The 71,312-nt window shown below is 33.5% G+C and overlaps 9 protein-coding genes, 2 long non-coding RNA genes and 2 pseudogenes across 12 annotated transcripts; 9 read left to right on the top strand and 4 right to left on the bottom strand.

Annotated features, from left to right (window-relative positions):
• Positions 1-510: 510 nt before the first annotated feature.
• On the bottom strand, positions 511-2,693 carry LOC133668571 (exocyst complex component EXO70B1-like). Its single transcript, XM_062088500.1, has one exon. It carries the CDS (start codon positions 2,583-2,585, stop codon positions 681-683), a length of 1,905 nt encoding a protein of 634 aa, XP_061944484.1. The 5' UTR covers positions 2,586-2,693; the 3' UTR covers positions 511-680.
• A 5,293-nt stretch (positions 2,694-7,986) lies between these two features.
• Positions 7,987-8,936, top strand: LOC133667859 (PRA1 family protein B3-like). The gene has a single exon (XM_062087541.1). The coding sequence runs from the start codon at positions 8,085-8,087 to the stop codon at positions 8,709-8,711; it is 627 nt and encodes a 208-aa protein (XP_061943525.1). The 5' UTR covers positions 7,987-8,084; the 3' UTR covers positions 8,712-8,936.
• Positions 8,937-16,207: 7,271 nt separating this feature from the next.
• Positions 16,208-20,597, bottom strand: LOC133668363 (sorting nexin 2B). Its single transcript, XM_062088153.1, has 5 exons — positions 19,311-20,597; positions 19,012-19,221; positions 18,531-18,791; positions 17,145-17,231; positions 16,208-16,569 (listed from the first exon to the last, which is right to left on the bottom strand). The coding sequence occupies exons 1-5, from the start codon at positions 20,382-20,384 to the stop codon at positions 16,489-16,491; spliced, it is 1,713 nt and encodes a 570-aa protein (XP_061944137.1). The 5' UTR covers positions 20,385-20,597; the 3' UTR covers positions 16,208-16,488.
• A 4,295-nt stretch (positions 20,598-24,892) lies between these two features.
• LOC133668277 (laccase-13-like) lies at positions 24,893-27,168 on the top strand. Its single transcript, XM_062088053.1, has 6 exons — positions 24,893-25,038; positions 25,135-25,286; positions 25,403-25,647; positions 25,735-25,863; positions 25,976-26,929; positions 27,038-27,168. The coding sequence occupies exons 1-6, from the start codon at positions 24,919-24,921 to the stop codon at positions 27,166-27,168; spliced, it is 1,731 nt and encodes a 576-aa protein (XP_061944037.1). The 5' UTR covers positions 24,893-24,918.
• LOC133668278 (uncharacterized) lies at positions 26,781-27,636 on the bottom strand. Its single transcript, XR_009833664.1, has 3 exons — positions 27,509-27,636; positions 27,024-27,295; positions 26,781-26,917 (listed from the first exon to the last, which is right to left on the bottom strand). It is a non-coding gene; the product is annotated as an uncharacterized LOC133668278 (long non-coding RNA).
• A 382-nt stretch (positions 27,637-28,018) lies between these two features.
• LOC133668332 (uncharacterized) lies at positions 28,019-30,176 on the top strand. 2 transcript variants are annotated; one of them, XR_009833680.1, is made up of 3 exons: positions 28,019-28,428; positions 28,565-28,752; positions 29,889-30,176. It is a non-coding gene; the product is annotated as an uncharacterized LOC133668332 (long non-coding RNA). The 2 variants fall into 2 exon arrangements; XR_009833679.1 differs by having other exon boundaries at positions 28,019-28,752.
• Positions 30,177-35,660: 5,484 nt separating this feature from the next.
• LOC133706281 (wound-responsive protein GWIN3-like) lies at positions 35,661-36,466 on the top strand. The gene has a single exon (XM_062131777.1). The coding sequence runs from the start codon at positions 35,739-35,741 to the stop codon at positions 36,345-36,347; it is 609 nt and encodes a 202-aa protein (XP_061987761.1). The 5' UTR covers positions 35,661-35,738; the 3' UTR covers positions 36,348-36,466.
• Positions 36,467-39,585: 3,119 nt separating this feature from the next.
• On the top strand, positions 39,586-40,404 carry LOC133668228 (wound-responsive protein GWIN3-like). Its single transcript, XM_062087997.1, has one exon. It carries the CDS (start codon positions 39,649-39,651, stop codon positions 40,279-40,281), a length of 633 nt encoding a protein of 210 aa, XP_061943981.1. The 5' UTR covers positions 39,586-39,648; the 3' UTR covers positions 40,282-40,404.
• An 8,195-nt stretch (positions 40,405-48,599) lies between these two features.
• LOC133667868 (wound-responsive protein GWIN3-like) lies at positions 48,600-49,416 on the top strand. The gene has a single exon (XM_062087554.1). It carries the CDS (start codon positions 48,678-48,680, stop codon positions 49,284-49,286), a length of 609 nt encoding a protein of 202 aa, XP_061943538.1. The 5' UTR covers positions 48,600-48,677; the 3' UTR covers positions 49,287-49,416.
• A 1,709-nt stretch (positions 49,417-51,125) lies between these two features.
• On the top strand, positions 51,126-52,022 carry LOC133668182 (wound-responsive protein GWIN3-like). Its single transcript, XM_062087929.1, has one exon. The coding sequence runs from the start codon at positions 51,221-51,223 to the stop codon at positions 51,842-51,844; it is 624 nt and encodes a 207-aa protein (XP_061943913.1). The 5' UTR covers positions 51,126-51,220; the 3' UTR covers positions 51,845-52,022.
• Positions 52,023-53,797: 1,775 nt separating this feature from the next.
• On the bottom strand, positions 53,798-55,303 carry LOC133668626 (large ribosomal subunit protein uL2y-like; annotated as a pseudogene).
• An 841-nt stretch (positions 55,304-56,144) lies between these two features.
• On the top strand, positions 56,145-56,565 carry LOC133667841 (large ribosomal subunit protein uL2-like; annotated as a pseudogene).
• Positions 56,566-66,009: 9,444 nt separating this feature from the next.
• Positions 66,010-68,839, top strand: LOC133668449 (xyloglucan endotransglucosylase protein 6-like). Its single transcript, XM_062088306.1, has 4 exons — positions 66,010-66,274; positions 66,586-66,686; positions 67,272-67,465; positions 68,212-68,839. Exons 1-4 carry the CDS (start codon positions 66,109-66,111, stop codon positions 68,639-68,641), a joined length of 891 nt encoding a protein of 296 aa, XP_061944290.1. The 5' UTR covers positions 66,010-66,108; the 3' UTR covers positions 68,642-68,839.
• Positions 68,840-71,312: the final 2,473 nt, after the last annotated feature.

The raw sequence follows: 71,312 nt of genomic DNA, 5'->3' as shown, positions 1-71,312 counted from the left end.
GGATCTACATAAGAGATCTTAGGTTCGAGTCTTGTCCTTGTTTATAGGGTAGCTTTCTGACATTCTTGTGGAAACACAGAGGGTGCTGCGGAACAGGGCTTGTCGAAGCAGCAGCATCCTCCTGTAGAATGATGTGAATATGATTCCCAGTTCCTAGTTAATCATCCTACAGGTTCCTGACCAACTAGCTAGAGAACTATATGATTTCACAGCTTCTCTCAGCTTTTACAGTAACTTCGTGAGACTTCATACTCCACAAGAAAAGGACTTCTTATAAAGAAAAACAAGTGATCATCATATTCTATGTTCTTTCTACTATCAATCATACTTCATTGTAATGTTTTGACATCTCTGCTGTGGTATTAAAAAAAAACCATAACTTTCGAAAAGGGACTGGAAACAAACTAATTTATCTTTGGATTAGCAATATAAAACTAGTTTCCATGTATAACTATGGTAAAATGTATGATAGCCATGATCATAGAAAGTGCGAGTGCAAAATACAATTCATAAGGGAAGCAGAACACCATCTTGATTGATCATGGCACAGCATCTATAATTTTCATTTACAAAGAGAAAGACGAAGCAAAAGGTGTCTAAACGCGTTCACGTATCTAGTTAAGAGCTAAAAATCATTGATTGCATTCATACACAATAGTATAGCATGCAGTGGCTTGCCTTCATTTCCTGCCACCAGCTGATCCATTCCCTCCCTGGAACAAATCATTTATCCGGGTGTCAATGTCCTCCAGATTGTACTTAATAAACCTACCCGCATGCCTTCCCACATCCGGAGTATTTTGAAACCTCGCAATAAAGTTTCTATAAGCTGGCAGCACTAGGTTGGACAAAGAGATCCTCAACTCATTTCTTAGCTGCTCATCAAATATGATCCATCGAGATTGAGATTTGTAAATCTCCTCAAACTGCGAGTTGAATGCCTTAATCCTGTCTTTCATAGACATGGACTTTCCTCCGACGTTAGCACCCGCAGGGCTACACTCTGCTCTCAACACCCCCAAGAGTTTATTCCACGTGCTTCTCTGATAACTTGAAATGTATTGCTTGATTTTTGCAGTATGTTTCCTTATCCAATCATCCCCAAGCAGCGAACCCAATTCGCTATCCCTCACTTTTTGCACAATGTACCTACCATTATTCATCAAGAAAACAGAGCACAACGCAGTGTCCCCGTAAATCTTCGCCTTCACTTCCAAATTACTCTCCAACAGCTCCATAATCCACTCCATTTGAACCGACAATGATGATGAAGTAGAATCCTTTGATGGAACAACACTCGCACTCTTCTCAAAAACCAGCTCTAGCAACTCTCTAGACCCACACGCAGCACGTAAATAATTCATCACATATCTCGTGATTGGATGAAGCCCTCCATGAGGCACTGGAGCTTTGGCAGGATCCCGCCTAATCAAATTCTCCAATTCCATAAAAATCCCCCTTATTGCCTCCCTTAACCTCTTCCATAACCCCAATGCATCATTCCTAAGAACCACACAATACTGATCACTAAAATTATACTCGAACTCGGGCATAAAATCCTTCATTGTCTCAAACAAATCCAAAACCATAAACAACCTCTCCGGAGACCTACTCCTAATCGCAACTGCATCTGCGAAATTCAATATCTGCACCACCGTCCCCCTACAAACCTCCATAAACGACGAGTCATTCACCGAACCAAACCCATAAAACACACGATCACACAACCTCCTCTCGCTCGGAAACAAAATCCGAAGCGAAACATTCGCCGCTTTAATCCACTTATCAATTTCAACCTCCAATTCATTCCATTGCATCCTTTGCACTTCTTCATTGCTCAGTTTCCCTAACCCTAACCTCGACATGCTTTCCTCCAAAAACTCCCTACGGCAACTACCATACACGTGTAAACACTCCTTACGATACCCCGAAACCACCATTCTCTTTGCCATTTCATGCAAATCATTAACAATCCCCGACGGAATTGCATCAATTATGACGTCATAATTACTTATTGGCTGCGCGACCGGAATCTCACTATCACTATCATCGTGGTCATCTTCGTCAGAATCATCATACAATAAATTATTACTATTGTTTTCCGTTAACACTCCGTTACCGTTTTTGTAAGATCTGGGAAGTTCAAAGGACTCACCTCCGCGTTCCATTAACAGACGGAACTCTTTTTCCAGCCGAAACATAGCCTGCTGAAGCAGATCCTCCGCTCTTGACAGATACGCTCCGGCATAAATGGAGCCGGAGAGTTCACGGACAGTAGAGATTAGCTCGTCGAGACAGTCGAGGAAGGCGGATGAGTCGGCGGAGTCAGACCAGATCGAGTGTTCGGAGGCGACGTAATGGGAGATCTGACGTTGTAAGGACTTGATAGTATGGTCAAGAGCTCTCAAATCTTCTTCCTGTCCTGCCGTTGTCAATTTATCGACAAATTTTTCGCGAGAAAAACGGCCGTCGAAGTTGGAGAAGATTTGCAAGATATCTTCTGCCATTGACTCGTTGTGGCCAAGCGTTTTCGCTATGTGGCGTGCTACGGCGATCAGCTTCTCCTCTCCGTTCTCTGCCGCCATTTTTTAAGGCTGTGTTTGGCTGTTTCGGTTCTGCAAGGGTTGCGTCAAACGGCTGCGTTTTGGAGTAAGTGGTGGTTGGAATTTTGAGAGTGGGAGTGGAGGAGGGAATAAAATAAAGAGGCGGGTGGTATGGGGAGATGACGAGAATGCCCTTGTAAAAACGCGGTTTGGACTTCAGAGAAAGAGAGGGACGGGACGGCAGACGTGGACGAAAGATGGACAAGAGAGGCTTCTGGGTGGCAATTTTGATAATTAATTTGGATTTTTTTCCTTCCATTTTTAACAAGATTTTATTTCGATACGTCAATTGTCTTGTAGGTTTCTATTTGGTCACTCATCCTTTGAAAGTTTTAATCAGAGGCGGAATCAATAATCTTTGAAATGCTCGTTACGATAATAAGAGTTTAATATCCATGGTGATTTATGTTCAAGTCTTATGAAAGTTTGAGGATGATTATTAATAGTTTAGTTAAGATTTGAATGAGATTTATCTAAAAAAAATTATTATTTCTATTAATACGCGCATAATATTCATATGCAAAATGATTGTTTCGTAAAATTAAATAAAGTTATTAAGACATAGTTATTGGAAAAACTTGACTCGTATTTAAGTGGATATGATAGGTTTTTTTATTAAAAAAAAACAATGGGTTAAGAATATTTCTAGTAAACTATGATGCAAATGACATGAACATTTAGAGAGTATTTGACAGTATAGTTGCTGTTGTTTTTTAAATAATTTTTCATGCTGAAATGCATGTCAATGATATTTTTTTTATTTTTAAAAAATTATTTTTAATATCAGTACATCAAAACGATTTAAAACATACAAAACATATTAAATTTTAGCAAAAAAGTAATGATAAATTTTGAATCTTTTAGGAACACGGTTTGCACCGCGTTTCCAAACGCACTCTTAATCTAATAGGAAGGGATAATGAAAGCTAGATTGAATTTGGCATTGAATTAATTATGAAATATGGGTGATGTATTTGAGATTTCTAATAGATGGAGGACTTGCTTAAAACTTATATGATACTTGGAATGGAATTTTTCATGTAATTTTTTCTTCTTTTTTTCTAGGTTTTCTTGATTCAAATGGGTTTTTTCTTTCTTTTTCTTCTTATAATTTTTGTTTTACAAAGTCATGTATAGTGACTAGTGGGGATGGGACAAGAGAAGTAATAAAAAAAGAGGAAAGGAAGAGGATAGGTGGAAGGAGAGTGCTTTAAACTTAACTTGAAGAATGTGTCTCCCTCTATGGACCGGGTCAATTGGGCTAGAAAAAACAAATTATATTCCAACTAAAGTACTTTGACCATTTATTTATTTATTCATCACTTTTTTATTAGGTTTTTATTTTATTTTTTTTGTTAGTTTCATATTTTGAATTTATTTTTATAACTATAATTTCTTCATTAATGTTGGAAATATTGGAATTAGTTTATATAACAATTAATAGATCTTTTAAAGTTCAAATTATACGTGAAATTCACTCGAAATAAAACTATTTAGATTTTGCAATTTAACATGATAAATATTAAAATATTTTAAAACTCTCTTAAAAATAAATGAGAAATTATTCTAAAAAAAATTTTATATAACAAAAATTCTAAACTTAAAATAAATTTGTGGATTGGATAGTAGGTTTGTAAGCTCATGAATTTGAGTTTGAATTTGTTTAAAAAAATTATTTTCTTTTAAGTTTTTATTTGATCAATAATTATTTTTGATCAATAATTATTTGGACCAAATCCAACAATCTTCTGGATTCTCAACCCGAAATTCTATCTTGAATTCAATGTTGACTCGGTCTATCTAATCCTGTCTAGCACGTCTTGTATGTATATTTTCAAGTTCCCACATGAGCCAACCCACAAACTTTTTCTACACTCATACAATTTATTTCTTTTTGCAAAGCAGATATTATTTTTTTGCACTAATAACATTATTTATTACAAATATCTTTATCAATAACAATAGCATGGCATACCCACTAACAAAGAACAATGGCTAGCCAGTGATTTTTTCCTGTACAATAGCAATGACAAAACATCAATTTCCAATGAATTAGCAGCTCAACAACAGTGACTAGCACTAATGTTTCCACCAATACATGTCTCCTTGACCATAAAGAAATTTCAAGGCATCAGTGCATAAATAAAATAATTTATTTTAATATATTTTTAAATTAAAAATACTTTAAACCATTATTACCATCACAATCTCAAACAATTATGTTATTCAATCTCATGTTTGACCATACAAAGCTAGGGCTAGACCTAGCAAAAAAGAAAGAAAGAAACTATGCACACAATAGATATATATTTTCTATAGTTTCTTTTTATTTTTTCCATACATTATTTTTTCCTTATAGTTTTACTAATTTAAACATTAAAAAATTAGTAAATAAAAAAACATATTTTTATATAAAGTTTTTTCACGACTTCATTATGTACTATTATATTTTCTTATGTAAAAATCAGTGATATTGTTCGTATCTTTCACACAATATATAAATTTATTATTATTTCCACAACTTAGGATTCATGAAAAATTGATTTAATCAAATAATATATATTTAACTATACAAATAAATGCTAGTATGAGACAATAACATGGTTGATCATAACCCGATATCCGACTGGATTTTCCACTACGCAGAGATGAGACAAATGATCATCACTGGCATGACTTCATCTGACCACAGACCACTAAGCATCGGTTTATTCACTGAATCAAATTCATTGGTGGCTGTAGCTTCGCAATGGAAAAGTGAACCTGACGAGGATACAAAAATTAGATGGAATTTTTTGGGATGAATTATTTTTAAAAATTCTTGTATTTTATGTACAGTATGTTTTGTGATTTTTAGATCAAGACCACACCGGCTTCTTTTTTAATAGATTTTCTCAGAGGGTGTGAAACTCTTCTACAGTAAATATTTGCACAAAGTTTGATGGGTATCAATGAAGAACCCTTCAAAAATTAATTTAGTACTAGAAATATTTACATAATAAACAATATTAATGAAGATACTAATAAATTATTATGAAGATAAAAAAATAAATGAAAAAAAGAATGCAAATATAGAATTAAAGGGGAAAAGACAGAGAATGTGTTTATGTCTTTGAGTATATGGTTTCCAACCCACTTCTATATATTCTTGTTTTCTTTTATATTACATGATTTGAACTATTTCATGCAACGTAAAAGGAGTAGAAAAGTAATCTCGTATAAGTAAAATAATACTATCTTGTAGTTCATACCATTACATCTAATTAATATAAGCATGAACTGTTTTTTTGTATTTAACATGATTTTTATAAGTATCATAATTATTGATCTAAATTCGGGGTATGGGTTCTATGGAGGCTCAATGTGGAGTAACCTTTCAGTTGCACACTCAACCTAAGGGACGTAAGATTCAACTCTATATAGAGTTAGGTGTAGGAACGTTCCTAATCCATCATGGGATTGGGCACGGACATGCCCCTGCCTAACTTAGAATTAGACGTTGAGAAACTTATAATTTCATTTTGGATTGTAACTTCCGTGTGTTGGTTTTTAAATGGGGTTAGTTTACAGAAATCATGACCCATCGAAACCACATATCATGGGAGCGACTAGTTTATCTAGCAACACATGATCCAACTGGCGAACCATAGATTCCATCATCTGCAAAGTGTGATTATCCCATCTTTACCTTCAATGGAGAATCCTAAAGGAAAACCAAGTCTTTTGATGAAGCGAACACCGGGAATGTATAGTTCTATTGTATTAGCCAACACGAGTCTCTGTGACGAGTCACGTCTACCATATATCGAAAGTAAACCTGATCGCGAACTCCCACTTCCTTGTATGTTTCGTGGTATTAATCGGAATGAGAGCCTCAGGTTGTGGAATGGATGAGGAGATCTAACGCATGCATGCTATATAACTAGGAATCGAATAAGCTGCTGCTTGCCTGGGATTCTTTCCCTTTTGAGATGGCACTGCACTGACAAAGAAAGAAGCTAAAGGCTAGGGTCATGAAGCCAGAATGCCTGCATATATATGATTGTAACAAAAAATCCAGCCCGCCCAGTAAGCTTCTCGAGCAGCATTACTAAAGATTTGCGCTGTGTTTTGATTCTTTTCAGTACCCTGAACTGCTCTATTCTACAGTGTAATAAAGCTAGGCCTGTAGACCTGTGTGGAGCTATCATTTAATCAGATGGAGGTTCAGCTTGCGATTTCCTTTGTGTTGAACCTGTTCGGGGATTCCATGTTCTAGGAACCAAAAGCCCGCTAAGTTGTTGAAAAATCAAAGAAAGGCCTTCTACCAAACCCGGCGGCCAAACAGGCCCAAATTGTCAATGGTATGAGCATCCAAGAAGAAAATAAAAAAATTCATTTTAGATTTATTTATTTTTATGTTTTAAAAAAATTTAAAATTTATTTTACTTCATATTAATATTTTTTAATTTTTTATATTATTTTAATATTTTAATATCAAAAATAATTTTTAAAAAATAAAAAATATTATTTTAATATATTTCTAAATAAAAAATAATATTCAACACACTTCCTAACTTATTCTTAGTCATCCTGATCAACCTGATCAATCACGCGGATTTTAGCTGACAAAATTTTGAAATTACAAATAAATTTTAATTAATTTTATTAAAAGTGATTTGAGTCATTATTATTTTTATGATTAAATGGATTAAAATGCATTGTTTTTATCCCATTATTTTTATGGTATTTACACACACACACACGTGGTTCTCTTTAAAAATTAATAGAGGGACATAAGACACGTAATTAATTCTAATTTTTATATATCATGTTATGTGAAACTCTGTATATATAGTTAATGTTTTATTATATTTTCTTATTTTGCATTTCCATGTATTTGTATGGAAAAAAAAGGCAAAGGTTTCTAAAAAGAGTACCAAAAACAATAAATGAAAAAGTTATTGTGGTACAAACTGTGTTTTTGTATTCATAAATTAATTTAAGATCCAGGTCTTAAGTTAATTATCTTAATTAATTTAAAATAATATTATTTAAAAAATTTAAAATATTATTTTTAAAAAATAATTAAAAGGAGTCTTATTTAGGTTTTGATTATGTTCTAAATCGTTATTATTAATTCTCTTTCTAGTTTATTTTATAATACAATCCAAAATAGATTATGAGTGTGTTTTATAACAAGGCTAGAAAGTGCTTTGGCCACCCCGCAAGGCTTCTTTTGGCCTTTTCCTTCTGATACTATACAACTAACCTCTACCACACAAAGCAAACATCCACCTGTACATCATTCTAATCCACTCAATCAAGACCGTCCAGCTGAAATCAGCGGCTGGAAATACTCCAATAATGGTACCTAAGAGTACAGCATAACTCCCCCCACCTCCCCTACATATTTACTCCGCCTTCACTCAAATAGATCTGCATTCAGCCCTTCTAAAGCAATCAACAATTTTACCCTCAAGATCTCTGAAAATCCCCAAAATGACCTCCCAAGCTCTCCCGATCTCTACCACCGAAACCACCTCCTCCACCACCACAACCCCAACCCTCACCACCCTCCGCACCTTCCTCACGCGCCTCTTCTCTTCCCTCCGCACTACCCTCTCCCACCGCCGTCCCTGGCTCGAACTCGTCGACCGCACCGCCTTCTCCCGCCCCCTCTCCCTTTCCGACGCCACCACGCGAGTACGCAAAAACTTCTCCTACTTCAAAATAAATTACCTGACCATCCTCGCAATCGTACTCGCTTTCTCCCTCCTTTCACACCCATTCTCCCTCCTCACCCTCCTCTCCCTCGTCGCCGCCTGGCTCGGTCTCTACACCTTCCGGCCGTCAGATCAGCCCCTGGTAGTCCTCGGCCGTACGATGTCGAACAGGGAGGTTTTGGGGATACTGGTTCTGGTGACAGTTATCGTTGTGTTCTTGACAAGCGTTGGGTCGTTGATTATAACTGCTGTTTTGGTTGGGGTAGGGATTGTGTGTGTGCACGGAGCATTTAGGGATCCTGAGGATTTGTTCATGGATGATCAAGATACTGCTGGGTCCACTGGTTTGTTCTCTTTTATTGGTGGACCATCTGCGGGATCCAATGTGATACCTCTAGTTTGATTGATTGATGGGTTTATGACTTTTGAAGGAATGAATGATAGGAGATTAGGGTTTTGATTTCTCGGATGTGACTAATCACTAATCTAATGAATGTTAGATTGGAGGGTTTTTCTTTCTTTATAGCTTTATGGTTTTTTTATTTTACATGTTGAAATGGAAATTGTAAAAATTTTACATGGAATTGAATTAATATTGGTATTGAAGTTGATGTTGATGTTGTTTTAATTTTGCATTCATATTATTTACTCAATGAGTTTAGAGATTGTATTTAGAATTGGAGTTTGATTCGTGTGGAATGGTGTAAAAAGATCATATATTTTATATCCGACCCCAAGTAGTTTGGGGTCGGGGTCGAGGGAGGTTATTGTATTTAGAATTGGAGTTTGATTCGTGTGGAATGGTGTAAAAAGATCATATATTTTATATCCGACCCGAGGTAGTTTGGGGTCGAGGGAGGTTATTGTTCTTTTTGTATTTAGAATTGGAGTTTGATTCGTGTGGAATGGTGTAAAGGACCGATTTCTGACCCCAAGTAGTTTGGGATTGAGGGGGGTTGTTATTGTATTTAGAATTGGAGTTTGATTCATGTAGAATGGTGTAAAGGATCTATCCAATTGCCAGCCCCAGCTAGTTTGTGGTCAGCGGAGGTTATTGTTCGTGTTGTGGTTAGGACTAGAGTTTCTTCTAATTCGAGGCCTAAAGAGAAGCTAGTTATGCAAGTATTTTGGGTTTTCTGCATTTGGTGTTGTTATGAAGGATTGAATTAGTTGAATGTTGAGGAGTCTAAGACTCAGATTAAACTCTCTTTTCACAATTTATTGTCAATTTGATCAAAGTGTTGATTTGCATTTTGTTTGGAACCTACGATTTTAACACTTGCAGGAGTTTGGTCGAAACTTTTTGTGGGAGGGGAGGGTTGTTGTGGGGTTGATAGCTAGTGTAGAATTATATCATTTCTATTGTGTGCATCCTTTATAGTTCTCCATTGAGAGATGCATTTGGTATATGATCTCGTGAAATGATGCATGATGCTCAAGAATGGATCTATATAGCCGATCCCTACTACTTTGGATATTTGATTTTGTGTGAGCAGAGAGTGTAAGTGTGCAATTGCTGTGTATCAATCATTTTCACTTTGATTTAATGTCACATGATCATGGTGATCTTGCCTAGTCCATGAATAAACTTATTGTCCATGAGCTTTCATGAAAACATTCAAAAGGTCTATTCATTGTGAGAAGATCTCCGGATAGAACTCTGAATTTAATGGAGAAATTGTCATCTAGGATGACGCTTTTTGGGCAGGTTAACCACTGTATATTTATAGTTTTAACCAAAGCAGAGAGTGACTCGGGCTTGGGACGTTGGATTTCTCCACAGCTAATCTTATACTGGCTTTCTCCATTGTAAAATTTGTGTTCAGCTTCCATGCATGCATCATGTACATCAGCCTGATTAAGGTCAAATTAGTTTTTTTAAAAATATCAATGAAAATATAAAATTCTAAACACTGTAATTTTCACGAGTGTATTCCAAATATTAAGAAAATCATGCATTTTTGCAAACGATTTCAATTTTTATTTATGCTGCTCCTATATAAACCCAACTTTGCACCAATAGGAACGTAAAAGGGAGGTAAAATTCTGATTATGGCTCTCTAAAAAGTAAAAACTACATGTTCATGACCAACTTATTTCCTTTAAAAGCAAAAAAACAGAGATTGTTCATGGCATTTCAAAGACCAATAATCATATGGCCCATTCCCAAAGAACCCAATCAAATGCAACAATTTTTACAGCATCAGTTGCCCATGTTGTCAAAATCAATAATAAAACCTGCCTTTTTAAGCGAAATTGCTAAAACTAGGAACACACAGATGAGGTTGATGATATTTGATGAGGCTGTAAGTGATTCATTCTATGTGGTAGCTTATTGAGGTGGATTTGGTGTCTGATAGCGTGGAATAGCACAGAAGATCCATATAGTTACCCCAATTTATTTGGAATTGAATTCATGTTATCCTGTTTGTTTTTGTATTTCAAAAATATTTTTTTAAAAAATTAAATTTATTTTTATTTTTTCTTTGCTTTAAATTAATATTTTTTTTAATGTTTTTAAATTATTTTGATACGATGATATTAAAAATAATTTTTAAAAAATAAAAAAAATATATTATTTTAATATATTTTTAAATACAAAATATTTTAAAAAACAATCATAACTACACAGCCATATAATACCTTGTTGCATAATTATGATCTGCACTATTATAGAATTGTCTCAAGTTGGTAAGCCTGCATGGTCCACGTACTAGTTTAATTACTTGCACTACCTGCGGATTATATATAAAAAAACAATATTTAAATTATAAAAAATTATTTAATATTATTATTAAGTAAGAACTAATAAATTTATCTTGAAATTTTTTTATTTAACTTTTAATATAATTTAAATTTAAAATTAAATTGTATAAAAGTTTTTCTGATATGATTCAATTAAATTATCAATTTAAAAACAACTTAATTAACAAGTTAAAAAAAATTATGAATGAAATTAAAAAAAAAAGTTGAAATTGAAAGGAAAAAAATTATTTCAACTCAACTTCTTATAACTTTTGTTTAAAATTAAATCATAAAAGTTATTTTTATATAATTTAGTTAACTTTGTCAGTTCAAAAACAACTCAAACAATTATTTAAAAAAAATCTAATGATAACTTGAAACCTAGTTTTTTTCAGACATGTAGGTTAATAAGCTTGTTGTCCATGAGCTCCGAAGGAAACATGCAAATTTATAAGAAAAATCCCCTGATAAAACTATGATGAATTCAATAGAGAAGATCTCTTCTGTGATTACTCTTTATAAGCAGGATAGCATATTAGTATTTTTATAGTTTATATGATGATGCTACAAAATCTAGAATGCTAGGGAAATTACTTTTGTCATGTTTATAATGAATGATTACATGTTTATGTCAATAATAACGAATTCAAGGATTGGTGACAAATGTTGAATTTCCTGCAAAACAGTTTTTTTTTAGGATTTTAAAAACCTTCTGATAATTAAATCAGTAATTTTATTATGGGAAATTACAGTAAATGAACATTAAATTTTAAAAATAAAAATGTTTGCTCTTAGTTTATGAATGATAAATGTGGAGAATAAATTATAAAAGACTCATACACATCTGGGTTAGCCAAGTGTTGAGCCTAGATATGGAGGTCTCATGAGTTGTCAAACTCACCGTCTACTAGTGTCTATGAGTCACCGACTCTAGGCCTATGCTCTCTTTAACTCCAAAGAAATCTCAAGCTACTCGATGAAACCGTGATTCATATATATTTTATCCTAACAAGTCGGAGATATTTTTATCCTGGCGAATCAAAGATATTTGATCCTAATAATTTAAAGATATTTCTACCTTGGTAGGGACATGGATATCTTATCTTCATACATAAGAGATTTTTATTTTGACAAGACATAGATATTATGTTAATACATCAAACTTTCCCCTCGAATAAAAAGAGAAACCTCATGAGCTACATATATATAAAAAAAGAAAATAACCTTGAAAATGGGTCAAATTTTTCTCTATATTGACAATGACAGATCTATCTTAAAAGCCTTTTTTAAGTATAATTGATCTCTCTTTGAACTGACATTAATTTTATTATCGAAGAGTTCTTATATATATATATATATATATAAAACTTTTTATAGGTAACGAAAATGATTTACTAGTTACTCCTTTAAAAAAGAATGGATTAGATTATCAAAACTATAAGATTAATAATTTTTTTTCCCAACCTTAACTTGGCATTCAAGTCCATAGTTAGAAACAGACTTCATTAAGTAGATTCTATGTGGTAATGAAACTTTTTAACATTATGAAAATAGAAGAAATAAGAAACTTCTTCCTCAAATAAATTTTAATTTTAAATAAAAATAAAATTCTCATTCTTTCTTTCTTTCTTTTTTTTGAAAAAAAGGATATGGAACCTTTCTATAATATTAACAAAAACTAATAACTAGAAGGGAAATTATTGTGCAACAAGATACAAAACACTATTTATTATAATAGTATAATGCCAAAATTACCCTTAAGCTATAAAATCTTTGAACTAGACATTTGGGGCAAGATGATCTTTTTGTCATGATATAAATATCTTTTACAAATTATGTACGCCTACATTAGTCATTTTATTTTTTTGCATAATAAAATTATTAATTTAACCATATAATAAAGAAAACATGTTATCTTTCAAACAAGAGCATATTGGTCTTTCTCATATTTTCCGAATAGTAAAATTATTTTATAACATTTAAAGACAAAATTAACTAGGCTTTCTTAGAGGGGCTTTTTGGTCATTTTACCATGGTTTCTTTTTCTTTTCTTTTTTTCGTTAATATCAAAATAACCTGGGGCATTATTTTATTTCACCATATATTAAATATTATTATAAAAAAAAACTTGATGGTGCATGCATGACATGTGCTAGCGAGTAGATGCCCTCACGCCGCTCATGCAGTGCGTGTGGGGCCTTTCAATCACCAAACACACCTTCCACAACAAAATTTGAATCATCTCGGCATCCCTTCCATGATGAGACGATGCATGTTCTAAACAGTCCTTTGATTTGGAACCGACGATCTTTTCTCTCTATTTGCCTCGATTTTCGCGTTGCCCCATAAAACTTTCAAAGCAACTCCTTCAATTTGTTTTCTCTTCAAATTTAGTCTCTTTTATTTTTTTTATTACTATTCGTTTTATTTTAAATAATTTATAAAAATAGAATTCTTTTTCAATTTCATTCCCCTTTAATTTTTTAACCTTTTAAATTTGATTCTTATTCTTTTAATTTTTTGTTTATTTTATCTGGGATAAATTTTTAAATTGAGTGTTTTTCTTCTTTTTGTTTTACAATTTCATTCTTCTTAAATTTTTTTTTATCAAATTTAATCCTCATTCTTTTACTTACTATTTTTTTATAGTTTGGAAAAAAATTTAAATTTATTTCTTTTTCATTTTAAATCTTGAATATTAAATTAGTTGAGAATTGAGCTTTTTAGTTGAGCTCGTGTTTAGGATTTCATGAATTGCGACTTTTTGATATTTGTCTAGGTTTAGAAAGTTCGTCTGAGTTTACTTGAGTTTTTTTCTCCTTTTGTTTAGGCTTATTTTGTTTTCAGTTTTATCCTTTAGCATTTATTCAATTTGAGATTGTGCTTTATTATTATTTTTTATTTGCTTTCTGTAGAAGTTTACTCTAATTTTAAAAATGACTGGTATTATCCTAGGTCTTTTTATTTGTCATTCTTTGTTGAATTTATTTTTTCTAATTTTTGAAATTGATGTTTTCTTTATGATTTTATCCTTCAATATTTGAAATATTTTTTAATAATTTACAAATTAGATTTTTTTTTCAATCTCATCCCCCTTGAATTTCTTAATTTTCAAATTTGTTCCTTATTTTTTTAATTGTTATTTATTTTATTTAAGATAATTTTTAAATTGAATTTGTTTCTTATAATTTCATCTTCATTGGGTTTTTTTTTCTAATTAAATTTGATTCTTGTTATTTTAATTGCTATTTTTTTTTACTTTAGAAATTTTTTAAATTAATATTTTTTTCATTTTTTTCATCATTCTACATTAAATTAATTGAGAATTAAGTTTTTTAATTGATTCATGGTCTAGGATTTTGACAGTTGTAAGTTTTAGAGATTAGTTAGGGGTTAGGATGGTCACTTGAATTTACTTGTTTTTTTTTCTTTTTTTAAAATTATGTTTTTTTAGTTTAGTCCTTATGCATTTATTCAATTAGATACCAGGCTTCATTATTTTTATTATTTTTTTTTCTATATAATTTCTTGATGATTTTGAAAATGTCCCAAGCTATCTTGTATCTTTCTATTTTTTGTTCTTTGTTTAATTTTTTTTTCTTGTTTTTAGATTATTATTTTTTTATTTTATCATTTAATATTCAAGTGATTGAGAATTGAACTTCTTGGTTCAACTCAAGTTTATTATTTCATTGCTTATATGAGTTTGAGACACTAGTTAAGGTCTACCTAGGTTTTTTTTTTGTAATTTTTTTAAGTTCATGTTTTTTTTGTTTTTTTTTATTTATCATTCATTTATATTTTTCTATAGGATTTTTTTTATGAAATTTTAAATTGACTCAGGGTATCTCGGGTCTTTTTATTTATTTATTTTTATTTACTTTAGCAAATTTTTTAAATTGATAATTGTTTTCTTTTTAATTTCATCATTTAAGGTATAGCGTTATATTTGGCTTGCTTGATTTATATATATATTCATTTAGATTTTATTATTTTATGTTAAATTTGTTTAAAATTAAACTTTATGATTTATTATTTTTTATTAGTTTATCTCAGTTTTATAAGCTAGCTTGCATATTCATTAAGTTGGCTAAGATCTTTTTTTTTTTTTTTTTTATGTTACTCGACATTTGATTGGCCAATATCTTAACTTTATCATCTTTTTTTTCTTTAATGGTTTTTTTTAAAAGTTAATGTGATTTTTTATTAAATTGGTCCTTATTTTTTAACTATCTATTTTTTTATTATCTAATTAAATTATACCAATATTTTTTGCTCAATTTTTTTATTAAAAAAAAACATATTTGTGTCAACCTGACATTTTTAACATAAGCCCACAAATCTAGTTATTGCGTAAGGAATATTTACCCAACCTTGCTTATAAAAAAGATACAACAAAATTCTCTGATTATTTTTACGTTGTTCATGAAATATTGAAATATATATATATATATATATATATATATATATATATATATATATATATATATATATATATATATATATATATATATATATATATAGGATATGTATTTTATTAAGTATTAACTAGCACAAAGAAAATTGTAAAAAATGTTGAATATATATTTGAACCATACAAATGCAAAGCTCATAACAGAAGAAACTAGCACAAAGAAAACAGACTTGATATCTGCCCTCTGAAAATTCGCGTATATTTTCTCAAGGCTCTAAAGATCCAAGTTAAATGGGTTAATTTAAATTAACACAAATCAATTCATAACAATATCATTTCAAAATTTATTTTTAGAAAAAAGGTCAAGCTAATTCTCACCCAGGTTTTAACCAAATTATGGGTTGACTAAATCTAACCAGATCAACTCCCTCCCGTTCAACATGAAACCCACCCAAGCCAAATCCCAGATCACAGAATCACCACACCAAGTTAACCGACCAAGCTGGGTTTAGTAACACCTGGGCACAACTATCACTAGCAGTCGCCAAAAGCAAAACGGGTCAAGACTTGAGCTTGAGTCTCTAGCATTTTACTAGAAAATTACCCTTCTAATAACACTTAGTCCGGCACCGCACATGTATGGACATATACACCAATGAGAATAAAAAGGTGTGCAAAATCAGCATCTCAGTTAAAATCTCTGGACACAAAACAAGCAAGCAGCAAATTACAACGTCAAATACCAAAGAAAGTTTAAAAGGGTGTGTTAACTATTCTCTCTAACGGTTTAAAGATCTAGAAATCAAACAGGTAATTAGATGCAAATTACAATAAACAAAAATTTTAAAAAAAAGTTCCTAACAGTTCTCTCTAACAGACAACTTGGAGGTGGCTTTTTATGTGCTTCCTTTTCTTTATTGTCTTCATGAATGTGAAGACTATATTGCCTAGCGGCGTGCAATAACAATATATAAAGAAAAGATAAAATAAGAGCAGAAGATCCGAATGTACAAATGCACGTTCAAGAACTCTCCTTCACATAAACACTCGTCTCCTCTGTGACCTTTGCCCACACATTGGCAATTTTCTCAGCATATCCCACCTGTATGTTAAGTCACAATCACATCAACATGGGAAATAGATCTAACCTGCATTGGCATTGCAAAATGCTAACAGAATACTTTCGTAGGCAAGATGCGTGTTTTCTTGAAAATGTATGCAAAAATTCTTCTAGTCATAAATGAAAGCCCTGGTTAAGAAAAAATGCGACAGCAGACAGAAATTTGGATCCTCTTAAACCAAATCCTCTTGTGGACGTGCAAAGATTCAAACACAAACAACATTCACTTCCAGAATAGCCTATCAAGAAACTCTATAGTCACCTCTTATTGGATTCTCTTAAACCGGATCCCAAAGAAAAATAAATCTAATGGGTAAAAACAATCAATGAAAAACAGAAGAGACACAAAAATTCACTACTCAACACGGTCTTGATCAGTCAGATCTTGCATATGTTACCTAGACAATCTTGTAAAAGACCAAAATTCAGACCAGAAACGAAGTTTAAAACATTTTTTTAAGAAAAAAATGCATGAAATCATGTTTGAAAAGAAAATATATGCTCCCTAGATAACTCCGATAACCGTCCATCAATAGGGCCAGGAATATAAAAGGTACCTGATTAAGTACAAACCCCTTCAACATGTTCAGGAAGTCAGCATGCCTTTCTTTGTCAAGCCTCTCTAGTTCAGTCCTGTTATTTTCCTGCAAATGATCACATTTGAATCATGAATTTACAACAATTACAAAGCAAGCAAAGATGAAGAATTCCCATGATTATTTAATTTGCCTTCCAACCTTAGTTCCCAACGCAACTAACAGCCATGCAAAAAACCAAAGTGCTTGAAAAGGAAAAATTGTCTCAACTTCACCCCTTATAATCAATTGCAAGCAGTTCACAAGCCTTAACAGTAGTAACCTTATGCAGCCATGATACTTGAATAATATTAAAAAGTTCCAGTGAACATAAAATGGAAGAGACAGGGATTGAGCAATTCTTGAAAATAAAAGGAAAAAAGAAATCACTCGGACAGGCTATTTGCTAGTGCGAACACATCATCATACCAACAACCTCTAAAACATTCAGAGATAAATAATTCATGATATTTATTTTCCTTGTCTAGCGTGTGCCAAATGCATAACTGGATATCTCCCCTCATAAATCCTAAAAAGAAGGCTCTGATAACCTTCTTTTAGTGGAAGCTCTGCCAAACATTAAATCTCAATATATATATGGGTAAATCACATAAGCAAAAAAGAGTGCCAAGTATCTGCTTACACGAGCAAAGCAAGCAAGTAATATTCAATTGAACAGCTAACTCCAAATCATAAAACATTGACTATTTTCCTTCTCATACAATACATGAAAGGCATGCATCTAATCACTTAAATATCGGCGAACTACTACATTGAACAGTTCATGATTAGTCCAGCTGATAAATAAAAAAATTCCATTAAATCCTACAGAACTTGTGCATTTAGCAATAATGAATGGCTAATTCTTGTCATTCTAAAAAGCAGGTCATGGTTATTTGAGATGCATGGAACTGAATTACACAAGAATTAGATGTAAAGAGACAGGGGATGCACTCTATAGAATGATTTCCCCGATTCTTTCTCTTTCAACTTTGGTGATGATGCAATCTTTTTAAGGGGGCCTGAAGGTTCAGAGACATGAGATGCGGTTTAGTGCTAGTTACTAATGTACTAGTGTGAGCATATTTGCGTGTCCAAGTAGACCTTTATTTGCTCTGTGAGAAATTTGCATGTGGATAGAGTCTGATTGACCATGGGAAGGAGCTCGGACAAAGTTTATGTTGTCAATCTTAATAACTAGACCACTAGGGAGATGAGGAAAAATTAATAAGATCTTTTGAATCAACCGGTCACCCAATAGATATAACAAGCTATAGTTCGAGCAGTTTACTGCTTCCCATGCATACAAATTCAAAAAGTCAAGTCCCATTTCACAAGGTTTTTATAGGAAAAGTCAGGACACAATACCTTGATCCGCTCATATTCTCTGGTAGCAACATGTTTAGCATCCTCGGTGGCTCTTATAGTTTCTTTTAGCTCATCTATCTTGCGAATCCTTGACTTGTCACCACCAAATATTTTTGATGATGCAGCTTCTAGTTTTTCAGCCCTAGAATGCAATGAGGACAATTCTGATAGAAGAGTTTGCACTGTCAATAAAGCACTAGAACGGTCAGAGAATGCACCATGGACAGATAGCATCAGCCCAAGGTATTCATGGAGGGTATCCTGTCAAGCGGACATAAGCAGAAAACAGCTTAAAAGTTAGCACAGTTTCCTTCAAGACATCAGCACTTTCAATTCTCAAGTCCAATATGACAGCTTTCAGTATTGCAGATTTGATATGCAATACATGAATCCATTAAAGAACAGCTAATTCAAACATAACATTTATAGACAATTCAACTTAATTAGAAAATAGAAAGGCACAGCCAACAGCTAAAATTACCAAATGCTTGACAGTCTGTGCATTTAATTCCCGGTAGAATCTACTTGCTTTGACAGCAGCAGTCGCGACATTTTTCATGTCAGCAGCCCTCACTCTCTGCGAATTGAACACAGCCTCCTCATTCTCAAACTTTGTCAACTTAATAAACGCCAACCCTAGTTCTCCCATTGTCTCTCCCATATCTTGCTGTGCTTTCACCAACCCTTCTGCCTATAAACAAAACAACAATCACCCTTAGTTTCAAACTACTCATTCATCAGTAAAACAACAATCCAATTACACAAAATTACAAAACCCACCTGCTGTGAAGCATTACTAAGTTGCTGTTCAAGGTCCTGCATCCTCTCCTTATTCTCCAAAAAATCCTTATCTTCCTCCACAACAGCTGGCTTCACGCCACCCCAATCATTCGCAACACTCTGCTTCAACTCCTTAAAAATCCTCAACAAATCCCTCCCACCTTTCGCCGGCTGCACAACCTCACTCGGCGCAACCGCCACACTCTCACCAAACAACTGTTTCGGCAAATTCACCGCTCCATCAAGCATTCTAGATGCCACATCCGTACTCGTAGCCAACGGCAACCTCCCTTGTACCGATAAAAACACTTTCAACTCATCACTCTTCTTAATCACAGGATGCGCAACCAATCTCCTCAAATACTTCTCCAATGCAATTCTCCTTTGCTCCACAAATTCCTGCTTCTGCATCACCTGACTCTCCACCACATTCTTATCCGGCCGCGGTGGAATAAAAAACCCCCGATAACTCTCCGCTAACCGGTCCGACAACGTAACAACATCTCTAAAACGACGCCTTACACTGAATTCGGTTCTATCAAAATCAGGAAGATTCGTTCGCGTAGTAATTAAATACGTAACATATGTATTACCTCCTGGAACAAGCGAATTCGCCGCCTCCTGCTCTTTCTGAGGGTTAGAAACCGTAATTTTCATGAAATCCGAGGACGAATTCGATGCCGTTGAAAGCGATCGCGAAATCGAGAACTGCGACGAATCACTCGACGAGGATCTGTTCAAACTGTGATTTCTATCCACACCGTTGATTTCATTCACCGAAGTCTCATCAAACGGACTGAAAACAACATCTGCGTACGCCGGCGGTTCGATATACGAGCCCGATTCCGTCGCAGAGTACGGCGGAGGAGGTGGAGATAGGAGAGGATCGGAATCCGTAGGGGAGAAAGGGTGGTTGAGTTGGTGAGTGGCGGAGAGTGATGACGTGGCGGATCGGTAATCGGCGAAAGACATGTAGTTGCTGTTAGTGGTGGATGTTAACGGATCGTCGAGAGTGAGAGATTCCATTTCTTCTTTATCGTCTTGAAAGCTCTGATTATTATCTGATCCCATCATGATTTTTTTTATTGATTGATTGATTGATGAGAAGAAAGGAAACGCCGGCAGAGGATCACAGCTCTGGCTGATACCGAGAGTTTAATTCATGGATGGGAGTGGGGTAGGGTTACCGGACAGAGGAGAAGGAAAGCATAAAGGACACGTGGATATTAATTGAGAAAGGATATGGAGGAGAAGGCTTGTTTGGAATGTGTATAGAAGAAATCAAAGTATGGTACTTTGGTTTTGTTTGGTTTGATGACATAAGAGATGGATTTGATTGGTTGGGAGATTACATGGCAACAGTTGATTGGTTGAAAACACGTAAATTTTAGTAGTGTTCAATTGTTCATTTTGGCTCTTGTAGCTTGAAATATTTCCATGATAACTCCATAGTTTTTTTAAAATGTTAATTTAGTCCATTTAATAGACTCTATTTAATGGAATCTAATAGATTATTGAGATTTGTTTCTATTTAACTCCATTTAATATTTTTAAAAAATTTATTTTTAATATTAGCACATCAAAACCATCTAAAAATATATAAAAACAAAATAAGATTTATGATATTTTAAATTTAATTACTTAATTGATTTTTTATTTAAAAAATACTTTTATTTCTTCTTTCACATAATTTTTAACATTAAAAGAAGTTAATATGCATTGGTTTGTAACCTCAAAAAACCAAATGAAAAAACAAAAGGACCCGACTTAATTTCATATCAAAGTAGTAATTTCTTTCAATTTCATCTCTCAAGTAACAAACCTTTTTCAATTAGGTCCCTCTTTCCTTCTGCAACCAAACATAATTTTTCTAATAAAAGAAATCAAATACTCTCCACGATGGCTCTATTTTACCGCACAAAATAAGTAAAAATATATCAAAGGATATCGATGGAAGGGCCGTATAACCAGATAAACGACTTGTCATCTGATGGAATCGGAGCTTGAATTGCTTCTCTGAATCAAACGACTTGTCATTCAATGTAGAGGATCATGGGTCGTCGGCCCAGGGATGAATTTTGGGTTTTGAACTTTTGAACAATACAAAGCCCAGTCTAGCCGGGTTTAGAGCCATCATAATCCCACTCCACTCCCACTCCCACTCCCGTACCCAAACACTTCATATTCTTCTCCACCCCCAAACAGTAACCAAGAAGGCAGCAACTTCCATAGAGAAGAGAGACCGAAACTTTTGTTTTTGTGTTTTAGAAAGAAATTAAATTTTTTTAATTGATATTTTTTTTAGTGTTTTTAGATTTTTTTAATATGTTAATATTAAAAATATTATTTTAATATATTTTTAAGTAAAAATTATTTTAAAAACCAATCGTAACTACTCTTCTAAATATTATGAGAGAGAGGGGGGAGATATTTTGAGATATGTTTTTAATTTTTTTAGTTTTAAATTAAACTTATTATTATTATTATTATTATTATTATTATGTGATAATACAAAAAATAAAATTTTAAAAATAATAAAAAAATATTTTAATATATTTCTAAGTGAATTAAAAAAAAACAAACTCAATATTATTTTAATATACTTTCAAGTAAAATATTCTCTAAAAAAAAATTTATAGTATTTAAATTTGTTCATATTATAATATCAATTGTTTTTTTAAATATTTTTAGTTTATAAATATATGGAAATAATATTTATGGAGATTTTGATTTTTGCAAATTGGATATGTCCTTTGATTCCTGTATATCAACTACATCAGCCTTTGTGAAAAAATTACAAGCAGACACCAGTAATGATTTTATTAGGTGCCCTTACTTGCCAATTCTTGAAACTGAGAGGAGGAAGAGCTTACATGGAAAGGGCAATTGTGATGATTTGTGGTGGCTCTAATGCAATATTTTCTAAAGTATGTTACTATTTCTCTTCCTCTTAATTTTTTTTAAAAAAACTGTGGATGTCCGGACAAACTTACACACATCTCGATTAATCTTTCAAGATTCTGAAATCAATGATCAAGGAAGACTCTAATAACTTTAAGGTTTGTAATACTCGAATTAATAATCTCTATAAAACAAAATTAAAATCTAACTAATTCAGTTGTACCTCTCCTCCCCCACTTTTATTTAACCAGCAATTGAGTGTTATTTGCGCGCAATGTTAGTAAACATCCAAAAGATTTTTGTTTCTTCGTTTGGTGAATAATGGATATGGATTTGTGACTAGATGAACTATTTTTTTTCTTCCTCGCAACTATTAGTCAGTAATTTGTATGCTTTAAAGAAATTCCCAGTTCCTACAAAATGTATCACATACTCCTTTATGTTCGTGGGTTTTTTTGTTATAAGAATTATAGGCAAAATCATGGGCTGTGTTTGTGATGCTTTTTGTTTGTTTTTTTAAAATTCATTAATGAAGGTTTGGTCAGTTAGCAAGCTTCACTTCGGGTGTCGATGCATTTCTGCAAGTCTTGACTCCAGATAAGAAGACGCAGTTTCTGGCAAATTTAATGAAATTTTGGACTCCCTGCTACAACACTGGTAAAAAATTACATTATTTTGTATTTAATTTTTATTAAATAGAATTGAGGTAATAAAATTTAATTTTTTAACTATATAATTAACAAAGCTATGATATTATATTAATAAATCAGTTTAACCTAAAAGTTTAAACTGAAGCTAAAACTCTAAGCTTAAGTTGAATCAGTACTTTAACATGGTATTAGAGTTTTGTTTATGATCATAAATTTGAATCTTATTATTTTTATTTTATTTGATAAAAATTAACTATAAAATAGTGTGAGCTCGTGCAAATTTCAAGTTTAAAAAACTTTCACTTAATATGACTTGTTAGGGAATAATATAAAACTATTCTTGACACCTCACTTAATAATTTAGATTATAAAGTTGACATGTTTTTTTATGTAATATAAATAATTTTGAAACTATGTTTTGTTATTTTTTTAAAGAAAGAAAACCTTGGAGCAATGTTTTGGGGTCTTCATAACTTTGATCGAGTTGAGTGGTCTCATCCATGAATTAAACGCAAAAATCTCAAGAAATCCATTCTTATCAACATTCAAATTGTTTGACCATCTTTCCTCTTCTCTTGTCTACATTGTGTTTAGGATGTAAAATAGAACGAGTCGAAAGACCTCCATTGAAGATGATGGAGCTCACGAGTCGTGACTCGACTCAAGACTCAGCGTTGTCTTCTTCCTTAAATTATAATTAACATTGACAAGCCCATGGACTTTGGAGTGATAACAGAAAACACACATCATCACTTCTCCTCGTTCAACCAAACCCTAACCAAAATCCAACCTCACCCCAACTGTAATTAGGTCCTCTAAATTTCAAAATCTAATCAACAAATATCGACACTAGATGTTGAACTTGAGAGTGAACAATTTGATCTTCTGTCCCACTTACTAGCAGGAAAAATGATCGGTCAACTTAGGGTGATAATGGTTGAGCTAACAATTCATCTTCTCTAGTACCTCGTACTAAAATATATTAATTCACTGTTGTTTCATCTTAAAGTAAATTCAAAAAAAATATTTACATGAATTAACCTATCCAACCCAACCCTCCCGTGATTTAGATTTAGATTTAGATTTAGATTTTGCACCAAAACTTCGGATCAGATTTAATAATTATGACTATTAATCTAATTTTTTTAATCAATTTATCTACTTGAATGTATTTATTTACATGGCCCTTGTGTTTTTTTTTAAATAAATTTATTTTTTTAAAATTTATTTTTTTTATTTTTGAATAATTTTAATGTGTTAATATCAAAAATAAATTTTAAAAATAAAAATATATTATTTTAATATATTTTTAAAAAAAGAATCATTACTACAATCTATAATTAATGTACGGGGTTCTTAAAAAAATAATTCTAGGAATAAGACTCGTAAAATTAGCATTACTTTTTTCAGTAATTAAAAGCAGAGAAGAGAGGCAATTTTATCATTTCTTCAAAGAGAGGACCTGGATTTAAGCTTTGCATCAAGAAACAAATCAAGTAAAAATCAATAACCGATGAAAGAACAATGTGATCACACTATCTTTGACTAATCAATGAGTTAATCCTAATCTTAATACACCTAAATTGATCCAAAAATACCATATAATCACTAATAAAAACAAGAAAAAGAAGGATTCAAATTCTAATCATTTGCATTATATATATATATATATATATATATATATATATATATATATATATAGTGAAACAAGTTAATCCACCACTAAGCTAAAAAATAATCAAGATGTTGAGGATTTAAGAGAGGTCTCCAAAACACCATGGAATAAGAGGTGCACCTGCCCAGCAGCAAGATCATATGATTGGTGCCTCAGTCCTTTCAGTGCAGACTCTTCATTTGGTTAAGCAAAAGATTGACGGGGCAAGTGGGTGCACCAAATCTCCTTTATGGTTAGACTAAACGGCCCTGAAACTTCCAAGGAGAAAGAAAAGTCCATGTCATGTCGTTTCCCGCTTTATCCTACTAGTATAAATAGATGGTCTTCCTGGGCTATATCTAACACATTCAAGATTTCTTGCACAGCCAAGGCTAAGAAAGCAATGGAGACTCATAACCTGACTGTAAAGCAATTATATTGTTGCCTCCTCCTTAGCATTTTTGTAATCATCAGTTTCCAAGCATCTTCCTCTGAACCAGAAACTCACTACCATGAGTTTGTTGTATGTGTTGTCTTCATTACTATCTTCGTTCTGTTGTGTGTGTGAGAATGAAGCGTAGAATTAACTTCTTTTTCTTTTTTGTGTGGATTGAAACAGATTCAAGCTAAGCCAGTGAGGAGGCTGTGCAGAACTCATAATACAATTACAGTTAATGGACTATTTCCAGGGCCAACACTGGAAGTGCGTGACGGTGATACTCTTGTGATCAAGGCAATAAATAATGCTAGATACAATGTTACCCTCCACTGGTAATTATGAAACATGTTGTATGAGCGTAAAATAATCAAGAAGAGAAAAGAGAGAATTGCATACACATACATGCATGTTTCAACTCCTGTTCAATTGTTGTGTCTGAATTTATCAGGCATGGAGTCCGACAGCTGCGAAATCCATGGGCAGATGGACCTGATCGCGTGACACAATGCCCTATCCAACCAGGAAGGAGTTATACCTACCGGTTCACAATTGAAAATCAAGAGGGGACTTTGTGGTGGCATGCTCATAGCAGATGGCTTAGAGCCACTGTTTATGGTGCTCTAATCATTCATCCTAAATTGGGTTTCCCATATTCATTCCCAATGCCCAGGAGAGAAATTCCCATTCTTCTTGGTGACCAATTTCTCATTTTCAATTCAAAGCCTTCAAACAATTAGATGGTTGCATAACTGACAAGCTGGTTATGTTGTTGAGTAACAGGGGAGTGGTGGGACAGGAACCCCATGGATGTCTTGAGGCTGGCAGATTTCACAGGTGCAGCACCAAATGTGTCTGATGCTTATACCATCAATGGCCAACCCGGCGACCTCTACAGATGCTCCAAGCAAGGTTTGCCAGTTATTCTTGTTTTTGCTTTAGCACTTATTCAGCTCAATTGCAAACTAAACTTTCACTAACCATTGACCATGATATCACATCTGTTGTGGTTTTGACAATGTAGAAACTGTGAGATTTCCTGTGGATCCTGGCGAAACAATCCTCCTAAGGGTCATAAATTCTGCCATGAACCAAGAACTCTTCTTTGCAGTGGCCAACCATATACTGACAGTAGTTGCTGTTGATGCTGCCTGCACCATGCCTTTCGCAACCTCATTCATTATGATAGCTCCTGGTCAGACAACCGATGTCCTTCTCACTGCTGATCAAACACCAGGTCACTACTACATGGCAGCTCATGCCTATAACTCAGCCAATGCACCTTTTGACAATACAACTACAACTGCAATCCTTGAATACAAATCTGCTCCTTGCAATGCCAACAAAGGGAAGTCCTCAACACCTATCTTCCCACAACTGCCAGGCTTTAATGACACAAACAGTGCAATTGCCTTCACTTCCAGTCTAAGGAGCCCTTCCAAGGTTAATGTCCCTCTTCAGATTGATGAAAACCTGTTTTTCACAGTGGGGTTCGGACTCATCAACTGCACCAATCCTAATAGCCCCCGCTGCCAAGGTCCAAATGGGACTCGTTTCGCCGCTAGCATAAATAATGTGTCTTTTGTACTCCCAACAAGAAACTCTTTAATGCAGGCCTACTACCAAGGCCAACCTGGAGTCTTTACGACAGATTTTCCACCTGTTCCCCCCGTAAAATTCGATTACACTGGCAACGTCAGCCGAGGACTATGGCAGCCTGTTAAAGCAACTAAGCTTTACAAATTGAAATTTGGTGCAAAGGTACAAATAGTCTTCCAGGATACCAGTATAGTCACAGTTGAGGACCACCCAATGCATCTCCATGGACACAATTTCGCGGTTGTAGGGTCAGGCTTTGGTAACTTCAACCCTCAAACAGATCCAGCAAAGTTCAACCTCATTAACCCACCATATAGGAATACCATTGGAAACCCTCCTGGTGGATGGGTAGCCATCCGGTTTGTGGCTGATAATCCAGGTAATACAGGGAGATTATGCATAAACATTTAATATATTTAGTTTGGTTTCAATATAGAACAGATTCACAGATATGATACCTCACATTGACTCACCTGGTCTGAAACAGGGATTTGGTTGATGCACTGTCACCTAGATTCACATCTCAATTGGGGTCTGGCTATGGCTTTCTTAGTTGAGAATGGAGTTGGCAATTTGCAGTCAGTACAGCCCCCACCACTTGATCTGCCTCGGTGCTGAAGATCACCAACATCGGCTCACCAGCAATGGAATCTAGTCTTCTCAGTTGATGACGTATTTACAGTTTCTCGAGTCAATCATTAGAAATAAATGTCTTTGTTTGCCCGAATCCAGAGATTCATGGATTCTGTAAGATTTAGAGAAGGAATAAGAACAGGATAAGGGAAGAGAGCCTTCACAAGAACTAATTAAGGAAAAAAAGGACAAAGCAATAATAATAAATGATTCATTCTGTTGTATTTACAAATCATTCCGTTGCAGGTTTTTGCTACTAGCTAAATGGCATGTTGCTCATGTGGTGTCTAATAGATTCAAGCTTGCTAACTAAATAGAATCTTACAATAGATCAAATAATCGAGGCAGGCATAAGCATGTCATATACACAGCAAACATCTCCAAACCTTCAATTTATCAAAGGACATCTCTTTAACTTGAAAATATGCAAAGCAAGGCATATAAATGGCTGATGCAACATGAGTGAGAGTCTATTACCACCATAGTCGTCATCATCAAGAGAAGCCTCATGATTGCACTTGAAGGTTTAGCTGCTGTGGTCAACCGTGTGACTTGTTCCGTCCCCGTTCCGGATTCGACCCTCTATGTGCACGCCTGTCATCCCTGCGGTGCCTTACCTGCTCCTGAGCTTGCAGGATGTCCAGTGGACTGTGGGGAATAGTCGTGGTGCGCACAAGCTGACTCGGACACCCCACGTAAATGAAATAAAAAAAAAAGAAGAAAGAGAAGCCTCATATGACATCAAGAACAGCTTCTACTGTTTCCATCCCTGTATAATCATTCTCCAATGCTTCTAGTCTAGTAATTGCTGCCTTAAAAAAATCAGAACTATTAACAAAAAAACTAAAACATGTTGCGAAAATACTGTTCATTTAGACTCATGTAACTGTGGATTCAAGCAGTGTTTCTCACGATAGTGAAGTCGTGTTTTCAATTTCTCTTCTTTTCTAACTTTTCGCTGGTTGTAGCGTGAACTTACAAGCAAAGATTTTTTCTCTTCTTTTCAAGTCTAGAAACACGTATGGATAAACACCACAATTTTTCACCTTTTTCCCTTCCCCTCAAGGCAGAACAATTTTTGCATTTCTTTCTTCTCTTTTCTTATTAGTATAAGTTGTGTTTTTTTCCCATGGATCTACTTTTTTTGTTTGCGGTTCGCAAAGTTTTTAAGAGATGAGTTTTTGATTTTTGTCTGCTTTTTTTTATTTTCATTTGTTCATGTTGATGGGTTTTTCGATTATCTGTGTAGGTTTTTTGCATCTACACACTCTTTCATGTTTTATCTTTCCATACTTTTTCTCTCTTTTTTTGTCTGGTTTTGGTTGTTTATTTGTTTCTTACTTGGAGATACTGATTTGTTTCCCTTTTTACTCTGTTACAGGTTGCTTTGACCTTCGAAGCCATTGATTCACCTAGCCTTAAGTGGGGATCCAGGTTACGAAACCAAGGCGGTTGTAAGGATATGTCTTGCTGATGGTATTGACATGTTCCTAGCATTGTTGGTGATGGACGGTTCTTGCATGATAGATTAATTGTATGAGAATTCATTGGAACCCTTGTGATGTTCAGGTAATCAATTTTTAAGTGGTTTTCAAAACTTTTGGAAGAGGTTTTTATTTCAAAATGCCCCCCTTGCTATAGACAGATGATTTTGAGGCTAATTATTATTAGATTTTTAATTTATTAAGAGGCTGGTTTGTAGAAGTGTTTTTCAATTTCTGGCTTTGGGAAAGTCAGTGATTAGGTGGGTAATTGGACGAGTCCGCGAGTTTAGGTTAGTTAATTTGAATTGTTATGAGTTGTTTACGAAAGTTAATGCTAATTTAAAATATAGAACTTTGGAAGAAATTCTGAGCTTTTTATTGGGACTTGATATGTTAGAAATGCTTAGAAATTGGATAAATCACTAGCTGTTGTTTATGAAATTTGCTGGTGTTCTATGTAAAAAAACAATAGCCAGATTAGTCTCCATTCCATGATAGTATTCAATTTGTTTGCTTTGTCCATCTTCATGCCAGATTTCAATGTTTAATTCAAAAATCATATGAAGTTGGTCATGGTCATATTCACTGTACATAGAACAATTTCTGATTTGATTGTGATGATTGGTGATGTTCCAGCGTATATCTTTAGGAAATAGTTTGAGAACTTATAAATTAGATTGGGTTCAAAGTTAGTTTGAGAACTTATAAATTAGATTGGGTTCAAAGTCGTTATAACATAGACAACATTTTAAGTTACAGTTGGTGGGGAAAGGAGATTGATTATGATCTATATTGCACCTAAGAAAATGTCAGGAACTGCTGTTCCTACAATGAATAACAGAAACTGCAATGTTCTGGGCTAGCAGATATCTTTCTTCTTAAATTTTGCCCTTAGTGCTTCACTCTATTGGATCAGTTGTCACCTCTAATAACTTGCTGCATTGGGATACCAAACTTGCCGAAATAACATAAACCATGCTTTCAAACTCTGCTTTGATTTTTTCCAGTGGAGATGATTGCAAACAAAATCTGTGATTCATGGTGCACTAGGTTATCCAATCCTTTTTTTTTCTTTCTTTCTAAGAGTCATATTAAGAAATGTGCAATTAAGTGCACAATGCTTTATGCAGCATTTCACAGCTAAGATTTGATGCTTCTATATAAGCAATCCATTATATTTACCACATGTTCAACCTATTTTTCTATTTTTGCAATCTATAGGTGTTGAAACCCGGCTGGAATCATTATCGCCACTACATCAGCAGGTTTGTCCTTTCCTCGCACCGTCTTTCTCTCTCTTCTTCTTCTTATTGGCATAGGATTCGGTTCCTATAGATAAAGAGCATACATGAAACATGCCTTTGGTACAAATACTAACAGATATGTATAAAGTCATGTTAGTCCCATGATGATGACAGACTTGGCTTGCGCAAAATTAACCACATGTTTTGAACTAAATTTTTATTTTGTTAGTTTTAAATGAATACTTTAGTTGTTTGCTACTTTAAATAGTCAGAATACATTTTTTTTCCTTGCTTTGTTAATAGCTATCAATGCATTCATAAAAGCTAATTATTGTGCTTTTTTTTTTTCAATTCCATTTATTCTATACATCTATTCTTGAGATTTTTGTGTTGGCAGCTTCATCTACAACTATGAATTATGATCATCAACAAAGTTATCAGCTCATTCGAACCCAACACCCCCAATATTTTACCATTATAAATTGTTGTTATTATTCATTTTTTCAACAGATTTTCCCAATTAAAAACATCTTCCTTACGTTCACATCTATACATCATGATATATATGTAAGACACACACACAGACACACATATATATATATAGACACACACACACACGTGTGTGTGTGTGTCTTACATTAGAGGACCTTCTGATTTCTGACATAATTTCTCTAATAAAAAAAAAACAAAGAATAAACAGTGAAAAAAACAGTTTAATTATTCTTATCATGACACAATACAATCAATAACCCATGTTATTCACACAGGTCCTTCTCTCATTGTATTTTATGCAAATATTATTTTATTTGTTGAAAATAAATATTTTTGGATACCCGCAGCAGAGCGCGGGTATGATGACTAGTCTTCTTGAAATGAAATCAACCGAACAATAAAAAGCTTCAATCTTTGCAATAAAAAACAAAGCCCCATTTACTTTTGTCGTTCTCGAATCAACCAAACATCAATAAAATAATAAAAATCATCAATCTCCTCAACAAAAAAACACAAACAAAACCCAATTTCACTACTGCCTTCTTTAACTGATCCAAATGTTTCAGTTACTGTTTATTTTTTAATTTAAAAAACCTTTTAAAAAAATTAAATTTTTTTAGTTTTTTCTTCTTTTAAAATTAATATTTTTTAAATATTTTTAAATTATTTTAATATATTATATCAAAAATAATTTTAAAAAAATAAAAAATACTTTTAAAAACAACTAAAAAACCACTCGAGCATTATTTCAATCTTTTAACAAATACCGGCACTCGTTTTTTTTTAAGATGACACCTGTCACCACCTTTTTTAAAAAATTTAGGCATAAGCTTTTGGCAAATTTCTTTTTTGGTCCATATAGTTTTATAATTATATGGATTAGTAGAAGATGTTATTTTATTCTCATTAAATTCCTAACTTTAAAGGAGAAAAAGGAGAAGAGCCACCGTATTATGGATGGACAACAGGTTTCTGGCCATGTAACTTGTTGATATTTGTATTATTTAGTTCCATTTAATAAAAAAAATTCTATTAAAATATTTAAACTTGTATTTTGTATAAAAAAGAGACCCTAGATTAATGTGTTGATTAATCTAGTTAGATTATTTTTAGATTATTTTGAGGATTTTAAAGTTGATTAATGTGTTGTAAGAGATTCTAGAAGTGTTTACTGGATATTTATAGATTAAAATGGGTTAACAATATATATTTTATAGACAACCCTAGATTTTTTCTGAGTAGCAAATGATGTACTGTCTTATTTTTTTTTTACTTCTTCCACCCAGCTTGAAACTTTTAAAAAATAAGGCCAAGTATTTGAGCTTACATGCTATGATAGGCCCATAAGTTGGGCCTTGTTTTTGCAAGGCTATATATGCTGGGCCTTTCAGGCTATTATTAATTTTTTAAATTAATTTAGAATACTTTTAGGCTATTATTGTTTTTTAGAAATACTGTTAAAATTCTTGTTAGTTTTTGAATAAAATTAATGTTGTCTTTTATTTATTTTACAAAAAAAAAATTTAAAGTTTTTCATATTTGATATTAAAAAAACTACTCCATGAATTTTCTATAAGTATCTAACTTTATTATCATATTGCTAAATAAAAGACAATTTAAAAAACATAAAGTGATTGATTGATATGTTATTTTTTTAATATTTTAAAAAATTAAATTGAGTTTATTTTTGAAAAAAAAATATTTCTCATTGCTTAAAAATATATTAATATTTTTTTTTCCGACCTACATTCGATTATTGTTTTCATAATTAAAATTTCTCGTTGGTATCTTTTACTAACCAAGTCTTTCCGTACTGGATAGACCTCTCATCACAACATTGCCAGGAAGCAGCTAAATTAACAAATATATTTTCCTATTTATTAATTATTAATATCTACTTAATTGAAAAGGTTACAATACTTATTTTAAAAGATGAGAAGTATTTTTACAATGAGTTTAGCAATAACCTTTTCATAATAAGCTTCAATGGTTTTATTATTATTAGTTTTAATTAAGATTATTTATGGAGTCGGCATAGAAAAACTATTTGTGTGGATTTTGTTCGATTCTGTCTGTGTGTATGATATAAACTCGATCTAGTGCGGCGATCTAGAATCTGACCAATCCAGGGCTGGAATCGGGCCGAGATGAAAATAAAATAGAGAAAGGAAAAACCCAACGTGACCTGGTTGATCTGGTGATCTGGTTGAGCTGGCAAGACCCGATCAAAAACCTAGTTGCAACCCGTTGATTTTTGTTTTTTTTTTTTTTACTAAAACGATATTGTTTTAATTTTAAAAAAATTAATCAAAATAATCTGATAATTCTATCAAAATTTAGAACCTGAATCTTGAACCAAACCGACTACAAGACCGGATATGAAAACTATATATATTATATGTTTATCAATTGATCTCTCGAGCAGTCAAGATTGTCAAATACAAGATTTAAACCAATAAGTTTAAAAGAGACATGACGAACATGCAGCCATCCATGCTTTAATTAATCGAATCTTATACACTATAGGACAAAACAAGTGGTCCATGCATGAGGCATAGCACACTAATTTATGGTTTTGTCTAACAAGTTGTACATGTAATTATTTATATAGGACAAACTCATTGAAAGATTAATTAATATGGTTGAAATTGGTTTTTTTTTTAATTTAAAATTTTTTAATTTTATATTGTTTTTTATTTAAATTTTTATGTTTTTTATTATTTTAATAAGCTGATATTAAAAATAATTATTTTAATATATTATTTTAATATATTTTTAAATAAATAATATTTTAAAGAGAATCGTTACTGCAATTCAAGTAGGAAAGTCGCAACTACGGAAATATGAAACAAATTGGGGAGACATTCAATGAATATGGAAGACAAAACGAGAAATCCAGGGCCACGCAAATTTCCAAGAACAAAAATTAGCATGCCCACAAAAGAAAACCTACAACTAGCTAAACCTATATCTGTGGGAACCCGTGAAATATACTTGTTTTCAAATATTAATCCATTTTAAGAACAAAAATTATAATTTGTGCAAAAAATCATTCTGTTTTATCCCAAAAACATATGCTTTTTATCAAGCCAATGTAACACAAATATATTCTTCAATTGCAATGAATCTTTTTACATTTACTTATCAATTAAATTGAATAAAATCATTAAAAGTGCAAGATTAAAATGAAAAATAAATCATTATTTGTGAGTAATCAAAACCTTATTGTGATTATAAATGGATTTAAATAAAAAGATTATGTATGTGATACATACGTCTCAGTAACATTCGGCTACTATCTCGAGATAAAAATATCAAATAACTATCTCAACCCAATAAACTTAAATTATTAGGTGAGATTTCAAGATATGATTTATATATTATTCTCTAACATAACTAGTAAAAGTCATTTTGGTTTGAAACTTGAACAGACTCATACTAATTTGTACTTAATTTTTATCAAATAAATATGAACATATGACTGCTTAGTCATTAAGACTTTGATACCATGTCAAATAACCAATTCAACCCAATAACTTAAGTTGTTAAGTAAGATTCCAATATATAATTTATATTATTTTCTAACACACCCTTTCAAATGAAAGTCTTTTGAATTTGAAACTAATATATATCCACATTATCTTGTGCTATTAGTTGGGATAAGAGGGACATATTCTTTATATGCCTTTTATTTTAAAATTACAAAAAATTAGTTTAAAATAGTCTAAAAAAAATTTTAATTTTTTAATTTTTGTTTTTATTTCTCTAACCAAACATGTTTCTTTCCGTCCTATTTTTATTAATTTCTTCTTTCTTAAAAAAGTAAAAAGTAACAAAACAGTATGCTTTTTTTTTTACTGTAATAGTAACTAAACCATGCCTTAAAAAACTAGAAATTAGGGACTTGATTTTTTATGGAAAAAATTATAAATCCCATCACTAATGATCTATGCGTTTAAGTGGTCGGATTTTATAATCTAGGCCATGTTTGTTTCCCGGAATTCATTTTCCGGGAAACCACTTTCCAAACTTTCATGTGTTTGTTTGCTATTAGGAAAATTGGTCAACGGAAAACGCTTTCCGGTCAACGGAAAATACTTTCTGGTCAACGGAAACACTTTTCGGTCAACGGAAAACACTTTCTGGTCAACGGAAACACTTTTCGGTCAACGAAAAACACTTTCCAGTCAAAGAAAAATTTGGTTTGATTTCTAGGAAAGTGTTTTCCCTTTTGGCTGTGTTTGTTTTCCGGAAAGTGGTTTCCGGGAAACCACTTTCCAAACTTTCTTGTGTTTGTTTGTTATTGGAAAAGTTGGTCAACGGAAAACACTTTCCAGTCAAAGAAAAATTTGGCTTGGTTTTCAGGAAAGTGTTTTCCTGAAAAATTTGGGTGGAAAACACTTTCCGGAAGTTGTGAAAAATTTAGAAATGTCATTATTTGCTAATTATATCAAATTTGATCCTCAAACTTTTGATTGTTATATATAATTTGTTTTGAATATTTATTTTTCAATTTCATCTCTTAAAATTTAATTTTTATATTAATTTTGGTCCTTATTTTTATAATTGCTATTTGCTTTTTTCTTATCATTTTTTTATTGAAATTTTTTATCTATCAAATTTGGTCCTCATTCTTTTGATTTTTACTTATTTTATTTGAAATAATTTATGAAATGTTAATTATTATTATTTTAATTTCTTCACCTTTCATTTTTTTTTTAATTTTTTAGATTTGATCTCTATTATTTTGATTATTATTTATTTTATTTGAGATAATTTATGAAATTATATTTTTTTTCAATTTCATTCTCATTCAACTTTTTAATTTGTAAGATTTGTTCCTTATTATTTTAATAAACTTGAAAAAATAAAACATTAATAAGTTATTTTCCAGCTTATTTTCCATAACATAACCAAACACTGGAAAGTGTTTTCCAACTTATTTTCCATTACACTACCAAACATCGGAAAATACTTTCCCGGAATTCACTTTCTCGGAATTCACTTTCCCCGAAATTCACTTTCCAAAAAAAAACTACTTTCCTGCAAACAAACGGGGTCCTAATATAAGCACGAGAAAAACAATTTTGTGGGATAAATCAAGGAAGCAAGTGGTCCAAGAGGCAAGAGCTCCAAAGCCCAAACCTACCCGACAAGTCTCTGTCAGAGGACAATAATTTGTAGTTTCGTCGAGCAAGTGGCACACGTTTAATTAAATTGCAACTAATAATCCAAATCCTTTCTCCCTATAAATTCATGGTCTCTGTTCAATATTTGAACACATCAACAACAAGACTCAATATTGGGATATAACTATTACTTATCAGATTCAACAATGAAGATTACTAACTTTCTAGTGCTCTCCTTTCTTCTCTTTGCCTTCACGGCAACTTCAGTATTTCCTCGTGCCGTTCATGCTGAAGCAGTGATCGATGTCTTCGGTGATGAGGTTAGAACTGGTGATCGTTATATCATCGGAGCCGCTTCGAATGACTTTGCGGTCACTTCCAGCCGTATCATATGCAATTCAGATGTTGTGTTTTCTCCAATGAGCGATGGACTCCCAGTAATGTTTTCACCAGCTGTAGAATCCAACGACAGTGTCATCCACGAAGACAGTTATCTGAATGTGGACTTTGATGCAGCCACATGTAGGATGGCGGGCGTATCAACCATGTGGAAGATTGAATTGAGGCCAACAGCGCGAGGATTCGTTGTGACCACAGGAGGTGTTGCTGGATTGAATCGGTTCAAGATCACCAAGTGTGAAGGTGGTAATAATTTGTATCAGCTTTCTTACTGTCCAATTTCCGAACCCATATGTGAATGCTCATGCGTCCCACTAGGCAAAGTTGTCAATCGCTTGGCTCCCAGTACCATCTCTTTTCCTGTTGTGTTTGTACCATCCGATAGATCTTCTAAAATAGAGTATAAAATGATATAGATCAGTACTGCAATCTTGAATGAGGGAGCCCGATTGCCCGCTATGATCATGGATCATGTGTTGGGCATCAAATAACTCTTGAATAAATACGAAGCTCTTTCGCTTTGGCTTTCGCTTGATTTTCACGTTCTCTCCGTATGTATACAACGTTTGTTGCTTGATGATTACCTTGACTCTCACAGCATTAAAGCATGATAATTCCTTACCTTCATCTTTTCAAGAATTACATTATACATCATCATCATCAAATTTAAATTTCGATGAAAAACTAAAATAAGTATTGACTTTTCTTTTAGCTTTTTCACTTCTTTTTTTCCTTTTCCTTTTCCCTATTCTTTTCCCCTCTTTCTCCTTTCCCTTTGCTCTCTTCTTTATCCCTGAACATCTACTCTCTTTAATTTCTTGTTCATGACAATTATCCCTTCTCTCTTCATCTCTTCTCTCTTTTTAAAATTAGATCTCTTGATTATGTAAAACATTTTATGTCTCATAGTCGGGACGTTGCTGGGACTGAGGATTCCCTTTCAACATCCTGTGATGAGAAGAAAAGGCCGGGGTTGTTGTGCCAAAAAGACGAAAATAAACAGGACCAAATTAAGGAAATTTAGGAAGCGTGGCTACTAGATCTATGGTTGGTCGCATGAGTATAGATCTATGGTTGCTCGCATGCCATAGTTATGGTTAGAACCTGTACGAAATTCTTTAAGGTCAGCATGCCAAAACTGAGCTCCCTGATAGCCTTCAATGCACTCTGTTTTTACCATTTTCCTTTCACGAGTTCACTTGGTGTTCCTATCTCTTTCATAAAATACAATCTTGTCTCCAATCCTCAGTTTCTAAGTTCACTATATCGAAAGGATCACGCCAAAGGATCTGTTGTCCTTTACACAACGTGAGCAACATGCGGTTGAATCCTCAGAATACTGCTTCTTTATAGCATAGGTTTCCCCAAGTTGATGCGACAAGTTGCATTAGCAAGATCTGTAATGGGAACATCAGAACCTGGACTATCAGTTTGTCGTTGATTTTGTGACAGAGGTGACTAATGAAGTTTCTTGAGGATTTAGAGTGGGAAAGAGCTCGGAAGGCTTTCTCATTGCCCTTTGTATTTGGGTCCGAATATAAGGTAAACTGGGGGTGGAAGCCTTTCAGGTCCTTGGATTGCTGGTGGTATCATCCAGAGTTTAGAAGCTTAGCTGAGAGGTCTCTTCTGTTGAGCCACGTCGTTTTAGGATCATAAAGAGGCTGAGGCTCCTCAAGAAAAAGTCAAGGATTGGATTCGTACTTTTGGATAAGCAACCGACAGAGGCAAAATTGCTCATTAATGATATGGACCACGTGGCTGAAACTAGAGCAGTTTCAGACATGGCTCCCCAAGATGCGGATCACTTCACATTTTTTAGTTGGTTCATATCGAGTTAATTTTCTTTTTGTTTTTATTAAAATTCAGTCTAATCTAAATGTCGAAATCATTGGTCGGCATATTAGCTAAAGTCAGGTTTTAAATCAATAGTTTCAGAATAATAATTAGTAGCTCTGAAATCTTATCCAACAAAGCTCTGGAATCTTTTAGTCGGTCATATTCGGTTAATTTTCTTTCTATTTTTATTGAAATTTGGTCTAATCTAGACTTTCAAATCACCGAAATCACTTGACAACATGTTTGGTCAAGTAAGGTTTTAAATCAAAGCTTTCAGAATTATAATTAGCAGCTTTGAAATCGCATCCAACGAAGCTCTGGAATTGTAATTATCATGTAATGATATAAGCAAATTTTAAGTTCATGTAAACTTTTATTCCAAGAGGGTTTGTTTCAGGATCGGTTGTTTCTTTATTTTAAAAATATTTTTCAAAAAAATTAAATTTTTTTATTAATTTTAAATTAATATATTTTTAGCATTTTCAAATTATTTTGATATGCTGATATAAAAATAATTTAAAAAAATTAAAAAATTATCATTAACATATATTTTAACATTAAAAATTATTAAAAAAACAATCATAATTACAATAACACTTATATTCTTAGAGGGTTTGTTTTAGAATACGAGACCATATAAAATTGATGATAAAGATGTAAAATTAAGAATGAAGGGAGGTAGAGTATCGAACCAATCTCTTACATCATGTGAAATGAGGATAAAGACTTTAGCTCTAAAAAAGATTTCAAATTAAGGATGAAGACAAGACTGCATTTTTCCTGGATACTAATCTACTACATCTTGTCTTGGTTACATGAACAAGACTTTTTTTCTTTTCTTTTTTTGTTCTTATATTCTTGAATTACATTTGCTGAATGAAGAGCTGCCTATTAATTTATACAAGGGAGTAGCCTACCATTAATGTTAGGTAGCCTGCAACTTTAGACTTCATGTGCAACCTCTTTTGAACAGCCACCCCTGCGTTTAATTTATATTATAACTTATTAAGCACGAGCAGAACACTTCTGTTGAATGAATCGAGCAAGTGGTCCGAGAGGCCAGAGCTCCAAACCTCCAAGACAACTCTTAGCCGTAGGCTGTCATTTCTCATTTGTCGTCTTGTAATTAACAGCTCTTCCGACACATCAGCTAGAAGACAATATAATATTGGGATAACTAATATACTGATCTCAGCAATGAAATCAATGAACAATTTAGTGCAAGAAAATAGGGATAGAGATAAGACTCATTCTGTAGTATCCCTAAGCCATATGCTTTTTTAGGTTACAAATCTAATACGGGAATATTATCCAATTGCGGTGAGTGCTTTTACATTTATTTATCAATTAAATTAAATTACATCATTAAAAGTGCTAGATTAATATGAAAAAAAATATCATTATTTGTGAATAATCAAAACCTTATTTTAATTGAAATAAAATGATTATTTATGTGATACACACTAGCTACTAGAAAACTGGAAAGTAGTGATAAGATTTTTTATGGAAAAATTTATAAATTCCATCACTAATTAATCATCTCTGCGTTTAATAGATCGGATCTTAATTAGTTAACTATAACCCAACAAGCACGAGCAGAACACTTTTGTGGAATGAATCAAGAAAGCAAGTGGGGCAAGTTGGCTAATCGAGTTCTGCACGCAAGAGGCTGCTTCGAACCTAGACGACAACTTAATCAATACGAGTGAAACACTATAGTTTATATTTTTGTGGAACGAGAGGCACATGTTTTTAATTAATTGTAAAAAATAACCGAAATGCCTTCTCCCCTATAAATCCATGCTCTCTGTGCATTCTTCCACCACATCAACAACGAGAAACAATACTGAGATAATTAACTAACACTCATCATATTCAACAATGAAGATCACCAAGTTTGTAGTGCTCTCCTTTCTTCTCTTTGCCTTCACAGCAACTTCAATATTTCCTCAAGCCGTTCATGCCGAAGATCCTGAAGCAGTGATCGATGTCAACGGTAATGAGGTGACACCTGATGCTCGTTATTTCATCGGAGCCGCTTCGGATGATAATACAACAACTCTTGCGGTCTCTGCGACTAGCCAGATCATATGCAATTCAGATGTTATACTTTCCTCAATGAGCAATGGACTCCCAGTAATATTTTCACCAGCTGTAGAATCCAACGACAGTGTCATCCACGAAGACAGTTATCTGAATGTGGACTTTGATGCAGCCACATGTAGGATGGCGGGCGTATCAACCATGTGGAAGATTGAATTGAGGCCAACAGCGCGAGGATTCGTTGTGACCACAGGAGGTGTTGCTGGATTGAATCGGTTCAAGATCACCAAGTATGAAGGTGGTAATAATTTGTATCAGCTTTCTTACTGTCCAATTTCCGAACCCATATGTGAATGCTCATGCGTCCCACTAGGCAAAGTTGTCAATCGCTTGGCTCCCAGTACCATCTCTTTTCCTGTTGTGTTTGTACCAACCGATAGAGTTTCTAAAATAGAGTATAAAATGATGTAAGAATGATATAGATCAGTACTGCAATCTTGAATGAGGGAGCTCGATCGCCTGATATGATCATGTGTTGGGCATCAAATAACTCTTGAATAAATAAGAAGCTCTTTCGCTTTGGCTTTTGCTTGATTTTCACGTTGTCTCCATATATATACTACGTTTGATGCTTGATGATATTCTTGTCACTAGAAAATCATTTGGTTGCTACAATCATGGTGTGATATCATCGATCTAAATGTTTTAATGGGTTTTTAGGCAATTGGGAGGTACTTGTAATATACAAGAGCGAACTAATAATAATAATTAATTTCAATTTAAAATCCTTTCAAGTTTGTCATAACCCTTTTGATAGGATATATAGGGGTTTGGGCTTTGAAATAAAAAACAAAAAGGAGTGGCTGCCATTTTTTTTCTTCCTAGATATGATAGCGAGATCAAATAATCATTTTATATCAATATATCTACACAAATCAGATTTAGGGCTTTGAAAGAACAGTCATCTATAAGCATGTGACTTGAATTACTCATTATTATGTCAACTCAATATATCACGAATTTACTAGAATCCTTCGGCATGCTTGATATGATCCTGTAATTATCCTTCATCGTGGGAAATCTTCATGGCCTCTCGGATTCCATCATTAAATTGGTTTTAGACACTAATTAATAATAAATTTATTTAGACTACATATATTTAGATTGAAATACAAGAATTATATATGCTCATGATACATAATTAAATTGTTAGACGATAAGAAAATTTTGCATAAAATTGAAGGCATTTAAATTAATTTCACTGTATTTTTTTTATCTCATTTCTTAGTAAAAATATATAGGTAATATGCGTTACAAGTAAAAGTTTACAACATGAATTATATAAATTACCTTGACTCTCACAGCATTAAAGCATGATAATTCCTTACCTTCATCTTTTCAAGAATTACATTATACATCATCATCATCAAATTTAAATTTTGATGAAAAACTAAAATATGTATTGACTTTTCTTTTAGCTTTTTCACTTCTTTTTTTTCCTTTTCCTTTTCCCTATTCTTTTCCCCTCTTCCTCCTTTCCCTTCGCTCTCTTCTTTCTCCCGGGACATCTGCTCTACTCTCTTTTCTTGTTCATAGCAATTATCCCTTCTCTCTTCATCTCTTCTCTCTTTTTAAAATTACATCTCTTGATTATGTAGAACATTTTATGTCTCATAGTCGGGACGTTGCTGGGACTGAGGATTCCCTTTCAACATCCTGTGATGAGAAGAAAAGGCCGGGGTTGTTGTGCCAAAAAGACGAAAATAAACAGGACCAAATTAAGGAAATTTAGGAAGCGTGGCTACTAGATCTATGGTTGGTCGCATGCCATAGTTATATATGGTTAGAATCTGTACGAAATTCTTTAAGGCCAGCATGCCTAAACTGAGCTCCCTGATAGCCTTCAATGCAGTCGTTTTTTACCATTTTCCTTTACGAGTTTACTTGGTGTTCTTATCTCTTTCATAAAATAGCATCTTGTCTGCAATCCTCAGTTTCTACCTTCACTATACCTGACGTAGCGAAAACGTATAAGAAGAACACCGTCTTTTTAATGTAGTCTGCTCGAATCCACATACGAATAATAATAAGTACCCGAATCCACGAGTAACAAGTATGTTTTTGAAAGAGAATTATAATTCCAAAATCAAAAGTGTTTGTCTGAGTGTGTGGCTGCTTGTATTTATAAGCTTGTCATCCCTAATCCTACTTAAATACAACATACGGAATTAAATAGGAAAATTAAGAAGTAACAGGAAAATCCTCCATCAAGGAGGACTTATGTCCTTAATTCACGTCCTAGGCAATACAGAAATAAAAGAGGCACTAAAGGCCCAGCTAAGAATATAAGTTTAATAACGAAAGTGTTGCTGGCACTTCGTGCATGGTAGTAATTCTAGTAAACTTGTAATTCAGTTTATGACAACCTCTTCTTCTGCATCCTTAAACTGTTCTGTAGCAACGACAAGCTATCCTGCATCCAGGGGCGGAGTTTTTTACAAGGCTAAGGAGGGCTGTAGCCCAGGTTAAAAAAAATTTAATGACCCACTTTCCCTTTTAATTTTTACACAGCAAATCTTGTCCCACTTTCCCTATCTTTTACAGCAAACCTATGTTCCATTTTCTGCATCTTTTACAACAAACCTTTTCCCACTTTTCCTTGCAATACAAATTAATTACTAGCCATCAGTCGCCACTTTACTTTTTGTAGCAACACTAATTAATTAGCCACCCATCTTCTCTTCCAATACTAATTAATAACTTATATTTCATAGCAAATCTATCTAAATATAAATAATTAATTGATTCACATGTCTTCTAAATAACATGGGGTTTTAGCTATTTTTCTTCTCAACAATATACAATTTTAGCTTGGATTTTGAAGAAGAATCTATACAGATAGCCGCAAGAGTGTAAAATCATCAGGTAAGAATTTACAAGCCATGACTTTTCATTTTGAATTCAATGTTTCACGTTCATTACAGTAGATTGTTAGTGGAGTAAACAGTAGACTATACCCTAGAAATGGATGCATGGTAACACACTAGTAGTCTAGTACTAATAATTTACTGGTTATTTTAAAGTTAAATTCTCTAAATCTCCCAGTAGTTTGCATCATTAGTTTATCCTTGTATATTCTGCATTTTATGAATATTCTATTGTGACATTAATATCTTTTCATCTTGCATCTGACTTCCTCAATCCTTTTCACTTGAATAGGTTATAAATTATAATGGAAAATCAAGGAAACAAGAGAGGAAAAACTATGTTTTCATTCTTTAAACCAAATGCACAAACATCAACTAGTAAAGAATATTTTCCTTCCAATGTTGATGTGTCAAATTATAGTGAACAACCCCCTTTCAAATCTCAAAGAGTTGAAATTGATGTTAATACTCTTGAATGAGATCCTGGATTACGAATTCCAGTGTGGAGACATCCTATTAATCAACAAGATGAAATTAGAAGAGCTTATATCAAAATGGGTCCATATCAACCTAAGTTAGCAAAGTATCCAAGGACTGAATCAGGGAGACAGTATCGTCGATTTCAGTACACTTGGTTTGATCAATTTCCTTGGCTAGAGTACTCTCCACCAAAAGATATAGTATTTTATTTTCCATGTTTTATCTTTGAAAACAAAGTGCCTCGTCATCTCACATTCACCACCGAAGGCTTTAGAAGTTGGAAGAGGGTTAATAACGGGGTTAGATGTGCACTTTTGATGCATGTGGGAAGTCCCACTTCACCACATAATAATGCTGTGAAATTTGCTGAAAATTTAATGAAAGTAAGTAGACATATTGATAAAGTATTGAATGCACAAACTGTTGAAGAAATTCAGAAAAATTGGTTGAGACTTATGACAACAATTGAAAGTGTTCGATGGCTTAGCTTACAAGCATATGTATTTAGAGGTCATCATGAATCTTCGGCTTCTAATAATCGAGGTAATTTTTTGGAGATGATAAGACTTATGGGGGAGACTGAATGTTGACATTGATGATGTTGTCTTGGAAAAAGCTCCGAAAAATGCAAAGTATACCTCGCCAACTATTCAAAAAGAGATTTTGCATATTCTTGCGAACAAAGTGAGGAAAAAGATTTATGAAGAAGTTAGAGATGCAAAGTTTTGTATTTTGGTTGACGAAGCCAAAGATGCATCAAATAAAAAACAAATGGCTATTGTTTCTAGATTTGTTGACATTCAGAGTTTTGTACGAGAGCCTTTTTTTAGTATTGTGCATGTTTCAGATACTACTTCTTCAACACTTAAAAAAGAAATTTGTGATGTGCTCGCTCGATATAACTTGCATATTTTTAATATGCGAGGTCAAGGGTATGATGGCGCTAACAATATACGTGGCACATGGAATGGACTACAAGTTCTATTTCTCAGAGATTGTCCTTATGCATATTATGTACATTGTTTTGCTCACCGACTACAACTGATATTAGTTGCAGCAGCTGGAAATGAGATTTTTATTTGGTTATTTTTCTCAAAATTGACAACCATTATCAACCTTTTTATGCTTCTCCTAAAGGTCATACCGAGTTACATTATGCTCAGGCTATAGAAATTGCACATATGGTAGCTACTGGAGAACGTGAGACTGGTAGAGGGGCTAATCAAATTGGTAATTTACATCGAAGTGGAATTACTTGATGGAGCTCTCATTTTGATTATATTTGCAGCTTAATAGATATGTATGGTGCAACTATTATTGTGCTTGAAAGTATGGTTCAAGAAGGATCTTCTAATTCTATACGTAAAGAAGCTGGTGGTTGTTTGATTGTGATGAAATCTTTTGAATTTATATTCATATTATATTTGATGCATAAAATAATGGGGATTACTGATTTACTTTGTCGAGCTTTACAGCAAAAATCTCTTGACATCTTAAATGCAATGGATCTTATATCAACTACTAAAGCATTGCTTCAAACTTTGAGAGATGCCGGATTTGATCTTCTCCTTGCAAATGTGCAATTTGTTTGCACAAAATATGAGATTGACATACCACATATGAATGCTTCGTATAAAAAGGCTACAAGTCGTTCATGTCAACAATAAGGTTCAGTGACAGTTTACTAGCATTATCATTATAATATATTTAACTCAACAATAGATTTTCAGTTGGAAGAATTAAATTCTAGATTCTGTGATGAGACAATGGAACTCCTTGTACTTAGCTCTGCTTTAGAACCTAAAGACAACTTTAAATCATTTAAAGTTGATGCTATTTACAAGCTTGCTGAGAAATTTTATCATGAAGATTTCAATGAACAAGAGATGTATTATTTGAGATCTCAGCTAGAGCATTATCAGATTGATGTGATTCATCATGAGAGCTTTCAGAATATGTCTACCATTTCTGAATTATGTCGAGAATTAGCTGAAACAAATAAGTCTCAGCATTATCATTTGATTGACAGGTTGATTCATCTTGTTTTGACTTTGCCTGTTTTCACTGCCACTACAGAGCGGGCATTTTCAGCTATGAAACATGTTAAAACTGTGCTTCGCAATAAAATAGAAGAGGAGTTCTTAGCAGATTCTGTGATGATTTACATTGAACGAGAGCTTGTTAAAGATATTGATTCGGATTCGATCATAAATGAATTCTATTTTACAAAACATCGAAGGGTGTAGCTTTGATAGTATAATTTATTTTTATTTTTATTTTGAATTTTATATACTTTAAATTTTATTTTTTATATATTTTATGTTATGTATTTGAATTAAAACTTTATTCTTAACTTGACAAATTTATATATTCGAGTGAATGACTGATCTTAAAAAATAATTTATGTATTTATATCATAGTCTAGGATAAGAAAAATTCTTGGACCCCTCCCCCCCCCCCCCCCCCCCCCCTCCAATAATATCAAAAGGATCACGCCAAAGGATCTGTTGTCCTTTACACAACGTGAGCAGCATGCGGTTGCATCCTCAGAATACTGCTTCTTTATAGCATAGGTTTCCCCAAGTTGATGCTACAAATTGCATTAGCAAGATCTGTAATGGGAACATCAGAACCTGGACTATCAATTTGTTGTTGATTTTGTGACAGAGGTGACTAATGAAGTTTCTTGAGGATTTAGAGTGGGAAAGGGCTCGGAAGGCTTTCCCATTGCCCTTTGTCTTTGGGTCCGAATATAAGGTAACCTGGGGGTGGAAGCCTTTCAGGTCCTTGGATTGCTGGTGGTATCATCCAGAGTTTAGAAGCTTAGCTGAGAGCATGTGGGTGGGTGGAGGTCTCTTCTGTTGAGCCACGTCGTTTTAGGATCATAAAGAGGCTGAGGCTACTCAAGAAAAAGTCAAGGATTGGATTCGTACTTTTGGATAAGCAACTGACAGAGGCAAAATTGCTCATTATTGATAAGGACCACGTGAGCACTTTCGGACATAGCTTCTAAACTAGAGCCCGTCTCATGTCAAAGTTAATTGCGGGTCGAAAAGGAAAAAAGTCAATGGTTTTGAACAGATTTTTTTCTAGGCTAACCAAGTTGCGATCAATCCAATCTTTTAGTCGGTCATATTAAGTTAATTTTCTTTTTATTTTTATTGAAATTTGGTCTAGACTTCAAATCACCGAAATCACTTGTCAGCATGTGTGGTCAAGTTAGGTTTGAAATCAATGCTTTCAGAATTATAATTAGCAGCTTTGAAATCTCATCCAACGAAGCTCTGGGATTATAATTATCATGTAATGATATAAGCAAATTTCAAGTTCAAGGAAACTTGTATTCTTAGAGGGTTTGTTTCAGAATACGATACCATATGGAATGATGATAAAGATGTAAAATTAAGAATGAAGGGAGGTAGAGTATCGAACCAATTTCTTATTCCATGTGAAATGAGGATAAAGACTTTAACTCTAAAAATGATTTAAAATTAAGGATGAAGAATAGTTAAGAACAAGACTACATTTTTCTTGGATACTGCATCTTGTCTTGGCTTACATGAACAAGACTTTTTTTCTTTTCTTTTTTTGTTCTTATATTCTTGAATTACATTTGCTGAATGAAGAGCTACCTATTAATTTATACAAGGGAGTAGCCTACCATTTATGTTAGGTAGCCTACAACATTAGACTTCCTGTGCAACCTATTTTGAATAGCCACCCCAGCGTTTAAGCACGAGCAGAACACTTCTGTGGAATGAATCGAGCAAGTGGTCCGAGTGGCCAGAGCTCCAAACCTACAAGACAACTCTTTGCCGTAGGCTGTCATTTGTAGTCTTGTAATTAACAGCTCTTCCGACACATCAGCTAGAAGACATAATAATATTGGGATAACTAATATACTGATCTCAGCAATGAAATCAATAAAAAATTTAGTGCAAGAAAATAGGAATAGAGATAAGACTCATTCTGATTTATCACAAAGCCATATGCTTTTTTAGGTTACAAATCTAATACGGAAATATTATCCAATAGCAGAGAGTGTTTTTACATTTATTTATCAATTAAATAATTAAAAGTGCAAGATTAAAATGAGAAAAAATATATATCATTATTTGTGAATAATCAAAGCCTTATTTTAATTATAAATGGATTCAATTTGAAATAAAATGATTATTCATGCGATACACACTTGCTAATCGAGTTTTTTATGGAAAAATTTCTAAATTCCATCACTAATTAATCATCTCTGCGTTTAATTCATCGGATCTTAATTATAACCCAACAAGCACGAGCAGAACACTTTTGTGGAATGAATCAAGAAAGCAAGTGGGGCAAGTGGCTAATCGAGTTCTGCGCGCAAGAGGCTGCATCGAACCTAGACGACAACTTAATGATCAATACGAGTGAAACACTATAGTTTATATTTTTGTGGAACCAGAGGCACAATCCTTTAATTAATTGTAAAAAATAATCGAAATGCCTTCTCCCCTATAAATCCATGCTCTCTGTGCATTCTTTCACACCATCAACAACGAGAAACAATACTGAGATAATTAACTAATACTCGATCATATTTCAACAATGAAGATCACCAAGTTTGTAGTGCTCTCCTTTCAATCATCTCAATTTTGTTTATGATATATGTTTATCAATCGATCTCTCGAGCCGCCATGATTGTCAAATACAAGATTTAAACCAATAAATTTAAAAGAGACATGACGAACATGCAGCCATCCATGCTTTAATTAATCGAATCTTATACACTTCAAAGCACAGTAAGTGGCTTTGTATTATTCTAACACACCATTTTAAATGAAAGCATTTTATGTTTGAAACTAGTATATATCCACATTACATTATGCTATTAGTTGGGATAAGAGGGACATGTACTCTAAATACCTTTTATTTTAAAATTACAAAAAATTAGTTTAAAATAGTCTAAAAAAAATTTTAATTTTTATATTTTAATTTTTATTTATCTAACCAAACATGTTTCTCTCCGCGCTATTTTTATTAATTTCTTCTTTCTTAAAAAAGTAACTAAACAGTATTCTTTTTTTTTACTGTAATAGTAACTAAACCATGCCTTAATAAACTAGAAATTAGGGACTTGATTTTTTATGGAAAAAATTATAAATCCCATCACTAATGATCTATGCGTTTAAGTGGTCGGATTTTATAATCTAATATAAGCACGAGAAAAACAATTTTGTGGGATAAATCAAGTAAGCAAGTGGTCCAAGAGGCAAGAGCTCCAAAGCCCAAACCTACCCGACAAGTCTCTGTCAGAGGACAATAATTTGTAGTTTCGTCGAGCAAGTGGCACACGTTTAATTAAATTGCAACTAATAATCCAAATCCTTTCTCCCTATAAATTCATGGTCTCTGTTCAATATTTGAACACATCAACAACAAGACTCAATATTGGGATATAACTATTACTTATCAGATTCAACAATGAAGATTACTAACTTTCTAGTGCTCTCCTTTCTTCTCTTTGCCTTCACGGCAACTTCAGTATTTCCTCGTGCCGTTCATGCTGAAGCAGTGATCGATGTCTTCGGTGATGAGGTTAGAACTGGTGATCGTTATATCATCGGAGCCGCTTCGAATGACTTTGCGGTCACTTCCAGCCGTATCATATGCAATTCAGATGTTGTGTTTTCTCCAATGAGCGATGGACTCCCAGTAATGTTTTCACCAGCTGTAGAATCCAACGACAGTGTCATCCACGAAGACAGTTATCTGAATGTGGACTTTGATGCAGCCACATGTAGGATGGCGGGCGTATCAACCATGTGGAAGATTGAATTGAGGCCAACAGCGCGAGGATTCGTTGTGACCACAGGAGGTGTTGCTGGATTGAATCGGTTCAAGATCACCAAGTGTGAAGGTGGTAATAATTTGTATCAGCTTTCTTACTGTCCAATTTCCGAACCCATATGTGAATGCTCATGCGTCCCACTAGGCAAAGTTGTCAATCGCTTGGCTCCCAGTACCATCTCTTTTCCTGTTGTGTTTGTACCATCCGATAGATCTTCTAAAATAGAGTATAAAATGATGTAAGAATGATATAGATCAGTACTGCAATCATGAATGAGGGAGCCCGATTGCCCGCTATGATCATGGATCATGTGTTGGGCATCAAATAACTCTTGAATAAATACGAAGCTCTTTCGCTTTGGCTTTCGCTTGATTTTCACGTTCTCTCCGTATGTATACAAAGTTTGTTGCTTGATGATTACCTTGACTCTCACAGCATTAAAGCATGATAATTCCTTACCTTCATCTTTTCAAGAATTACATTATACATCATCATCAAAATTGCTCATTAATGATATGGACCACGTGGCTGAAACTAGAGCAGTTTCAGACATGGCTCCCCAAGATGCGGATCAATTCATATTTTTTAGTTGGTTCATATCGAGTTAATTTTCTTTTTGTTTTTATTAAAATTCAGTCTAATCTAAATGTCGAAATCATTGGTCGGCATATTAGCTAAAGTCAGGTTTTAAATCAATAGTTTCAGAATAATAATTAGTAGCTCTGAAATCTTATCCAAGTCGGCATATTAGCTAAATTCAGGTTTTAAATCAATAGTTTCAGAATAATAATTAGTAGCTCTGAAATCTTATCCAACAAAGCTCTGAAATCTTTTTGTCGGTCGTATTGGGTTAATTTTCTTTCTATTTTTATTGAAACTTGGTCTAATCTAGACTTTCAAATCACCGAAATCACTTGTCAGCATGTTTGGTCAAGTAAGGTTTTAAATCAAAGCTTTCAGAATTATAATTAGCAGCTTTGAAATCTCATCCAACGAAGCTCTGGATTTGTAATTATCATGTAATGATATAAGCAAATTTCAAGTTCAAGGATACCATATGGAATGATGATAAAGATGTAAAATTAAGAATGAAGGGAGCTGGCTAGAGTATCGAACCAATCTCTTATTCCATGTGAAATGAGGATAAAGACTTTAGCTCTAAAAATGATTTAAAATTAAGGATGAAGACAAGACTACATTTTTCTTGGATACTACATCTTGTCTTGGTTACACGAACAAGACTTTTTTTTTTTTTTTTGTTCTTATATTCTTGAATTACATTTATGTTAGGTAGCCTCCAACATTAGACTTCCTATGCAACCTCTTTTGAACAGCCACCCCTGCGTTTAATTTATATTATAACTTATTAAGCACGAGCAGAACACTTCAAGACAACTCTTTGCCGTAGGCTGTCATTTCTCGTCTTGTAATTAACAGCTCTTCCGACACATCAGCTAGAAGACAATATAATATTGGGATAACTAATATACTGATCTCAGCAATGAAATCTTTAGTGCAAGAAAATAGGGATAGAGTTGAGACTCATTCTGTTCTATCCCAAAGCCATATGCTTTTTTAGGTTACAAATCTAATACGGAAATATTATCCAATTGCAGTGAGTGCTTTTACATTTATTCATCAATTAAATTAAATTACATCATTAAAAGTGCAAGATTAAAATGAAAAAAAAAAAACATATCATTATTTGTGAATAATCAAAACCTTATTTTAATTGAAATAAAATGATTATTTATGTGATACACACTAGCTACTAGAAAACTGGAAAGTAGTGATAAGATTTTTTATGGAAAATTTTATAAATTCCATCACTAATTAATCATCTCTGCGTTTAATTGATCGGATCTTAATTATAACCCAACAAGCACGAGCAGAACACTTTTGTGGAATGAATCAAGAAAGCAAGTGGGCCAAGTGGCTAATCGAGTTCTGCGCGCAAGAGGCTGCATCGAACCTAGACGACAACTTAATGATCAATACGAGTGAAAAACTATAGTTTATATTTTTGTGGAACTAGAGGCACATGTTTTTAATTAATTGTAAAAAATAATCGAAATGCCTTCTCCCCTATAAATCCATGCTCTCTGTGCATTCTTCCACCACATCAACAACGAGAAACAATACTGAGATAATTAACTAACACTCATCATATTCAACAATGAAGATCACCAAGTTTGTAGTGCTCTCCTTTCTTCTCTTTGCCTTCACAGCAACTTCAATATTTCCTCATGCCGTTCATGCCGAAGATCCTGAAGCAGTGATCGATGTCAACGGTAATGAGGTGACACCCCATGCTCGTTATTTCATCGGAGCCGCTTCGGATGATAACACAACAACTCTTGCGGTCTCTGCGACTAGCCAGATCATATGCAATTCAGATGTTATACTTTCCTCAATGAGCAATGGGCTCCCAGTAACATTTTCATCACCAGTTGGAGAATCCGACGACGGTATCATCCGCGAAGACAGTTATCTGAATGTGAACTTTGATGCAGCCACATGTAGGATGGCGGGCGTATCAACCATGTGGAAGATGGAGTTGAGGCCAACAATGCGAGGATTCGTTGTGACCACAGGAGGTGTTGATGGATTGAATCGGTTTAAGATCACCAAGTATGAAGGTGGTAATAATTCGTATCAGCTTTCTTACTGTCCAATTTCCGACCCCATGTGCGAATGCTCATGCGCATGCGTCCCACTTGGCAACGTTGTCGATCGCTTGGCTCCCAGCACCATCCCTTTTCCTGTTGTGTTTGAACCAGTTGCAGATAAAAGCTCCTAAAATCGAGTATAAAATGATGCAAGAATGATATCGATCACTACTGCCATCCTGAATGAGGAAGCTCACTACTGTCATGAGTTGGGCATAAATAAATTTTAAATAAATACGCAGCTTTTTAGCTTTAGCTTTCCCTTAATGTACTTGTTGTCTCCATTAATATAATACGTTTTTTTATTTATCTTGTCACTTGAAAATCATCTGATTACTACGATCATAGTTTGATATCATCTAAATGTTCGGAACCAAATGTTAATTATGCTGTTTTTATTTTTATTCTTTTTTGCATATTTTTAATGGTTTTTAGGTATAATTAAGTATTACTTGACCGTATATTTAATATTATATCGAGAGCTAACAACAACAACATTATTATTATTATTATTATTATTATTATTATTATTATTATTGATTTCAATATAAAATTCTTCCAAGCTTCTCATAACCTGCCCGGGTATATGATGAAAGTGATTTTGAAATAAAAAAATAGGAGGTGGTGCCCATCTTTTATTTCTTTTTTGATGTGATTGGTAAATTGATTAATTTATATATTTAAAAAAATAATTAATTTATATCAATTTTAATAAATATCTGAGACTTATTAAAATTAACATATTTTGATCTCCACAAACCAAATTTTGGGGTTTGGGAATTTACTTTTGTTCGAGAAAGGTATTCGGTAAAAACAAATATGATGAACTATTGTATTATTGTATTTGCCAACTCTTTATGTTGCTTCATAAACATTATCAAAAAATTAGAATAAAAAAATATATATGTCAGCAACTTTATCGATATTGTTTATCTATGAAAATTTCATAGTGATTTTAAAAGAATTCCTCTTCTTTCCCGATCATTTCTTCTTCTTCTTCTTCTTTTCTTTACAATCACAAAAACCCTCTCCCTCCCAAACCCAACAGTCACCCTCCCCTACTCATAAATCTGGCATCAAGAGCACCTCTTCTCTAGTCATCGATCTCAGGTTTGATTCCTTCTTCTTCTTCATTTAATAAACTTTCCACATGTAATGACAGATTGTTGTGCTGTGTTTTTATGGCCATGGAGTTGCAATGAGAGCCTGTAAGTTGTTAATAAATGTTATTGTGTAGGTTCGTTGTGAATTATTTGCTATAAATAATTGAATTTGTATTTAATATCATCTTTTATTTTTGAAATTGTATTCATTGTACTTCTTTCTGTGCCATAAATTCAAGAAAAAATAAATTAAAAAGTTCAAGTCAAACAAAAACACCACCACTACTTTATTGGTATCGAACTTTTTTCTGTGCCATTAGTGGCGGTGATCATATCATAGGAGATAATTATGAAAAAGCACCTAATATATTAAATTCCTCGGGAACTTTTGATAAGATCTTATGACCATCTTTCATCTTGAGAATTTTTCTAATTGGTCATCTTAAAGGGCCGTCGAATTCCATCATTAAATTGGTTTTAGACATTAATTAATAACTTAGTTACGATTTTTTTAGGTTCTTCATCACATTTAGAGGGGTAAATATCTCTTACCTCAAGAATCTTTGCCTGCTAATAACTATCATGTGATGGGCATAAATAAATTATCCTAAAGAAATATCAGCCTTGTGAAAAGATTATTTGCAGACGATTACAGGGACATAATATGCAGACTGCCCGTATATACACCTTGCTTGGCCATTGAATCAGGGAAGGAGTTTGCTAAATGGAAAATGACTTGTTTAAATATTATAGGAATAGTTTGCAAGAAAATTACTAAAAACATACAAACTCGGTAACCTGTCAGGCTAAGACTCAGGCTGCGCAACAGGAGCGATAAAAAGGAGACTAAGCAAATTCATCGAGCAGGTAACTAGTTTCAAACAAAATATGGCAATTAGAAGGATGTTCTTTACCAAAAAATATGTCATCTAACGCTGGACAAACTAAGTTGAAATTGCGAATTGGATTGTGCCAAGTTCTCTAAGCACTCTGCTTTTTAGCCATGAGAGCAGCTGTTCCTTTGCTACGGCCTCCAGTTTGCCTAGCAGCAATTTGCCCAACCTTTTGGCCTGAAACCTTGTGACGACCAAACAGTACTGGCATGCCCAATATGCTGGTGATTACCACTATTGGGTATACGATCAAAGTCCCATATTGACTAGAAGTGGGGAGGATCATGGGTATATAAGGATGGACAAATATCTTCATTGGTATGGGGTCTTTTGGGTATAGTCCAAGAGCAAATTCATGAGGGCTTAAGCCCAAAGTGGACCATATCATACCAATATGGAGATGGGTGGTGTCCATAATCCTTACAAGTGGTATCATAGCCATGCCCCAGAGTTAGCCATGGTGGATGAATCCTCGGAATGTCGAACGAAGATGGTGGGCCCCAATTAGATCACGATGTAATCCATGGATCAGCTCTATTGGATAGGCGGTGACCTAGAAAGAGCAAACTCTCAAGTCTGGTAGTGCTCTCCGGATGCTTCATGGACGTGTTCTAACCCTAACACGGTGAAGTAGAGAATGAAGAATCGTGGTTGGTAGAGAGTGGACGGATGAATGATCGTTTAAGGGGAGGCTCGATGGTCCTTTGTTCGAGGGGAGGATTGTTGAGTATACGACCAAAATCCCACATTGGCTAAAAATGGGGAGGATCATGAATATAAAGATGGACAAATATCTCCATTGGTATGAGGTCTTATGGGTATAGTCTAAGAGCAAATCCATGAGAGTTTAGGTCCAAAATGGACAATATCATACCAATATGGAGATGGGTGGTGTTCATAGTCCTTACAACCACCACCGTGAGGATGTTCAACAGGATTCATTGCAACACCACGCACCCTAGGCCAGTAGTTCCTCTTGACTCTATAATTGTTATATGCATCTCCTGCCTTTATCAATGGCTTCCCAGTCCTGCCTCCACCTGCAACTTGACCAATCATTGCTCGGCACTCCCTTGGCACAACCTTCTTAACTCCAGAAGGTAGCTTGATCCTAGAAAGAACACACCATCAACTCATAATAATTGTCATAAAACACTAGTGAAAAATCTATACAGTAAACGAATCCTCCAAGCAATCTAGATTTTATCGTTTTGATTGCATACAAAAGAATTTAAACTTTAATAAACTTTTTTATTGGGTGAAACTGAATTTATGCATTTGTGTAGAGACATCATGTGTGTAATTATTAGATTCTCATTATAGTATTTTTAAATTTATTATAGTTAATTGGTTTCATTTTGGAACCCGCGTTTCTGAAATCCTAGGAGGATCCGATTGTGTTCTTGTATACTTTGTGAGGATTCCGGTGGCCAAAATGTCCCAGAAATTGCATCCTAAATGGTTCGCGAACTACCAGTATTTGAAACTCTGTCTCTACGAAGCTCATAAATGCAAATCCTTGAGTCCAGCTCTAAAGTAGATGGCCAAGATTTTCTCACCAGTCACCACCCCCGCAAGTGCTAACAAAAGCCATGTTATCACTAACTAGCTTTGGTGGGGATGGCATGGTTAGGGCCATATACTGGGCTTGGTAATGCCTAAACAAAACAATAGATTCAGGTGTATTGAATCTCTAGCCCAGAGTAATTGAGTCAGGCGTCTGTTGGACAATCAGAGTTGTTTGAGCCATGGCATGGATCCATGGTCTCTCGGCTCTCACGCAAACAACTCTTATTATCCTTGGTTGATTTATGGTCTCTCGGCTCTCACGCAAACAAATCTGGATTTGACTTTATTTGATTTTTTTATTTTTATTTTTACATATTGTCTAACCTAATACTTGATTAAAAAAATATATTTTTTCTATATTCATATTCATGAAAGTTAAGTGATTAAAAGAGGTTTCTCCCTCCCTCCCTCCCTCCCTCCCTCCCCCTCCCTCCCTTTATTTTTTCAATTCGAATTTTAAATTCAATATCTAAGAAGAATAATTGATGTATAAGTAATTCTGATATATCTTTGCCGACTCTGAACTGGGAAAAAAAGAGAAAATAAAACAATGTCGAAAAAAGAAAAATTATGTAGACGAAATAGGTTATGTTGTGAAGCCCAAACTAGGTTTGATGAGAATGCCCAACCCCAACTCCAATTGCTTAAAGGTGTTCTTGACAAGGAAGGCCTCCTCTAGTTCAAGGCCAAGCCATTGCCCAATTATGGTTCCCTGGCCTCCAAGCAAAGTCCACCGAGTCTTTTACGTTGAGATCCTTCGCCTGCCGAACAATCATAAAACGTTTTCAAGGTTCTCTATGGCTAAAATCGTAATATCAATTCAAAACCCTTCTTCCTTCTCCGGAAAAAGCCTAACAACCACTCCAATGGGTCGCGTCATCAGAGCTCAACGCAAGGGTGCAGCCGGCTCTGTCTTCAAGGCCCATACTCACCACCGCAAAGGCCCTGCTCGCTTCCGCTTCCTCGATTTTGGTGAGCGAAACGGCTACCTTAGAGGAGTGGTAACTGACATAGTCCATGATCCCGGACGTTGTGCCCCTCTTGCAAGGGTCACGTTTAGACACCCTTAACGATATACGCTTCAAAAGGAGCTATTTGTGGCTGCTGAAGGGATGTACTGGGGCCAGTATGTTTACTGTGGAAAGAAAGTAAATCTGATGGCTGGTAACGTCTTGCCTTTAAGATCAATACCTGAAGGAGCTGTTGTGTGAAATGTGGAACATAAGAGGAGTGCTAGCTTCAGCTTCTGGTGATTATTGTGTTGTTATTGGCCATAATCCTGATTAGGGGATCTACAAGGTAAATTTTTCTCTCTTTTCGTTGTCCCTTAAATGTTTTTATTAATATTAATTTTCTAAGAGCACAATACACACACACACATCTTTAATCTTATGCACCAGGAACGAGTTTATACTTTAATCTGTCCCGCCCCAAGAAATATTTCAAGTTTTAGGCTGATACAAGAATTCCTTGTCCTAGTATAAAAAAAAATTTTAAAAAAAATAAAGCTTAGTTAAATATTTTTCTTGTCAATGAATCATTAGGAGATGACAGCTAGAGGCCTAAATCCAATAAAAAATAAGCCATAAATGATCCATCTGTCAAGGCTCGGCTCACAAATTCAACAAGAACACCAAACCATAGACCCAAAGAGAGACACAAAACAAAAGGGTCCCAGCCTCCTAGGGTTGCTGGTCTCTGACGACTGAACTGCCAAGAAATCCAGGATTTTTGAAACTTTGACTGCTTTCACATTGAACACTTTGATTATAAAGGATCATAACAATATTAATTCTTGTCTTCAAAATCTCAAAATCAGACCAATAACCAGGTAACCACCTTTTACCTCCCTACAACTTCATTGTTTTTGTCTTAACAATCACGCTGATTATGTTTTTAGCTGGGCTTGGCTTCTTTATCATATTAAAAGAACTCAATGGATAATTTAGCAAAGAAAGTTACATAAATGGTGTTTCGTGTGATGCTCGACATGATTATCGGATGCTTAAAGTTTCAAACTTGGTGCAAATTTATCATACATGTTTGGTCTAATATGTGCGTGATCTTGTAATACTGATGTGAATAAATTCTTTTTGATGAATGTGAAGAAAATAGAATGAATCCAACTTTCAATTAAGCTGAAAACGGAGAATTTGAGGTTCATTTGGTTTCTTTGGCAGTAAATTTCATTTTTTAGTACATGCAACAGGAAAGAAATCAAATTTATAATGTACAACGATGGCAGATGGGAGAGCTAGCTGTGGATAAACATGTCAAATACATTGTATCAGTTGAAAAGGAGAGTTTTTTCCGTTGAACATGAAGTACCTTTGTGTTTCCTTACTCGGTCTTTTGTCGACATTTTAACCATGTGATTCGAGTTATTGAACCTGGCTCTTATGATTTTTTGGTTGATTGTGTAACTAAAGAGAAAGGACAGTTTCGAATCTGTGGCGTCGGAGCATCTACGGATGTTATTCCGCCAAATTAACTTTATCACAGCAACCTTTCTTCTAGAGTTACGTTCCTATCTTAAATAGTTTTTTTAACAAATAACAGTTACTTTGTTTCTTTCCTTTAACTCTGATCATTAGAACTTGCATCAATATGTTTATGCAAACAAACTTTCTATACAAAATTATCATACAAACACATGTGGCAGTTCACTTTTTTTCCCGAGATGCCATTCGTCGACCACTAATTGTGAGTTGAGACATCAGTTTGTATGAAATTTTAACTTGAAAAGATTGTTTGTAAACCATTTTCACTATGAGTTAGGATAGCATTTACTGTGGTCAGCTCATTCGTGCTCTTTGATTTCTATTAATGGTTAGGGTTTTGTTCATCTTAGGGAAATCGTATGCTAACTTGTGAATTTTTCTTCCTCTGTTGTTGTTGCAGGACTTTCACTTCTTGAATACCCGGGTTTGGAAGCCATCGATCCAGCTTGTGCTTTGCCTGTTGATGTTGTACATAGGATTTTCTTTGGCAGATAATGTGTTGGCTGGTTAAGCAACAAAGCGAAAACAAAGTCCAAGTTAAGACACTCGTTTAATCATTTCACAGATTGAACACCATTGAAGATCGATCCACACACTTTGGCATGTTTGGAACTTCAATGGAAATAGTTTATCGTGCAATATTTTTGCAGGCTATAGCTAAGCAACATGGTAAGAAAATGTCAGGATTTTGTCTTGTATCCCTGATCAATTTATTGGAGCCATTGGAGCATGTATGATGAAAAATATCGATTATATAAAGTGGGGCTGCTGGTTCTTGGAAGATGGTTTTGGTACAAGTTGCTGTCGTTTGTTCTTTTGTTCCTCAAAACCTTTTTTTTTTTTTACAGTAATTAAGAGGTTGTTTGGTATAGTTTCTGATTTTGTTTTGGTACAACTTTAAATTTTTTTAAAAGAACTTAAATGAAGCCAAGAGTGGAGTTCTAACTTAAATCTATCAGTCAAGTCAGGTTTATAACCATGTGGTTTAAGTGTTTGATCGAGAGTGTTATGATAAGAGGTCCAATGGAACTATTTTTGTCTTCTGTTTCATTGACAACGCCATCGTGTTATAGTTCTCTATCTAACTCTCAGCATAGAAAAAAAGAAAAAAAAAAAGACTTGAAATCGTCAGATGAAAAGGAAAAGGAGCAAGAATTTGAATAATTGATCGAATTGATATTGCTTTCAGAGATTAGGACAAGTGAGAGCCCAGTAAAGGATCCTAAGCATCTTTATTAGCTAGTTAAACACATGCAGATGATAATTGCCAGTTATATATATCAGCCCGTTCTTGATGAAAAAATCATCACAAATAATCCGAAAACATAAACAGCAGAGCATCAATCTGAATCTGAGTAAAAGGCAACGAGAAATGCCAAATCCATAAATTGTTTCCAGGTTGTATCACTACCCAATAAGAAAAAACAGGGTCCAGTTATTTGTCCGCAGGTAAGTGACCCTTGTAAGAGAAAGATATATATGATCATCAAATTCCACAGCTTGGAAACTGCAAAGGAGCTCACGTGTGTCTCATCAAAGCCATCACCTACTCCCACCACCATATTTTAAAAACAATTAATCATATGCCCAGCAGTTCACCTTGCCACGCAGCCATCAGATCACTGAGCTGTAGTGGAGATCCCCACTCAACCAGTGAAAAGAAAAGGTGGTGATTTAAGTTAAATAAGATTTCGAAAACAACTCTTTCCACAAAATCAATGGCAAAATACACTCATCGATGGAATTATATATTTACAGACAGGGAAAGTCCCCGACTGTGAGGCTTGAGAGAGAATATCAGAGGGGGCCAGGGGGGAGATGACCGTGGTGGACAGGACATGTATTCGTCAACAAGCGTGCACTCTACTACGTGCTGTCCGTAGTTATGCCTATGTAAGATTTCTGACACTTATTATTATTATTATTATTATAGATTAGCTAAGCCTAGAACTAGATCCATTATTGTTTTTGGGATGCGATTGATCTTTTCTCTGTTCAGCTGGCTTTTACCGTCACTGGGAGGCCCCGTCTAGCCTCTACTAGAGGCCCCCTGTTTTATTACCATCTTCGACACTTTGGATTCTCCCTGTTGATGGTGTTATTGCGCAGGTGATGTAAATTTTATATTTTTAAATTATTTTAATATATTAATATTAAAAATAATTTTAAAAAAATTAAAAATTTATATTTTGATATATTTTTAAATATTTTAAACTACCATTCTTATCATAATCCCAAATAATATTCACGTTGCCACCCAAATCACAAACATGAAACACCCTTCAAATTTCATCGAATATCTGAATTTTGGTGATAATTTTTTAAAAATATTTTTTAAAAAACTATTTTTAATATCAACATATCAAAATATCTTAAAATATTAAAAAAATAATTTTGAGTTAAAAAAAATTAATTTTTTTAAAAATATTTTTAAAACTTTAAAACAAACTTTTAGCTGTTGATAATTATTATCCTCTCAAGATAATAATAGGTTTTGATCTGTTTAATACATGGAGATTCATTTGTGGTAAAACAAATTAGTTGATCTCATTATTAAATCATACTGAGATTATAAGATTATATTTTATAGTCTTGCCTTTATAAAATATCGGTCGGTTGTTATAACTTGATGGGATTTTTTTTATGCCCGAATGAGGTATGGAGGTTATTGTTTTGAATTATTTTTTTTATTTAATTTAAATTTTATTAGTTAAGTCAGTTTAGTTATTCGTTTAAAATAATTCTGTGTATTATTAGCATTAAATGATTGATATTTGAAGTTATTAAATCAGATTTTCCCCCCTTAGTTTAGTATTATCTAAAAGTTTATCAGACTTTTTTAACGTTACATCAATTTTAAAAAACATGTATATTTTTCATATAATAATAATAATAATAATAATAATAATAATAATAATAATAATAATAATAATGTGAGGGCAAATCCATTTATCGATCTATTCAAATATCGTTATGAATACGATTAATTTGGTTGAACATAAAATTCGGTGCCCTAAATATGAATAACTGCCGACAAAATAGTTAGCGGATCCTTAGAATTACTTGTAAAGGAAATTTGTGTCCAACCTATGGTGGACATATATATTTTTTTAATCTAAAAAAATCTAGATTATAGAATTTTTCAATAAATTTAATATAATTATTTAAATTTAAAAAATTATTACTCGACTCTTTGATTAAATATGTAATGAGCTTATCGACCCCACAACATGGTTTATAAGTTTTACGTTGAATTAGTTTTTTTTATTTCATGATATAAAATACAAAAACTTATTTAATATAAATTCAATATTGAATAATAAAAATTAATTAAAAATTTCACATTAAATTATAATATTAAAAAAATATAAATAAAAAGATTAAAAATTCCGATTTAGCTTTTTTATTTATATTTAGTTTACTTGTCAAACTCATGATTCAAGTTATGGATTCTATCAAATAAATTTTATTTTATTATTTTAGTTTATGAATAAAAAATACAAAAAATTACTCTATCATCAATCCAATAATAAAAAAAAAACTCAAAAAAAATTAATTTACCATTTATATAAACAATTACATTCGAGTCTCAATTTTTTTTTCTTGTTTTTAGTATAATATGATAAGATCGTCCCCAATCATGAACTTAAAGTAGATCATGAAAATTTCATCATCATATTTAGAACTCAATCGCATGAATGGTGCTTATTGGACTAGGATTATTAATATTTTTCATATTTTGAAAAGTTTCCTTGTGAATGGATAAATAATTATTGAAATTGCTAACTCTAATCCCTATTAAAGATAATTATTATATTAAATGTAACTCAAACATATGCTTAAAATAGAATTAAGAAATTTATGAAAATTTAATTCTATGTAATATGAATGGTATTTTGAATTGAAGTGATTAGAAAAGAAAGTACAGCTTTGAACAGCCAGAGCAACCAAGCACTACCATTATTAAACAAAGTTATTAAAAGTTAATGAAAGCCAATTAAAACATTGTCATTTCAAGTTTAAAGTATTTTTGGTATTGCAGTAAAATATTATTTTTTTTAGATTTTAATTTTTATAATATAAATTTTTTAATATATTTAGATTATTTTGATGTGTTGGTATTAAAAATAAATTTAAAAAATAAAAAAATATTATTTTAATATATTTACAAGTAGAAAATATTTTAAAATATAATTTTTACCGTATTTAAAAAAAATAATAAAAAAAATTCAAAATCACACCAGTTTTGATAAGATGATAAATTCACCCGATTGATTGCCAAGTTTAACCTAATAAATTTATATATATATATATATATATATATATATATATATTTATTTTAAAACCAAGTAGGGTCAAGTCCTAGTTGATCCCTTTTTATTTTCTCTTCAACAAGTCCTTGATCCATTGCGACGGCAACCATTAATTCAAGAGACCTTTTGTATTTTAAAAAAATTATTTATTTATTTTAAATTATTTTAATATACTAATGATAATGATAGAAATGAATTTTTTAAAAATAAAAAGATATTATTTTAATAATTTAAAAAGCAAATAGGAAACGTAATTCAAGTCTGTCTGCTACAGCAATGAATAGCTCCTCCCTTCCTCGTCATCTCTGCACAGGAGATGGAGTAAATTCATAGGTTTAAACGTCACATAATCATTAATTCACCTGCAAGGAACCTCCCATCTTCTCCTGTGTAATTTACAGCAGAAAAATTGAACACTGGCCCATGTCAATCAAGCACCAGATGCCAGTCTGGTGCCCTAAAGCTGGCTATCTCGCTGCCATTTTATAGCCCACAAGAATTTGAAAATGATAAAGAGTTTACTGCTCTTAGATATTTCAAAAGCAAAAAATATCCCGTGCCATGTGGAAGAGTTTAATTGGGTTGTCAGGAACGCTGCTAACTCAGGAGAGTGTCATGATTTTCCGGGTTAGTGGGGAAAATCATGACACATGGATATTTCATTTCTATCTAGATTGGAAAAATAGATTTTGTTTCAATGTATGGAAGATTATCTAAAAATACTCTAATTATAGACAAAGATGAGAATATATATATATTAAACAATAACTCAATTATACCCTTTTAGGTCACTTTTGTGTTAGAAATTAAGAAATGGAATGTCACTAAAACGAAAGAAGTTCTATCAAGATTTAAAGATATATTAACGAAAGGGAATTTTTTTTAGATTAATCTGAATGTCCTAACCAGTTTATATACTTCTTGATTAATTTTATAGGTCCTGAAATTAATAACCATATAAATCTTTAATAGTTTTAAGATTTATAAAATTCAAACAGATAATCTTTAAAAAGTAAACTTGAGGTCTGATCAATTAAACTACACTCATCAAGATTAAAAATAAAAAAGTAGAAATTAATCATGATATTACACTAACCTTATTATATAGCATGAAAATTCTAAAAAAGATGGTAAGTATGATTAACATATTTTTACCATCGTAATCTTTGATTCAAGGTGACATAACATGACTATAATAATAATAATCAAATAATTGCGAAAAAAGTTGGTTATTGCAATATTTCACTCCCCTCAAATTTCCCACCACCAAATTCTTGGACCCTCGCTTGCCCATTTATTGACACCAGCATACATTTTATACTTGCTCACGCCATTCACCCTCTAGAACTTTATTATAAAAATAAAATAAATTCTCCTTGATTTGGCACACATCTCTATGAGCATAGAAAACTAGCATTTTTCTTTGGAATTAAATTCCCACCCAAAACTTTAATTAAAACAATATATGGCATTGTATAGTGGGCTTGTACTGTCCAGCTGGCTACAGCACCACCAAAGCAAAACAAAAAAACAAAGAAGATAAAGTGACCTCCTCCCCATTCCCTCCTCACTCTCTCCCACCCTGCAAATTCACTCCACTCCCCCCAATCAGAACAAAAGGAGAAGCCATTAAAGATAAATGGGCAATTCTTGAGGTCTTAAAATAAAGCTCAAACATTTTTTATAGTGAAAAATCACCAAGGAAATATCTCAATCAATTACTATGGTTAATATGAATATCCAAATTCAAGTATATACATGGAGAAATTGAATGATTAAAGTATTTAATTTATAAATATACTAGATAACGATTTTTTTTGTTGAGTTAGATTCACATTTTATTTATTACACTTAATTCTTGATATTGGAATATACATTTATTTAAAATAAGCACAATTCTCTTGGCTATTCAATTAAATCTATGTCAAGCCTAACATATAATTGAAATGTATTTGTTCTAAAAAGATAAAGTTTTTTTTTTATTTTTAAAATTAATGTTTTTATGCTGACTAATTTATATCTAAACAAGATTTATATTACTGATTTAATTATTAAAATGATAGAAGAACACACTATCTAAACTAACGTGCAAACTAAATTTTGATTGACAATATAAGAAGTGTAGCCATTTTTTTTTTTTAGTTTAACGTGGGTGTTTGAGCCAGCTTGCGCGTACCTCGACTAATCCCACTGGCCCTGAAGTTAACGACTATGTAAGCCTCCAGTGGCCATCATATGAGCAATCACAGGGCTCGAACCTGAGACCACAGAGAGAGTAAACCTCTTAATTCTAAGTTCTTACCACTGGACCACCACCTAGATGGTTAAATGTAGCTATTTATTACTTAGATCAATCCTCGAAATTATATACATGAAAAATATCACATATCATTTTTGCGAGACGAAATATGATTATACTAAGAGCGTGTTTGGCAGTGTGGTTGCGGGTGCTTTTCAAATAACTTTTCGTGCCAAAATGCATGCCAACGATGTTTTTTTATTTTTTAAAAATCATTTTTGACATCAGCATATCAAAACAATCCAAAACATACAAACCATATTAAATTTTAACAAAAAAAAAATTTCAAATTTTTTGGGAACGCGGCCGCAGCCGTGTTCCAAACGGTGACTAAATACAATTTTCAAATTACAAAAAGCCAAGTTTCAAACCTAGTGATGACGTGTCACTCCGAGAAGGCGCGTAGGTTTACTAACACAGCCATGAGAGTGTTCTCACTTCTTGCCTGAAAGAACAGTCATCAAATGCAACGAGAGGAAAAGAGGGGACTTTTTATAACTCATTCCGGCAGTGACAACTGGAGAGGACAGTGAAACAGCTGTTCTGTGCCACGTTTCATGATTCCACTGGCTGATATCTGCAACTAATCCTTTTGAACAGCAGTCTTTCTCCATCACACAGTGCCCAGCTTTTATCCAGCTAAGCAAAGCAACCCCTTAACGGCTACATTTTTAACTTTTCAGATTTTTTGTGGGAATTTTTGTCACATTCTCCATCCAACGTGGCAAATGACATGGCTGGGTTGCCATTTGGTTCGACCCGGTGAGCATCCGTCCCGACTAATTTAAAAAACCCAAGTTTAAACCACTTCTTTGAACGTGCATAATGTATTATTAAATTATTTACTCTTATCAAATAATACTCATAAATATATTAAAAATATAATAAAGTCGAACATGATTACAAGGGCAGTTCCAGAAACTTAATCAAATTATTTTATAGTGTGTTTGAGATTTATTTTTTAAATTAGTTTTTCACTTAAAATTATATTCAAATATTTTTGTTTTAGTTTTTTTTACTTACATTCATGTATAAATCCTCTATGGAATTATAAATAACAATTAATTAATTTTGGATGTGCTATTAAATTATTAAATATATTGAATAATATTAATAATAACTTAATTTTTTTTAAAAAATTAATTCTAAATTGATTAAATTATTATACAATTCGAACAAGATAAAAAAGTTAAAATTAAACCAAACCGTTTTAATTTGTTATTATTGTGGTGACATGAAATTTATTTATTGATTTAAAATAAAACATACTAATTTTTTTAAAAAATTATTATGAAATTTAATAAAATTTAAAGTCAACTAAACTAAACTCATTTTAAATAAATAAAAATTATTATTATTTTTTATTTACATTATAAAATTAATAAATTTTATTACACAATACACATAAAAATATATTAAAAACCTGAAAGGCTGAAACCGATTATACTATAATATCAAATAAATTACATCGCTTTTGGAGGAATAGAATTTGCTGACGTGGGATAATATTCTCTGACGTGGAAAATGGTCTCGTAAAATTAAATGACTCGTAGAAAAATTTAAATTAAAGAGGAAGCCAATAGAGTGCGTGTGGGGCTATAAAAAGGCTGTGTGTTTCGGTACTGAAGCATTGCAGAGTAGAAAGCTTCACTCTTCACTCTTCACTCCTTAAAATCTCTGTCTCTCTCTCTCTCTAGACCTTCTTCCTCTCATTTCAATGGCTGTTTCAGTCTTTAAGATGTTGGGTTTCTTTGTTGGTTTCTTTCTAATTGTGGGTTTGGTCAGTTCAGCTAAGTTTGACGAGCTCTTTCAACCAAGCTGGGCTCTTGATCACTTTGCTTATGAAGGAGAGCTTCTCAGGCTCAAGCTTGATAATTATTCTGGTAAATAAACGTTGTTTTACTTGCGAAGGTTGAAACTTTATAGTTTTCTATGCACAAAGTTTGAAACTTTGATTCAATCCAGCAAGCTCCAGTGCTGCGCCATCTTTGTGGTCTTCGTAAGACCTTTTCTTTATAAAGAAGAGAATGATTCTGGTCTGGAATGTCCCATTGGTTCTGTTACTGTACAGTAGTTTTCTTCCAATGCTATCATGTCAATGAACACATTTTAGCCACAAATGTGTGTGTGTGTGTTTGGTTTCTTTGAGGGATTGGCTTCTCAGCATTCACAGACTAATGGAATTCCTTTTCAGGTGCTGGATTTCAATCCAAAAGCAAGTATATGTTTGGAAAAGTAACAGTACAAATCAAGCTTGTTGAGGGTGATTCTGCTGGAACTGTTACTGCTTTCTATGTGAGTATATTCAAGCAATTGTTACCCTTTTTTTATCCTCTTAAGATAAAATTGATTGTTGCGTAGCTGGATTACCCCATGACCATGACCTTTGTTTGTCCCCATTCAATAATGTTTCACCTATTTCATGCAATACACTCAAGAAAAATTTTCTGATATGCGGACAGTTTAATCTAGGATTCATTTGCCTTCATTAGATGCACGTACTGAGTCACTAGCAGAAGTATCTACCCGCTAATTTTATGTCTCCTGAATTTCTTGTTAGTCTACGTTATCTTGCTTTTATTAGCTTAGTACCCCCCCCCCCCCCCCAACACACACACACACACACACACACAAACAATAATTAATTGCTCTCATTGGTTTGAACTTTTAACCTTGGTGAAAGTCAGAAGATTTTAATTTTGGATGTTGAGTGTAGTACTTGTCAAACTGTAAACAGTGTGCATCAATTTTATTTAATTGTATATTACTTGTCAAACTGTAAACAGTGTGCATCAATTTTATTTAATTGTATATTATAGTGTTGACATTGACATTTTACTTGAGGGTTTTGTCTAAAGTTTTGATCTTTCGATGAAACAGATGTCATCTGAGGGTCCATATCACAACGAGTTCGATTTTGAGTTTCTTGGCAACACCACAGGAGAACCTTACTTGGTTCAAACCAATGTATATGTTAATGGCGTAGGTAACAAAGAACAAAGACTGAACCTTTGGTTTGACCCTACCAAGGATTTCCATTCTTACTCCTTACTTTGGAACCAGCGCCAAGTTGTGTAAGCCCCATCACTTTCTCACAAAAGATAGTTTCCTTTAGTCTGTATACTATAATATATATGTTTACTGCTCACAGACATGCATAACTTGCTATATCAAGATCTGCATTATTGCATGCATGACATAAACATAGGGATCTGTGAATATTTGGGGCATGTTGCTTATTCACTGAAGATTAAGTGGCATGCCAGGCAAAGACTGCTACCTTGTCACTTAAAAAGGTAATAGCAGTATGATCAGTTCTGTAGCAACACTGCATGCATCAGGGTACTGTTGCTTGTTTTGCTTGAAGGGATACGGAATACCTCAGTGTTGTTCTGTTCTGTATGTCTGAGGTCATGCCCTTTGGTGCTTGAAAGTTATGTGTGACTAGTGGATGTCACTGGTGTTTTCACAGGACAAAATAGCACAAAAAACCTAACCCCTAAAAGGGGACCGAATCTTGGAATATATGTGCCAAAGGGTCAAATGGTGTTTTAATGGTTCTTGGCATGTAGTTGGTTCCGTACATACAATACAACTGGTGCTGTAGTGTGATTTGAAGTTCTTGTATGTTTCCTGATGGTGCTCATCTTGGCTTTATTGAAACTAAATCTGAGTTCATGGTTAAAAAACCAATATTGTTTAAGCAAAACCTAAATTGGAAAAAAAATTGGATTAATTATTTGTTAATCTAGCATTTGGAGGATAACAAGTTACTGTGTTGAATATAAGCTAATTTTGTCCCTCATTGGTTTGTTTACAGGTTTCTAGTGGACGAGACCCCAATTAGATTGCATACCAATATGGAAAACAAAGGAATTCCTTTTCCAAAGGACCAAGCCATGGGTGTATATAGCTCAATATGGAATGCAGATGATTGGGCTACACAAGGTGGCCGTGTCAAGACTGATTGGAGTCATGCACCCTTTGTTGCCTCCTATAAAGGATTTGAAATTGATGCATGTGAGTGTCCAGTATCAGTAGCTGCGGCTGATAATGCTAAGAAATGTAGCAGCAGTGGTGAGAAAAGGTACTGGTGGGATGAACCTACGTTGTCTGAGCTCAACGCGCACCAGAGCCATCAGCTTTTGTGGGTTAAGGCTAACCACATGGTCTACGACTACTGCAGCGACACTGCTAGGTTCCCAGTCACTCCTCTGGAGTGCCTGCACCACAGCCACCGCCACCACTAGGGACTGTAACAAGGGTTTATAATCATGGAGGAAGGAGGGCTTGGGGTTTTTTAGTACTGTTGTAAAAAGGAGGGGAAAACGAAGTCAGATAAACATGTCCTCCATGTTTGATATCTTGCTCATGTTGTCCTCTTTCAGGTTTTGTTTTGTAAGATAGTATGATTGATTAATAAGTGATTTGTTCTTTCTTTACTTCTATTGAAACATCTTTTCCAAATGTGTTATAATGTGTTCGTAGAGCAAGTCGCCATGCTGATGTAATTCGAATGGGTGCTACTGGGAGACTCTTAACAATAGGGTGGGTACATTTATGCACTGGATGTCCCGCCATTGGAGCCATGGAAATGAAAACCATGGTTGGTGGATGAAGAAAAAAAAGACAAGGTCATGCAAGAAATGGGACTCTGAAGAGCCATGCACGCGTACTGGTTTGAAAATAAACAAGAAGTAAAGGTAGGCACTGTGGACCCTAAACCTCTATCGAGTGTTTAAGTCAATGGATTCACTCGCCGGGCTAGGCCTAGTATGACAGCTAAGAAAAAACCACACCATCATAGTTTCAGAGAAGAGGGGAAAGCTATGGGTTTGGTAGAAGGGGGGAGAGAGGGTGGGGTTCCATAGGGCTTTTGCGCAGACAACAGTCAACAAGCATGGAAGTTTCAATTTCTGAATCAAACGGTACTGATTGATGTTGTAAGCAAGAAATTAAGGAATAGCAAATAACCAAAAGAGGGGGCACAGAGGATGGGATGCTATCACACTGTACAACAGGTGAAATGGAAAGTGAAGTATTTGGTCGGGTTTGGTAGAAGGGGGGAGAGAGGGTGGGGTTCCATAGGGCTTTTGCGCAGACAACAGTCAACAAGCATGGAAGTTTCAATTTCTGAATCAAACGGTACTGATTGATGTTGTAAGCAAGAAATTAAGGAATAGCAAATAACCAAAAGAGGGGGCACAGAGGATGGGATGCTATCACACTGTACAACAGGTGAAATGGAAAGTGAAGTATTTGGTCTATTGTCAAAGGCACTTGATTTAGGCTAATTCATGCAAACACCTCATGAATTGGAGGTGGTTTTGACTAAGATTTTCTCATTTATTTATTATTTCAACTCTTAAAGTTATAAATGTTTTGATTGACTCCTTTTTCATCACTTTCTATCTATATTCTTTGTTAAATAACATGTAACTTATGTATGATTTCTTATAAAATTGGTCAAGAAAATAAAAATATTAAGCATTATTTATAACAAGTTAAAAATTATCATGTAAAAAATCAACCCTTCATGGTTTTATAGCCTTTTATAATCTTTAATGTTTTAATGAAAAAAATGTGATTTGTATATGATATTTAATGATTAAACTTGATAAGATTAGACAAAAAAATATTATATCAATCCAACAACACCCTCCTATGTTTCAAGGATTAAAATCACAACGAAAATAAATAAAAAACCATTGATTAAAATCTTTGTTATAAAACTATACTGGTCTAGTGAGTTGATCCGAGATTTAATATGGACTAAAATTTATAAAATAAAATAGAAAAAAACTTATATAATATAATCTAATAAAAAACTCGGGCTAATCTAATTTCTTTTTTAAACTATATGTTTGTTCAGTTTAGCTTATTGTTCGGCTACGAGGGAGACGTGACATTGCCACCAATAATTCCGACTCCAAATGAAATGTGAAAACTATGCGGTAATTGTTTAATTGCATCATTACAATCATGATGATCGGAGATGGATAAATACAATTTACCCATAAATTTCTAGAACCATATAAAGTTTTTTGGGGACATAATTCCTTGGAGTTTTGAGTTTTCCCTTCCACCATGGGATGGCCGACTGCTTTAAAAACTGTGCTTTTCTCACGCCAGTAAATATAAGGCACCAAGGGAGATGGGTACGACTCCAATAGAGTGCATCCAGGCCATCTTAAATGATGGTCGGCAAAAATAATAGTGTTCGGGAGAGCGGTCAATTTTAGGAATCAAATAATTCCACTCGAGGGGCCCTTCGGCATCCAAAGGAATAAAGAGTTCAGAGAGAGAGAGAGAGAGAGAGAGAGAGAGAGAGAGAGTTTATTCTGGAGTAGATTAACCAGAGGCAAACACCTCCAAGCAACAGGCTGTTCCATGGTACCACAAGTCCAGTCTTTCACACAGAGATCGTCTGCATCCCATCGAAGCGTGCATAGCCATTGATGTATCTAAAGGAGTGAGTGAAGGACACTCATTATTCAATATCATGCGGGGATGGTTCAATGTATGGGGCTCATTTTCAAGACTTGTACTCTTCCTCTTCTTGTTTTCCACATATATTTTTGGCTTTGGATAAATGAAGCTAGAACTTCGTGTAGAGATTTTAGAGATGGATAATAATTAAGGTTGATCATGATTTGTTTTGTACAGAAGAAAATTCTCAAGCTCGAATTTAACGTTAAAGGTTTATAATTAGGTGCTCAAAGTAAGAGAATAGAAACCACATATAATAAGTTGAGGTAAGATACTAAGATAATATACAAAATTAAACTAGTTGAAATTGGTTTAGTGTTTAAGGTTAATTATAAATTATTAAATAAAATAAATTTATATTGTTTTGGATATAAAATTTTAAGAATTTCTCTTAAAATAACCCGATTCATATCAGGTTTTGAGTAGATGGAT

Source organism: Populus nigra, chromosome 11, assembly GCF_951802175.1.
Source record: "Populus nigra chromosome 11, ddPopNigr1.1, whole genome shotgun sequence".
NCBI classification, from domain to species: Eukaryota; Viridiplantae; Streptophyta; class Magnoliopsida; order Malpighiales; family Salicaceae; genus Populus; species Populus nigra.
The sequence above is the reverse complement of the archived record's forward strand: the minus strand, read 5'-3'. Positions and strand labels throughout refer to the sequence as shown.

Bases quoted from the DNA above. Each gene is read 5' to 3' on its own strand.
- LOC133668228 (XM_062087997.1), top strand. From the start codon at position 39,649: ATGAAGATCACCAAGTTTGTAGTGCTCTCCTTTCTTCTCTTTGCCTTC.
- LOC133668182 (XM_062087929.1), top strand. From the start codon at position 51,221: ATGAAGATCACCAAGTTTGTAGTGCTCTCCTTTCTTCTCTTTGCCTTC.
- LOC133668277 (XM_062088053.1), top strand. From the start codon at position 24,919: ATGGAGACTCATAACCTGACTGTAAAGCAATTATATTGTTGCCTCCTC. The intron at 25,864-25,975 runs GTTTGCCAGTTA...TTGACAATGTAG, and splicing joins CTACAGATGCTCCAAGCAAG to AAACTGTGAGATTTCCTGTG. The intron at 26,930-27,037 runs GTAATACAGGGA...GGTCTGAAACAG, and splicing joins GTTTGTGGCTGATAATCCAG to GGATTTGGTTGATGCACTGT.
- LOC133668449 (XM_062088306.1), top strand. From the start codon at position 66,109: ATGGCTGTTTCAGTCTTTAAGATGTTGGGTTTCTTTGTTGGTTTCTTT. The intron at 66,275-66,585 runs GTAAATAAACGT...ATTCCTTTTCAG, and splicing joins CAAGCTTGATAATTATTCTG to GTGCTGGATTTCAATCCAAA. The intron at 66,687-67,271 runs GTGAGTATATTC...TCGATGAAACAG, and splicing joins GAACTGTTACTGCTTTCTAT to ATGTCATCTGAGGGTCCATA.
- LOC133706281 (XM_062131777.1), top strand. From the start codon at position 35,739: ATGAAGATTACTAACTTTCTAGTGCTCTCCTTTCTTCTCTTTGCCTTC.
- LOC133668363 (XM_062088153.1), bottom strand. From the start codon at position 20,384: ATGATGGGATCAGATAATAATCAGAGCTTTCAAGACGATAAAGAAGAA. The intron at 19,222-19,310 runs GTGGGTTTTGTA...TTTTGTTTATAG, and splicing joins TTAGTAATGCTTCACAGCAG to GCAGAAGGGTTGGTGAAAGC. The intron at 17,232-18,530 runs GTATTGTGTCCT...GATCATTTGCAG, and splicing joins GAGAATATGAGCGGATCAAG to GAAAATAACAGGACTGAACT.
- LOC133668571 (XM_062088500.1), bottom strand. From the start codon at position 2,585: ATGGCGGCAGAGAACGGAGAGGAGAAGCTGATCGCCGTAGCACGCCAC.
- LOC133667868 (XM_062087554.1), top strand. From the start codon at position 48,678: ATGAAGATTACTAACTTTCTAGTGCTCTCCTTTCTTCTCTTTGCCTTC.
- LOC133667859 (XM_062087541.1), top strand. From the start codon at position 8,085: ATGACCTCCCAAGCTCTCCCGATCTCTACCACCGAAACCACCTCCTCC.